The sequence below is a fragment of the Dermacentor variabilis genome, chromosome 7 (assembly GCF_050947875.1).
Source record: "Dermacentor variabilis isolate Ectoservices chromosome 7, ASM5094787v1, whole genome shotgun sequence".
NCBI lineage: Eukaryota > Metazoa > Arthropoda > Arachnida > Ixodida > Ixodidae > Dermacentor > Dermacentor variabilis.
The window spans coordinates 108164577-108236665 of NC_134574.1; the positions used below are offsets into that span (position 1 = coordinate 108164577).

General features: G+C 47.3%; 3 protein-coding genes and 1 non-coding gene across 4 annotated transcripts in view; 3 read left to right on the forward strand and 1 right to left on the reverse strand.

Moving 5' to 3' along the window:
- The first annotated feature begins 10565 nt into the window (after nucleotides 1-10565).
- LOC142588772 (ipis-1-like) lies at nucleotides 10566-52420 on the forward strand. The gene is made up of 4 exons (XM_075700589.1): nucleotides 10566-10618; nucleotides 10704-10889; nucleotides 51265-51490; nucleotides 51521-52420. The coding sequence occupies exons 1-4, from the start codon at nucleotides 10566-10568 to the stop codon at nucleotides 52418-52420; spliced, it is 1365 nt and encodes a 454-aa protein (XP_075556704.1).
- Nucleotides 40293-40476, forward strand: LOC142589095 (U2 spliceosomal RNA). The gene has a single exon (XR_012829821.1). It is a non-coding gene; the product is annotated as a U2 spliceosomal RNA (small nuclear RNA).
- A 7331-nt stretch (nucleotides 52421-59751) lies between the features above and the next one.
- LOC142587750 (iris-like) lies at nucleotides 59752-64580 on the reverse strand. Its single transcript, XM_075698974.1, has 2 exons — nucleotides 64215-64580; nucleotides 59752-61041 (listed from the first exon to the last, which is right to left on the reverse strand). Exon 2 carries the CDS (start codon nucleotides 61028-61030, stop codon nucleotides 59894-59896), a length of 1137 nt encoding a protein of 378 aa, XP_075555089.1. The 5' UTR covers nucleotides 61031-61041; nucleotides 64215-64580; the 3' UTR covers nucleotides 59752-59893.
- A 5932-nt stretch (nucleotides 64581-70512) lies between these two features.
- Nucleotides 70513-72089, forward strand: part of LOC142588773 (ipis-1-like) — a 6788-nt gene continuing 5211 nt past the window's right edge. Inside the window, exon 1 of the mRNA XM_075700591.1 lies at nucleotides 70513-70572. Coding sequence (XP_075556706.1) covers nucleotides 70513-70572 — 60 coding nt within the window. The remainder of the gene's footprint in view (nucleotides 70573-72089) is intronic.

Below are 72089 nucleotides of genomic sequence, written 5' to 3' on the forward strand. Positions count from 1 at the left end.
GTGGATGATTAGACGCAATAATCAATGGGCAAAATATCAGCAACTAATTGTTTCCAGAAGACATCAATCAATTTTTCACATCTCATGCAATGAATGTTAGAGGACTTGAACTAGTGATTAATAAGAGTATGTTTGAGAATAAAAATTTAAGAAGAAGTGAGGTAATGGACGATAGCCAGTCTAGAGAACAAGAGCTCGTGATTGTTTGTCAGCCCCTCATGAGATCCAAGCGTCAGTTTGAAAAATGCTTACAGCCTTTCAGGCTGATTTTCCCCCGAAGAACAGTCGTGATCTGTTTTGCTTGCACTTTATTTATTTTTTGAAAACTCTGCGCTCCCCAAACTCTAGAAAAAGTTTACACCCTTTGGGGTGTATATCTGCCACACAACTACAAACATCATCTGCCTTGATTGCGTTTACTTTCTTGAAAACCCCGGGCCCGCTACTTTTCTGTCGGCAATGCTATGTCACGCTGATAACGGGCATGCCGTTGGTGATCTGGAAATACGAGTCGCGCAGGGTTAAACAAGCAGAATGCACGCAATACAGATGACGATTATTGCTTGGGGACAAGATAATTGCCGAATGGTGCAGGCATTTTGTAGAGTGTACACTCAAAAAAAAGTTTAAACCCCTCGGGGTGTATATCTGCCATACAACAATAATTGTCATCGGCCTTGCTTGCGTTTCCTTTCTTGAAATACCGCGAGAGCTACTTTCCTGTCGGCAATGCTATGTCATCCTGATAACGCGCATGCCGTTCGTTACTGGGAAGTACCGGGCTCGCAACTTTAAAAAAAGGAAATGCGGACAAGACAGATGACGTTTATTGTTGTGTGGCAAAACACGACTCAAAGGGTGTAAACTTTTCTTAGATAAGTACAGTCGCAGCTAATCATGGAATCGAGCGAATTCTGCAGGCATTCACAAGTCATTGAATGACTGCTTACAAATTACCGATGAAAAGTGCGAATTCTGCCACTGACGCCGAAACGTGGGTCATAAGAAAGAAACTTCTTAATATTGCAACAGCCAAACTTTAAGACACCAGGAAGAATGTATAAGCAAACTGGCGCATTGCATTTGCGATTAAGCGACCGCTTTATGACTGTGCTTGATTAAGACAACGAAATTGGCTTGGAAGGGCCGTGTAATGCTTATGCGGCAGATCAACGATCATCTGATAGGGTAACAGGAAGGGAGTCAGGAAGATGGCAGAGAATTGAGTGGGCTGATGAAATTAAGCAGGTTGCATGTAATGGATAGAATCGACTGGGGCAAGATGGCGGCCACTAGTTATCGCTAAGAGAGACCGTCGTGCAGCCGACGTCAAATGAACTGGATACGTTTTTTTTTCTCATTCGGTAGGCTGCTGAACCTGAACAGAACCGAAACGTCCGAACAAGAAATCGATAATTGTTTTCCAGCTCAACACAATGAATGAAATCATGCCTGGGGTTTATCAAACGTATCGATCCCGACCAAAAGAGTCGCGAATTGCAAGCAGCATGATAGTGGTGCTATGTTTCCTGCCGCTACAAAAATCACTCGCCCGCTCAGAAATTCCAAAGATGGAATAACTCAGAAAACGCTCGAAAAGGGACAGAGACAACGCGACATCAACTTCTGCTTGTCTTCTTATTAAAAAAACCTAATACTAACGGCAAGCGATCTTCCTTCGCTCACACATCTAGCAAGACTGACGAGAGTAAAAAAATGTGAAAGAAAAACAAGGTAGGGGATGGAATGTACTTACCCTCTGACTGCATACCTGAAAAGGAAAGATACCTGATATTCACGCGTACAGAAACGCGTCGCGTGAGACACAATCCATGACGTGAAGCTGCACCATTGCGCGTGCGTCCCTCGGAACTTATATGATTATTGCCATTAACCCTACAAGTATCCTCATGGGGAGGCGAAATGAAAGCAGGACAAACTGGTTGAAACACGACAAGCTTTCAGAGGAAGTTGAAGACTGGCAGTATAATCTTGGCAGTATAAAAGGGCGCCTTTGGCCATGCTTAAAACATCGCAAGGCAAGCAAAACTGTAATACGTACAGACACAGTGCTGGGATTACTTCGCGCATCTGAAACAAGCTGGCCTCACTAGTCAGCTTCACATCGATGCCTAGGTGGGACATTACACTCTAAGAAAAGTTTACGCCCTTTGGAGTGCCCCTTCTGCCACATAACAATAACCGTCATCTGCCTTGATGCGTTTCCTTACTTTAACGCTGCGAGCATGGTACTTTCCAGTAACAAACGGTATGCGCGTTATCATCATGATAGCATTCCCGACAGGAAAGTAGCGGGCGCGGCGTTTTCAAGAAAGGAAGCGCATCAAGGCAGATGACGATTATCGTTGGGTGGCAGAAGGGGCACTCCAAAGGGAGTAAACTTTTCTTAGAGTGTAGGCAGTATAATAGCAAGACCTTGGTGGCGCAACCCACCGCCCCGTTTCAAAGGTTACTCTCATAACATCCATCCATCCATCCATGCACGCGCGCCCATTGGTTGCCTTGCGGAAGGCCGATATGCGAGACGAGCGGCGGTACTTACGCATGTTTTCGTATTCACAAAAACGTCTCATGCTAGAATTGTTCGTAACAGAAAGCTTCCGACAATCCTGATGCTGAAGATATTACCGATTGCTTGCTGTCCAGTGGCATAGAGCACTTGCGAACGAAAGGCTTTGGGAATTCGGCCCTAGCTAAGGCACAGTATGGTATGTTTAGTAAAACAAGGAGAAATAAAAGAGAATGTGCATTATTCCTAGTTCTCCACAACTAGGTAATAGTATTATTCTATATTTTACCACATACTTGAAGGACATGTGAGAAGGGGGAGGGGTCGCGGTCGCGGTGATTGTGTGAGACTTACATAGGCCTGGGCTCCGTCAAGAGAGTCGCTATTTAGCACAAGCTGGTAGCACAAATGAGAAGGTAATGCTGCATTGCCTTCTGGTTAACAGCAACAGATAGTACTTTGCTCGTATCCGATGCAAAACATCGCGCCGTAAGGTATGTCTACGTGCTACTACAGAAATGGGAGATTACCCTGCGGACCGTTAGAGCATCGCCTTTCCCATGACAGCAAATAAAAAAGGCTGGATTCTGGTTCAAATGAAAACTGTTTACTATCTGCAGAGCGTAAGCGTGAAGCGTGTTGCTGCCTTCCTCGGCCGCGTCTGTCGTGCGTCTCTCTGTGCCGTCTCCCTGGCTCGGCTGGCCTCCGGCTCTTCTCTCTCGCCTCGCTCGAACCCCCGTGTCTACTCGTGGGTCTCTTTTTACAGTCCCCGGAAACATGGCAGGGCTTCGGTGCGAAGAGTCTTTCCTCGTGTTTACTCAAGGGTCTCTTGCGGGCAGCAAAGTATCATGCGGGGCGTCTCGTGATCTACGGGATTGCGGCGGCGGAGCACGCTGCCTGACAGGTCGGCGTAAAATGCGTGACGGCTAAGTTATGAGATTGCGCGCCGCTCACACGGCCTACCCAAAATTTGCGACTGTCCTCAGGCGCACGTGTCCGTCGATGTCAATTCCTCGGTGTCCAAGGCGCGTTCTTCGTACTTCCTCAGCTGTTCGACGTTTACAGTTTTTTCGTTTCATCTTACGGGGATAGGGTTAGCCCTGCTTATAACAGCCATGTTGGGACCTGTCAGTGCCGTTATTTTGAATGGCCCTTCGTATTTGACATCTAATGTACGGAGGTGAGTTTATTTGGTGGATTCCAAGCCTGTTGTGAACTTGCGCTGTTCGTTTGTTCACAAAGCCCTTCGCTTGATCCGTGAGGATGATGTTCCGTGAGGATGATCATCCTCACGTGATCCGTGAGGACGATCCGTGAGGGATCAACCGGTTCGTAAGAAATTCCAGGTAGTACTTGGAAGATGTGCTTGGCAGTGCTACCGCGTCCATGTACCTTGTAGCGTGGTCGATGCATACGAGGATATAGCCTTCACCTCCATCCAGGGGACCCATGTGATCGAGAGAGATGACAACATTGGGCTCGTTTGGAACTTCTCTGGGGCTGAGGCACCCTTCGGCTCGTGTCGTTCGTGAGTTAATCATCTGGCACGTGTGGCATGACTCGATGTAGCGGCGGATGTCCTTTACTATGGATGGCCACCAATACTTTCGCTGGACCAAGGCTTTTGTCTTCTCGCTTCCGAGGTTTCCGTTGTTGTCATGAAAGACTGCCATTACGCTGCTTTGGAGCGCCGCAGGAACCACCACCCTTTTGCAAGCTCGTCCGCCCTCGATCGATCTTCTCACCACGATGTCGTCTTCCACTTCGTAGATGGAGTTAACAGTTCCTGCTTCCGCCCGGAAGTTTTGGCATTCGGGATCGCTCTCTTGAAACTGGCGGTCCACGGGACAGGATCTGTATGTCTTTGAGGCGACGGGAATATCGTCCCTGAGATCGATGCTGTGCTCAGCGTGAACGCAGAGCCCCAGCGCGTCCTTCCTCGTGGTGAACGCCTTATGGTGACGATGAAGAATTGAGCGCAGCTCCTCTCGTTCGTCGGCGTTTGCGTCGCGGGACATGTGGGACACTGCCTCTTCAATGTGATTGGTGTAATCTTCTTCAGGACCGGGGTCCTTCGTCTTTAGCTGTACGAAGTCAGTTTCGCTCGCCGCTAGTTCGTCTAGGACCCTGCGATTACTAAAGGCTGTTATTAGGGTCTCTTCAACGCGATGCGCACCATGTGCACCTGGTGCGTGACCCGATGGCTCACTCACCGATGGCTGAATGGGGACGAGGGTGACGTCGTTAGTGGGGTGGAACGTGACGTCAACATTCGCAGCGCGGCGCCAGTCCGAACCTAGAATCAGGTCCATGGTGCCTGGCAAGGGCGCGATCACCGCCTCCTCGAGCCGCACGGTCGATGTTCCGATGGTCACGCTCAGAGTCGCCACTCTCGCCGGTCTGATGCACCGGTCGAGCACTTCTATCGTTTCGGGAGACGTCCAAGGTCGGGGATGAACCTCAGGGCCCACGGAGCTCTCGCCGAGGACGCAGACGTTGGAGCCGTTGTCTGTGCAGACTCTGACCGGTCAGCTCTCAACGAAGCGCTTCACGATGGGTAGGGTGCCGCCCTTCGATTACAGGAAGCAGTTGGCTTGCCTGGACACTGTGACGGCGTTGCTTGCGTCATATCTGGCTTCTCGGCGTCGTTCCGCGTGGATTGTGGCCTCCGTCTTGGGTCTGGTGCACTCCCTCGACAAATGTCCCATACTGCCGCAGCTAAAGCAGGCTCGTGCTCGCCCAGCTCGAACTGGTTCTCGGTGTTCGCGCCGCATTGACTGAGCGCTCGGCTCGGGGCGTCCGTCGTCAGCCGCCGCTCTGTTCTCGTAACTGCTCCTCATTTGGTTTCGTTGGCTCTGTTGTCCAGGTTGAGATTGTCGGAACTGCGCTGTTTGCGTCGTTATTGCTTTACGCCGCCTGATGTCGAGCAGCGCTGCGCTGTCTATCAAATCAATGACGCTGCTGCAGGGCTGTGCAGCCAGAGGATTCGCCCAGGTGTCGTCTTCGGTCCCGCTGAGTATTAGCGAAATACTCTCTTCATTCGCAAGCGGATACGGAGACTTGTCGAGTAGAGCATTTTTAGAGTACATGTACTCCACTAGGGTCTCCGAATTGCGCAGTTTTCGTGAAGCTTGCAGCTCCAAGAACTCCTGCATTGTTAGCTTCCGGTCGAAACGAGAGGCAAGTGCTTCCTTCCAACGGTCCCACGTTTCACAAGCCATACCGTAAGAACTGTGCCAGTCCCTTGCGGCACCTTGCAGCCGGGTTGCTGCCCTCGCGAGCGTCAGTGATGGGGACCAGTGGGCCAGTGCAGCAATGCGTTCCACCTGCGTGATCTACGTTTGGGCGTTTCGTTGAACACCACCATCGTGCTCGGGGATGGCGGACGCAGTATCGTTCGTAGAGTGGATCAGCACGGGCGGAGCTGGCGCGGACATTCTCGACAACGCTTCCGTCATCTGCAGCTGCGCGCGTCCGAACATGGCCACGATTTCAGCCATGCTTCGCGCACCTTCTGGAACTGTGGCGGTGGTGTTCTCCGGCGAGGGCTGTGGAGGTGCACCACGGTTGACTTCTGCAGGCCGTTGGTTCACTGCCATAGCGGGGGCTTGGATCCCGTCGAAACGTTGGGAGCCCGTTTCGTCCCCAGCTTGCGCCTGCGTTGGCTTCGGTGGCCCCGTTGTGTCACTCGTAGCGTGTGACCTGCGTTGCTGGGTTACAAGCCGTCGCAGTTGGTCAACCTTTGCACGCAGACTCTAGACAGTTATATCATCCGCATACAAACACACATTGTATGCGGATGATATAATTGTCTGGTGCAACTCGGGGAGTGACGCCGAGATCGAGGAGCGTCTTCAAGCAGCAGCGGACACGGTGGACCAGTACGCCAGGGAAAGAGGCCTCCAGTGTGCGCCGGAAAAGTCCGAGTTGCTCATCTTGAAGAACCCGAGGACACCCCTGGCACAGAACATCACGGTGTATATAGACAACCACTCAGTACCAAAACCCACGGAGATCAAGATCCTAGGGCTGTATATCCCGCAGGGGCGACAGAATACCAGCACTATGAAGAAGCTTACAACATCCACCGAGCAAATCCTCCGGATGATCCATCGTATCAGAAATAAGCACCATGGCATGAAGGAAAGGGACGCCATCCGCTTGGTGCAGGCTTTCGTGATTTCTCGGATAATGTACGTGACGGCATTCCTTAACCTCTCCAAGTCGAAAATTGAAAAGTTGGAGGCACTGATCCGGAAGGCCTACAAGACGGCACTGGGGCTACCAAACTCCACGCCAACGGCAAAGCTCATGGCTCTAGGAGTACATAATACCCTCAAAGAGATGTGGGAAGCACAATACCTCTCATAACTCAATAGGCTCGCACTCACAAAACCAGGTAGAGATCTCCTCGAAAACATCCATATTAATCTGCCCTATACGATAGACCAAAGGGAAGAGGTACCACGTGATGTGAGGAGACGCATCAACGTGTACCCCATTCCGCGGAACATGCATCACGCATATAACATCGAAAGGAGAAAAGCAAGAGGGGAAGCCCTGCAGAAGAAATGGGACGAGCGACCTAACACCTTCTATGTGGACGCCGCAGGGCCAAAGAATGGAGTGATGACTATTGTGGTCTCAACGCCTTCAGGATTGATGGTGAATTGCGCCTCGATGAAAACATCCAACCCCACTCACGCAGAGGAAGCAGCTATTGCATTAGCTATAGCATCTAACCCCAACGCCGATGTGCTCACTGACTCCCAGAATGCCTGTCGCAAGTTCAATAATAGATTAATTCACAGGTCAGGGTTGTCATTGCTGACTAAGCATCCACCCAGCCAAGCCTCAGTCACCTGGTTTACCGGTCACCTGGAACTACCAGGAGGAAACGAAGCCGCTCACAGGCATGCCCGAGCTCTTCTATACCGGGCGTCTCCCCCTGATGACCGTGAAGAGTGCTGGGACCTAACTGCTTTAGCAGTGTATGCTGACAATCTCGCACCATACAGAACAGTCAGGAAGGAGTACCCAACACCACATAAATCCCTCGATAAGTTGGAAGAGAACACTCTTAGGAGACTCCAAACTAATACATACCCAACGCCAGCTAAGTTACACCAGTGGTACCCTACACTATACTCCCCGCAATGCCCACACTGTGGAGAGGTAGCTAACCTCTACCACATGGTGGGCTTGCCAATTTAATCCCATAGTTGACCCCATTCCAAATCCCTCAAAAGAGCAGTGGGAGGCTATTCTGCTCAGCGATGATCCTGACCATCAGCACTGGCTGGTGGTGAGGGCCAGCGCAGCAGTAGTAACCAGTGGGCTACAGTAGTACAGTGGGCTGATTCCTTACACTTCCTTTGAAGTGTAAGGAATCACACCTTATACTGTCAAAGGAAGTGTAAGGAATCACACCTTATACAGAAGTTTAATTGACAACAACCGACAGGAATTAATTTGGCGCACGGCAACTTAGAATTATTAAAAGCGGTAACTTAAATCTGAAATTCTCATATTATCAACCAAGACACAAAACACATTATGCTACCAGCTAACCTTAATTCTTGACCTCACCTACTCTTCCATGTCGAAAAAAATTTTTCCTGCCTACTACTCAATCTAACATACTCTTTCAGGTTTTTACGTCTACATCAACTGTACGACCCCCTTCTTCCATGTACATTTGCCCCCGCCCGCTTCTGCGCACGTCATCCTCCTGTTTGTTATTCCTGTTTCGGTCCCCCTCCCCTTCTCTTTTCCCTTCCATTTATTTATGTATATTTTTTGAAACCCCCTCATCAACACATTCCGAAATCAATATGACTTTTTTGGCGCCTCAACCCAGAGTATCGCCATTTCTGGATGCCGCCGTAAGAACACCTACGTTGAGCGATTGGGGCAATGCCCCTTGAAAGACCATGCCGCTGCCTTTCAGTCACCCCATACATTGCACCGCAGACTCCTCGTCGCCATCTTAACTATTTCAATATTACTCGACGTATTGCTGCTCTGCTACTCAAGTCACTCTTTCAAGTGATGTTTTTTATTTTATTTTTTGTCTTTTGGGTTACTTGCGCACTGAACACCTGACCGCCCCTTCTAATGCCACAAAAACATGCCGCCAACGATACCCCTGAATGCTTCCTAACCTCTCGCATCCCCCACACGCTCCCAAGCCCCCGTCTTTCTTAAAATTTAGTTTTTTGTTGTGTTGTTGTTCTTCCCCCCTTTTTTTCCGACTTGGTGTCGCCCTGGCTGGCACCCCTTTTTTTCTTTCTTCGTTTTTTCCCTTTTTTTCTCTGCTTTCTTTCTTTTTTTTCTCCCCGCGTTCCCACTCTCCCGCTTTTGTCCCCTCGTCTTGCGAACGAAGCTCATAGACGTCGGACGACAGCGCTCATGTCGTCTGAAGTCTGTCTCTTTAAAACCAGCCGCCAGCGACAACACCCGCACGAGACGTCACTGCCCTAACCCTTTAAACCTAACACGCCGAAGATGACGAAGCCGCCTTTGGTGAAGATAGGTCCTCCTATCGAAACGTTGGCCAGTGTTTCTGAGGCACCTTATCCCTGTTTACAAACTTTATACCACAGTGTGCTATTCCATCTGTCAGCCCCTTTCTTGTTTTTCCCTTCAGTACACTGCATTTTGTGATGGAAATTTGCTGTTTCCTTTGGGCCCAGGATACTTTTAACAATAACACGGCAGTCGGGAGCCTTTTACATGCAACACAGACTACACACAGAAGACATTGACAGGTTACAAGTACAGACCTCTTAGGTATACTTTGTGGCGCAATATTCATTTCTTGAAAAGTAACACAAGAAAGGAAGACAGTGAAGCGCCGAACTGCCAACTGTTTAATGAAAGCCTGAAAAAACCTGTAGAAGAAAAGACAACTTCCGCTCATGCATGCGCAGGGAGCCAAGGACAGAACAACATGGTCATGATAACATGCTTTGGAAAAAGCACATTTCTGCGGAATATGACACGGTAGATGTATCGCTGACACAATCAGACCATTTGTTTTTACGATGAAACGCTTCCAACAACTCCCTTGCAACTTGGTCCTTGCTTTTGCCAAGTATCAATACTTGTTCAAAGCATGGCGTACAACGACAGGCTTTACAGTGCGCAGGATGAGGCGCCTTGCCACACTTATCGATACTCTTAGCGTGCTCCCTCAGTCTGTCATTAATACAACGTCCCGTTTGTCCGACGTATCACTTGCCGTAATCTAGGGGTATCTCGTAGACCACCCCTGCAACACAGTCCCTGAAATGTTTGGCGCGTTGCTTCTGGCAGCCCCGCGGACCCTCGCGTGCGATCCGGGGGCACAATTGAGCTAACTTGTTGGGAGCTGAAAAGACAACCGGAATTCCTTATCTGGTAGCTTCTTGAGGTTAGGGCTTACGCGGGTCACATAAGTTACTACTTCTGGTTTCACTCACTCCCTCCACTTCTAGTGCATTTTCCCACACGCAGCGGTAGTTTTTAGCTTCTGCAGCAGGGACTCGCCCACAGAATTTAAGACAGACTGAGGGTAACCTGCTTCTAAATCTCCCATGTTGACGGCAAAAACTTCGCAACAGTAAGGACCAAACTGCAAGGCAGTTGTTGGAAACGTTCTATATTAAAAAGAAAGGGTCTGATTGTGTCAGCGATACATCTATCGTATTATATTCCGCAGAAATGTGCTTTTTCCAAAGCATGGTATCATGACCATGTTGTTCTGTCACACCTTGGCTCCCTGCCCATGAGCGGAAGTTGTCTTTTCTTGTATACGTTTTTTCAGGCTGTCATTAAACAGTTGGTAGTTTGGCGCTTCACTGTCTTCCTTTCTTCTGTCCCTTTCCAAGAAATCTATATTGCGCCACAAAGTATACCTAGGAAATCTACGCACCAACTTGCCCACAAAGTCCTTTCAGTGTACAGAATGCTTTACGTTCACGCAGACTAGAGTAAGAGTCCTGAAGACGTCTGTCCGCCTTAATGATGTGCGTGGTTGCTGCGGGCACGCATGATGGTTGTCGTTGCCGCCGTGTCGCTGCATAGTCCGAGTCTTCAGCGCAGCTGGTAAGTGGCTTGAGACGGCCCCGTCCTATACGCCGTCACCACCACGTTGCACCTGGTCGTGACGGGGAAACAATGGGGACAGCAGGCCGGCAGAGCACCAGGCCATTGCTGTAAAGGCCAGATACGCGCCAGCCACTCCTGGAACATCTCGGTTTCCAGCACGAAGCACTGCACCAGGCCGCTGCGACAGCAGCCGGTGTGAGCGAGATCTCAGCCCAGGTCTGTACGGTAGCCGGACACCCGGTCGCCAGTACCCGAGCCTCGACCCCCGGTCAGCGAGCTGTCGTATACGGGCCTCCCGCTCGCTCTCACCCACTCCCGGTCTACGCACGCCGCTTCCTTGTTCGTCGCACGCGGTCTCCTTCCGTAATTGTCATCATTAATTCTCCTCTTGTTGTTGTCACACTGTCATCATCACTACAAACTGGCTGGTCAAACACTTTGCCTTGTGACGGCCACAGGGCATAATCCGCGTCATCACACATTGTGTTGAGGAAGGGAGTAATAAAGACATGTTGCTTGATTATACACCCATGCTGCATAAGTATTCGAGTTGATCAGAGCTGAGATATCGCAACGTAGGCGAGGCCAGTATATTGCATCGAGGTCGCAGTCAGTACTCTGCGCATAATCTCGCACAGGTTTGAAGGTCGGCTCAACAGCCTCACAGTAGTTGCTGAGCACTTCATTTCATTTATTTACTCTCAGGGCCGTACAGGCATTACAGAGAGGAGTGGCAATAGAAAAAGAAAAATACATAGCTAATGCGGCAGCACATGGTCACAGATAGCCGACTTGAACACATCATGGTCTGTGATAGTGGCGATGGATGCGGGAAGGCGATTCCAGTCTTGACTTGTTTTCGGGATGAAGGCTTCGAGGTATACATTGCTTTTACACTGAGGAACCCCAACCTTCATTTTATGATCAATACGGAATCACATATGGCTCGGTGACGAAAAAAGTGTCATTTTTAGCTCATTATTAGTGTAGTATATTTTGTGAAACAGATACAAGCGGGAAATTCGACGTCTAGTAGAAAGGAGAGGTAGTTCGAGCGTTTGCTTCATGCGAGAAATGCTGGCTAAGCGATAGTAGTTAGAGAGGATAAACCTCATTGAGCGGTTCTGAACCGATTCTATGGACTGTGTTAACGAGCTAGTGTACGGGTCCCACATCGATGAAGCGTACTCGAGTTTAGAACGCACGAGTGTTTTATATAGTAGTAGTTTCAGCGGAACGCGAGCGAGGCGGAAATTCCGCCTAAGAAAACAAAGGGAACTGTTAGCTTTGTTAATAACATGGTGGATATGCTTCTGCCATGACAGATTATTAGTGATTTGGACGCCTAGATACTTGTAGCTGTCGACGAACTGAAGAGGGCAACCGTTAAGATCATAGCCCTGAGAAATGGACTGGTTAATCTTTCGAGACACCCTCATTGCTTTACATTTGTTAATGTTTAGTTTCATAAGTCATGCATCACACCAAGAAGAAATTTTATTTAAGATAGATTGAAGAACGGAGAAGTCAGAATCATTAGAAATTACGCGGTACAGAACGCAGTCGTCTGCAAAGAGCCTTATGTTAGAAGTAACAGAATCAGGCAGGTCATTAATACAAATTAGAAAAAGAAGAGGCCCTAGGACCGACCCCTGAGGAACACCGGATGTTACATTGCATGATTTAGAGTCATGATCATCAACAGAAACGTACTGTGTTCTATTCTGCAAGAAACATTCAATCCACTTAAGCAGGTTGCAATCAAGATGGAGTGTGCTAAGTTTCAGTAATAGTAGTCGATGTGAGACGGTATCGAAAGATTTCGCGAAGTCAAGGAAGATGCAGTCAATAACTGAAGCTCGATCTAATGCGGAAGACAAGTCATTAGTAAAGGTTAATAATTGAGTCTCACAAGAATAATTTATGCGAAAATCATGTTGCTGTGATGCAAAAAAATTATTAGACTCGAGAAAGCTAATCAGGTTGCAGTAGATTATGTGCTCTAATAATTGGCATGGAATAGAAGTTAAGGAGATCGGCCGGTAGTTTAAGGGGTTATGAGTACCACTGGATTTGTGAACTGGAATCACCTTCGCCGTCGACCAGTCGTCCAGAAGTGTTGAACTCTCCAAAGACTGCGTAAAAATATATGACAAGAAAGCAGATGAATACGCTACAGTACTCTTAAGGAATTTGTAATTTATGGTATCAACACCTGCCGATGAAGAAAGTTTAGCTTTCATAATCAAATTGTATATGCCATCTAAATCGACCGAAATCGGCTCCATCTCAGGGCACGTAAAGGCACGTGTGGACGGTGAAGTATCTATTAGAGTGTTAGAAAAAGATAGCGAGAATGTGTTGTTAAAAACCGTTGAGCAAAGCTCACGGGGGACAGGAAATCTATCGTCAGTTTTCAGAACGATTTCTCTGGGTTTGCGTACGTTAATAATGTTCCAAAACTTCTTAGGATCAGTTGTGAGCAGATGAGGTAGTGTTTCAGAAAAAAAGTAATTCTTGGCTGAGCGAATGGCCATTTTATATTCAGTATAAGGGACATTAAATTGCACAGTAGGTGTGTTTTTTTCACGTGAGAAAAAGGAAGTCACACCGAGCGATATACAGTTTCCTGAAAATCGTCCCTATGTTTTCATTTCTAGCCTCGTTCCGTCACGCATTAGTTGTCAACCAAATACTTCCTATTGACAGCTTTATATCGTCACTGTGCCCAGATTCGTTGATATATAATGCATGCAAGAAAGCGTTGCCTAATGGTTCTGTGGGCTCACAAGCCCTCCGATTCCTCGCCGGAGCACTTTCTTAATATTCCTTCAGTTGTATACAATACTCATCAAACCAATTTGGGCCGAGTAAAATTTTGTTACAGTTGGCGCTTAAAGCTTTAGACTTGCCAACCCTTGGTCGAATGTCGCCTGCTGCTGCGCACTGAAGTTGGCAGCGCCACGTCAAAAGAGAGAGAGCGAAAAGAAAGCGAACTGAAGAGAGGGGACTTGTAGCTACAGACCAATCGAGACGGCACAGCGCGCTAGATTTAGGGCCGACTTATGCTCAATCGGCGCGGCCCTCCGAACACCTATCGCACGTGTGAGGACGTGCAGAAAACTGCACATGTCCCACACAAGCACCGAAATTTAGGTTTAGCCTGGGTTCGCCTGAGCAGTGTAAACCTAAATTTATACATCTGTTTATGACACGTGCAATTTTCTGCAAGTCCCGCACGCGTGCGGAAGTTGTGCGGAAGGCTGCGTGTATTGTGCATAAGCCGTCCCTTAAGACGCCTGCTTGTGTGCGTGGCGCTTGGCAAGATGTAAGTTCTCGATTAAGTTATCGGCAGGAGCTCACGTTCCAATAGAGAGAGAGATACATAATTTGTCATTCAGTCTGAAAGCTGCGATACTTACCGCTTTGTTTCACCGTGGGCATCATGGGAGACTCGAATTCTGCGAGGAAAGACGAGCATGGATTATTTGTGCCTCCTTTGCGTTTACCGCACATGTGCACATTACGTACCCATAACCTAGCCTGCATTTCCTTACTCTGTTCTTATAAGCAGAAACGTTAAAGGGACATTAAAGTGAAACAATAGATCAGTTTAGACTAATGAAGCAATGAAGTTATTTCAAAAAGATAGTTTGATTATTAGATGAGAAAATGAAGGTCCAAGTATCAGTATTTGAATTTCGCGCCGATACCCCAGCGCCGGTACGTCAGCGTGACGTCATGGATTCCAAAGCATGTTTTCGCATTTGGGCCGCGTTGGCTGAGCGAAAGTTCGCGAAACGTGCCATGTTTAATATTTCGTTCCTTTAGAACAGAATGTAGTCAATCTGTGCCGCTATATATAGTTAGTAGGCGCTAGAAGACGCCAGCAAAATCCAAGACGTCAATGCCACCAGGTGCGGGAACTCAAGTAGGCGTCGCCACCCGTATTTCATTCTTGCGCTTTTTCTGGCTTACCAAACGTCTTATCGTTGTAAGAGTCGTGTTTTTGCTGTTGTAGAATGGTAATTTACTGATGCAGAAGAAATCATTTTTCCCTTTAGTGTCCCTTTAAGGTCCCCAATAAACATTTTCTAAGCTTCATAACCGCAATTTCTGTCCCCACCTTGGCTTCATGCCATTTGTATAACGTTAGTAAAAAGCGGAGCAACAATTATTCTTTTTCCTCGAACGCGGTCGAGAGCACAGTCGGTTAACACTGCATATATCATATGAGCCACATACGAGCAGTCGTTTTCTGCGGCTGTACTTTAAAGATGTACCGTCTTGGTCAAAAAACTTGATCCCACTTTGAAAGGCCGGGGAGCAGCTGCGCTCCTCTATCACGGCGTTGCCACTGTCGGCGCGCTCCGCTGCTCGCTTGCGGCGAGGATAAAGAGGGCGAGGGAAGCATGTGTCTAAAGCATCCTTAAGGCGGAACCGCATGGCAGCGATTTCAGGCGCGATTGACGCGCGGATGGTGGGACGCGCGCGTCATTTTGACGCGTGCCCAGCATGATCCGCCACGAAATCGCGCCGCCGCGTGCTGCTGCTCGGAGTAGAAAAAATCGCGTCGCGCGGCGCGTCCACCAATCAGAGTTCAAGTAAGTCACGTGGCATTTGGTCACGGCGCATTTTGGTTCTTTTTTTGCCACCAGATGGCCCTGCTCTCTGCGCATCTCTAAGCATCTCGACGGAACCTCCTTGGCGGAATTTTTTTTTTTTTTTCGCGGCAGAACTGGCGCGCGCGTCAAGGAAAACGTGTGCTACCGTGATTTCGTTCGCGCATCGTGTTGGTTCGCGCATCGTGTTCACCTAAAATGAACAAAGCAACCTTCAACGAGGCCCTAATTACTAAAGTGGAGAAGCGTCGCGTCTCATCGCTAATACTGGCAAGACAATTTGCTAATAATATTACCAGTGTATGGTGCTCGCTCTCTTCTCAACCAGGCAGGCCGCACCCACATGTACCTCCTGACCCGCATTTTTTCTTGCTTCAGTATCAGCATCCCCGTTAATAGTAGCAATCGCCTCTTCTGCTCGGTAGTAAGCGGCCGACCCTCCTTTTTATATGTGAAGTTGTAAACAAGCAGCGGCTTCTCAGCATGCGGAAGGTACATAGTCGCAGTTTCGCACACGATATTGCTGCTTGAAATTAAGCTTGATAAATACACTTCGGAAAGAAATGTCGCTGTCTAATTACACTCAGATTGTTTTTATTGTAGTGTTCTGTAAGTTTAAGGGCATATTATATATGCGGTAACAGAGACAATACATGTCGTTGAGAGTTATGTTGTCTGGCAACCCGGAAAACGCGGCGCAAAAGCGCCGCTCCTTTTTTTCGTACGGGTGCTCGCGCGTCGGCGGCAACGCGGGCGTTTGCCGCCCGTCGCGTTTTTCGCTCGCGAAAAACGCGCCATGCGGTTCCAGCTTAAGCCACCCGACCGGCCAGCGTGCGGTTTGCAGCGTATGCAGGACGAGCGGGCGGGAGTCTCTGGCGACCGCTGTCAAACGCGATGCGCTCGAATTTTGCAATTCCGAGTATCGTCATCGCCAGTTAATGTTTTCCGGGACCAAATTAAAGGAAAAACGTTATGAATAGTCCTGCGCAAGCTCGAACACGCGAACTTTGCGAGAATGGCAGCTAAGGTCTGACTTCAGCAGCTGAATTATATATTAAATAACGTGCCATAACGGCATCTCGTATTTGTAATCATGAATGTCACAGGTAGCTAGCCTTTCAATATGCGAGAGCCCTATAATCTCGTGGCCCATGGTCTACATTACGCGATTCAAAAGCGCGATGCCAAATGCAAACGGATGAACTTACACTGGCCTCATATGTGCATGAAAGTGGGCCCTAACGACGATGAGGAAGTGTGCACGAAGACATAAAAAAAAGGTGAGGTAGTGGACACTTTCCAAAATACCGAGGGAATTGGACTAACTCAATCGGCTACACAAATCAAATCAAATCAGTTTACTCAAACATCCTGAGATGCTTAGGGGCAAAGACAAAAAGCCCCGAAAAGGCTTGACGCGGGTCTTCACTGTGGGTTTAATTAAAGAACATCAACGCCAAACGCACTCGTGTGGTCGTTCCTTAGTGGAGAAGTGCAGTCAACGTATTTGAAATATTGTAACACTGGTTACAGGCCCTTTCCGAAAGGAGCCTTTGTAGTCGTAATTACTGGTTGTGGTCTTTTCTAAGCGAACGATGATTCAATTGCCCGCGTATTACAATAAAACCTGGAACAACGCTAGACAGCGCCTGAGAAATGTCAGTTTACATTTTGCTTTCATCGCACTCAGAAACACATGCAAAATGTTTATCTAAAAGCATAAGGCGAACGCTCTCGCCTTTCAATGCGTAGGATAAAATTTTAACAGGTAATTTCGATGATTCGGACAATTTTTATTGTATGATGCGCTGCATGGAAGCCGGGCAGTTTTGCCCAGGCTGGCGCATTCACTCGCACGAAGTGCCGCCCCACGGCGGCCGAAAGACGACCTCGCAGCTGGCAGAACGAACCGCGTCGCATTCGCATTTCACGAGCGCTGTGATAGTGATCTAAAGAAAGGAAATACGCTTTATTCTGTGACCCGAGAGGGAGCACGGCGAAGCGTCGTATTTCACGAGCGCTGTTATCGAAGGATGCTTGAGAGACATCCTTCCCTCGCCCTCTTTATCCTCGGCACAAGCGAGCAGCGGCGCGCTCCGGCGGCACAGAAGCCGCGATAGCGGTGCACAGCTGCTCCCCGGCTGCGTATTTCCGATTGGTAGTAGGTACAGCGGGGCGTGGCACTTGCGCAGACGACGGACGTTTGCGCGCATGCGCGAGTAAGAGCGGGTGCGACAGAGGAAATGTGGGGACTTTTGCACTGCCTAAGCACTCTGCCTAGGCACTACAGGGGAGTTTCTTAGCGCGTGTTATATTGCGCTTGTCCCTAGGCGTGCCGGCAAAAGTCGGGGGCCGCGGTAGTGCTGAACTTAGCATCGCAAGTTGTCGGCTCGATGCAATTATATTTATTCAATCGTGTTTTTTACTAATTAAAACGTCTCATTATTTCGCATTATTGGCGGCGCCTCTAGGGCACCAAAGCGGCAACGGGGGCATCAAAGCTAGAACCCGGACTGGTCCGTGGGCTGGGGCTTGCAAAGGCCCCAATCCACGGGCTGCCCTGCTTCCAGCTTTGATCCCCCCGCTACCACTTGGGTGCCCAGGAGATCCTGTACCACCTGCTTTAATATAACCTCAGGTGCTCTCCTGAGGCCTCCGTTTGACGGTTACATGTGACCTCCTGGAGCAGTGCCTGTAAAAATGCAACCTATCGTCGCACCTAAAAAAAGCGACCCGCAACTTTTACAACACCAGTCAGAACCTTGCCCCTTCAGACACAGCGATCACCAAATGGGGCGTCCGCGCCCACTGCCTCACCGCGCGGCCCGCCAGCGGCGGAGCGTAAATAAACTGGACCGCACTCCGCAATGCCGGCATGCTTGGGCGACAAAAGCACACAACACGCCTTAAACTCCGTTGTGCCTAAGCAGACTCACATATTCAAGGACAAAGGCCCCCTGATTTTCTCCCTTGTACCCGCTATTACTTGCGCCTGCGCAGAAACGTCGAGTGCCGTGAAACGCGCCCCGCCCCGCTGTACCTACAAGCAATTGTAGAAACGCCCCCTCCCCCCCAGCCATTCACAGCGGCTTCAAGTTTTTCGGCCAAGGCTGTAGCAACTATAGAGCAAGAAGGTTTCCTGCACAAGTTGTGGCTATGTTAAATTAGTTTTCACTTTGGTCGCTACTAAAACCACGATGTTCTTCTACAGACAGGAGTCGTTCAGGCTTTACTCGTGTTCTTGCAGTGGAAATGAAACGTGCTTAAGGGAATACTCTAGCTCGAGACCAATCCCAACGTCACGTATTCAAGTACATTCAAAACGCAGCAGTGATGTTGTAAGACGTTATCTTGACCGATTTCAATCAAATGAGAGTGAATCAAATGAATCAAACATTTGAGAGGGAAAGCTTTTTGTTGACATTAGGAAGAGGAAGTTTTATTTAGAACCTTGATTTAACAAGAAATAAAGAATTATTGGTAAGTTAAAGTAATGGAAGCCTGAAATTTACAAGTGCCTACCTCAGCATCGACAGCAGACATCGCATTTCCGTTAAATTGATCCGCTAGATCACGTAAAGCGGACAAATTCTGTATATAACATTACTGCTTACGTCAATTTGTTGCAAAGTTCAGAAGGGTTTGGAGAAGTCTGAATAACAAATTTGTTTCATATTTGAAAGCAATGTGTGATACATCAATTTTCTCGGCTTCAGATGTAGTATTAGGTGCAGTTTACACATTTGTGACATCATTTTTCATTGCCGATTTACAGTGTTCCATACTTGATAGTCTTGTTTCTCGAAATTTTACAGTTGTTAACAATATATAATCACACTTCGACGGCCAAGGTAAAAAACTCGCAGTTTCCCCGAAACGCCAAACATGCATTGCGTTAGCAAATTAGTAGACAACTATACTGAGTAAGAACAGTAACTTTATCGGCCGTATAAACCTGTAAACATTAGCTTACTAAATTAACAAGTATCATATAACCCACGCACAGGCAAACATGAACACACCACACTCGATGACCGCGACCACACGCTGTCAAAAGGGTTCCGAGAGGAAGCGCGGCAGAAGCAGCGAGCGAAGTGCTGCCTATCGCTTCAAGATAATGGGAGCGTCACGAATACAGCACGCACGCAGCGATGACTGACTGCGCCTTTGGCGAACCTAGACTCTGTTCGCACAGAGGAGATTGCTGTCAAGATACAGCGCGCGGGCTCGTGCCATATGGAGCAACCGCCGGAGTAGAATGACCCCCTCTTCCCGTCACTCCCCTTTTCCCGGAGCCTTCGGGCGACGGAAGACGGCGCGCTTCCTCCCCGCTATCCTCCGTTGCACGCGTGAGATTAAGCCGCGATCGTCAGCTCACCGTCGCACGATTTCCCTCGCCCATACAGCATACGGCCCGCGGCGACGATGTAATCGTCCTTGGACACTATACGGAACATAACGACGACGGCGACGGCGAACATTCGCTTGGAGTGGCCGTATAATTTCATTTGTTTATTCATTCATTTAGTTTGCTTATACAAGAAACCAAAGGGTCCTAGACAAAAGGCGTTTCCTTGCACCTGACTTGGCGAACTGTACACGGAGGAAACAGCGCTATACAGCGCAAAAATTGCTGTGGCTTGGAAATTACGCTTCATAATATTACCTTTTTTCCTTTCAGTGTAGCAAAACTCACTGTATTCGGTGCAGCGGTAGCCGAGAAAAACGAATGATCTGTTCCCATGTATTTAGGGGAGAGCGCCCGAACTATGCTTCAAATATCACTTACAGCGCATTCATAGACAAGGGACCGAAAGAACGACGAAGACAAGTCGTTCTTTAGGTCCCTTATCTATGTATGCGCTGTAAGTGATGTTTGAAACAATGGAATACCAACTAGCCTGTACCCAAACCTTGCTTCAGTAAACTTTGCCGTAGAGGTTATGAGACTGTGCCAATTTGTCCAAGGATTCGTCGGGCACATTTTGCCCAGCAGCTATACCATTTTTGGCGCACCGACGGAACCTGCTAAACAAGCATGTAAATTCTGGGCATCGGGCGAAAATCAGCCTTGCAAGTCACTAGCGTATCCTTTGGCACAGGAGCCAGTTTATGGCTAGTTCTACCGTAAGCTTCCGCCATCGGAATGAAACGGAAACTACGTCACGGCCCGACATAGCTATGTCCAGCCTGCCTGCTTCAAGCCAAATGGGTGGCCATCTTTGAGCCATTTGTCCCCTTTACACGAAGTGTTCCGGGCCGCTACAGCTTGTCATTTGGCATCCAAAATCACCTACTAGGAGGCCACGGGCTAATGTTGAGGAGAGAGACACCCCTTTCCAAACTTTCAGGTCCCTTAATGACCGAGTACCTGGCACGGGGCGCTCATGCACCTATTTCAACCCACAGCAACGGTGGACAACCATTAACAAGGCCGTCAGTGGTTAGACAAGGGCTCCCAGAGAGGCCACATCTAATGATCTTAATAGATCCCCTGTTCGAGATGATAAACCCAACAAGTACCCACGCACCTGCACAAGGACCATCTCTGCCCATAAAAAAACCGGTGGGTTTCCAATGGCACCGGGATTCGAACCCAGTACCTCGTGAATGCGAGGCAGAAGCGCACAGGTCTACGTCAGACTTAAGAGGAAGCTTTAGCTCGGGTGCTCCTATCTAAATACATGTAAAAGCAGAATTCGTTTTTCTCGGCAACCACTGCACCAAATTTGACGAGGTTTGTTGCATTTAAAAGAAAAACTTAAGATCTAGTGACTGTTGGTTTCGGATTTTTGATTTAGGTCGTCAATTTCTTATTAAAAATTGGCAAAAATTGAAAATTTTCAAAAAACGAAACTTTCAAGTTTACAGCTCTGTAACTCAGCAACTAAAATTGATAATACAATTCCGTGAACTGCATCTAATAGTACATCTAAAGCGGACAAAATTGATAGGTTACACATGAATGTCAAAAAATATTGTAAAATGGAAATATAGGTTTTGCAGAACCCTTGTAAACAACGTAACAAATTCACGTAAGATATAAAATGACGTATCGAATTTGTCCGCTTTCAATGATCTGATGGATCTCGTTCACAGAACCGCGATATCTGCTCTTGATGCACTGTTATAAATTCGTAAACTTCATGCTTCTATTTTTTCAAACTTTCGAATTTTTGAAAACCTTTTTAACTAAATTCAGGAACTAAATAGAAGTTCCGCGACCAACAGTCACTAGAATTTCACTGTCCCTCTCAAATGCAACAAATTTCATTAAAATCGTTCCAGGGGTTATCTCAGAAAAACGTTTTTGCGTTTTTACATGTATTTGAATAGGCCGCGTCGGAGTTGAGCCCGAGCTAAAGCTTCCTCTTAATAGTACGAATCGAGGAAAGCTGCAACGTAGTTCCAACAGTTTTTTTTAACTGCCTGTGAGGGATAGTGCAATTCGGTCTGTTAAAGTGGATTTAAGAGACGGACGCTGGTTGCGTTGAGAATCGCGACCCCGAAGTAGCTAAATTAAAGGCCTTTGACAATTAACGTTGTAATAATTCGCTTTAAGTCCCATTGCGAAATTAAGTCGGTCAGTACTGAAGTCACGCTCGCTTAGCAGAAATCATAAAAACAAAACTACCTTTGAGATACCGGACTTTAACGCATGCTGCGAAGTGCATTGGTCTCTTGGTTACTTCTTTACGATAAGGGTGCACAAAACAGTTCAGGATGGTCTCAACTGTAACTCCAATCCATACTTTATCACAGTTTGGAGACGGGATATCTCAGAAGTGCCGTTAGCTTTAGTATTTCTGCGCTAAGCAGACATCGCGGCACTATGCTCTTCAGCTTCAATTTCGCAAGGCAGTGAATAAGTTAGAAATCAATAAATGAATATCTCTAATTAGCTACCTGAAAATTGTGACCCCTCGTGCAACTTCCACATTGTCGGCAAATTTACCTAGACAGGGGTAATAGGGCAATATATACTACAATACATTTTTATTGATAGAAATTAAAAAAGAACAGTATTACATGCCAACCAGAAACGTGTGTGTGTGTGTGTGTGTGTGTGTGTGTGTGTGTGTGTGTGTGTGTGTGTGTGTGTGTGTGTGTGTGTGTGTGTGTGTGTGTGTGTGTGTGTGTGTGTGTGTGTGTGTGTGCGTGTGTGCGTGTGCGTGTGCGTGTGCGTGTGTGTGCGCGTGCGTGCGTGCGTGCGTGCGTGCGTGTAACGCTGAAAACCAACTTACCCATGTTGAATGTGCGCTCGAGGTTTCCCTATGCTAGATGTCCGGCTGGTTGATAAACCTGCAACATAAAATGTGAAGTGTTGCTTCAGAAGACAAACACCGGAAGTAAAGGAACGTCTGCTCCTGCAGCAGAGTTTATTCGGATCAAATGGAACACACGGTTGGCGAGTAACGATAGGCGCCTAAGAGTTAAAAAGCGTCGCCACTGCGAGAATAACCTTGAACTTCATTTCCATCCGTCCTACATACAGGTGACAGGGACAGAGATTCCCTTAATTCAGATTGGCTAGATCGGCGTTCCTTATGAGTATGATTGGCAACACGAGTCAAAACTGCATAAATGGTCTAGTAGTTATTTGTTAAATATTGGTTAAAAAGCAGTAGGAGCACATAAAGGTTCGTTCATAATTGCACTTACAGAGGTTCATACCACCGAGGCAGCGGGGTCTTCAATTGCTTCTCTTATTGCAGTCGTCACGCGTGGTGCATTTGCCCGAGAACGGCAGAGGTTCGGTCTTGTCGATAAGACAATGCAATACTTAGTGCGAATATTACACGTAGCCAGGAACCTAACTTCAACAGACACACACAGGCAGTAAGGCTATATGCGAAACTCTAACGGACCATTCATTCAAAAACGATAACTCTTTCTTTAGACGAAAGTAAAGAAAGTATACTCGCGCACAGAGCACATAGCCACATAATTTTCACGGCTTCAGCTGTATTCCTAGCAAGAGTGCCTTCGTTCTTTGACAAAATAGTACATTTATGAATAGTATCTGTTGAAGTCAGCGCATGTTTCCATCTCTTTAATTAGAGCATGTTTTGTACGCGGTATTCTTTGTAGCATTTTTTCCTCTGCCACAGGGACAACATGACGCCATGGACAAGACGCGATTACTCACACAGCACCAGTACCCTGCCCTAGATTAAAGAAGTCGCCTCACCTGAAATCTCCGGGTTGCGTGACCGACCTGACTGCGTCCAACGGTTCGATGGAGAGCACGCACTAGGTAGGCTTCGTTTTCATCGGCCAGCTTGTGAACGCTTCCGTCGGCCCTTCTGAATGATAATGATGATAATGACCTTAAAATTATTGGCACGTATCCACTCAGGGGTCTTGGCCAAGAGTCAGATAGATTTGATGTGTGTGCTAAAGGAATAAATTTAAGGAAGACGCAGTTCAACCACTTCCTTCTACCTTTTCACCGCTTTAGTGCTGCAAGAAAAAAAATGCTTGAAAGAACTCTTCGAAGATTTAAGGTTTGAAGGAGTGCTCGTTAGTATGCATCCATGGTAGAAACAGTGCTAAAGACACGGACTATAAGGAACAAGACTGCGCTGACAGCCAACAATCGCTGCTATTGGGCATGCACAAATCCTATATAGCTTGAAAAGGAAAGGGAATTTGGCAATAAAACTGAGGGGACAGGTCTTCGAAGGCATAGCCTGGCCTTAAGAGAACCTGTCGTTCTTTAGTTTGGGGCCTTTACCCTGGTATTTAGCCGCATGGCTGTTTTCTCCGCTGTCCAGTAACGTACGAGGTACACCGAATATATGCCTGGCTAAATTTTGTATGTTTCCCTTTTTTTGAACTTTTCACTTGGTGATTGTTGATTTCAATTGAACACGCAGGCTCGCCTTTCAACTTCCCTTACCTTAGAGCAGTTATAAAAATTGATTTTTGTATACAACTTCGAATAATCCACCCATTTCACGGCCCCTCTCTCCTAGTGGGTACGAGTCACACAATCGAGGGGCGGCAACCAGTGGCAGCAACAGCAGATGGTGCATACCGTGACTGCTGTTACCGCGCAACAGTTCCGCTCCCTTGGTGTTGCTTATTAAACGATTAGATCATTGGAAATATTGAGTCTAAATGTTTGAGCTTGAATTATGCACTGCTTGTGAAACCATATATGTCGTTCTCCATGCCTGACGAAATGAGAACGCATTCCTTGCATTCGAGTATTTGTACTTGAATCTTGTTTTCCTGCTGCAATCGAACCGTTAGCCTGGAAACTCTGAAGGGGGACACAATTAAGTGCGTTTCGAGGATTCACTAACTGTGAGCAGCATGCGAATGACCTCAAGAGCGGAAGACGAGTTCTTCATTGAGTGGCCTATATTTTTGCCGCTGTGCATATGACCGCTGACAAGCTACTCTGCATAGGGAGGGGGAACGGCATCGAAACATTGCCGAGGGAAGCGAAGAATGAATTTGGATAAAACAGAAAGAAGATGTGCGAGTAAACGTCAAAATGATATTTACAGGTAAGACGGTGGCAAGAAATTCTGGTTTTATGTCATGCAGTGTCACGAAGCCTAAAGCTTTCCAAGAACGCCCATGTCTGAGACAGAGAGAGAGAGAGAGACAAAGAGAAAATGTTCAGATGCACAGAGGTTAACCAGATTCACTGCGCAGTCGGTTACTCTGCACACGAGCACTGAAAAAGCGTAGAGAATATAAGGAAAACCGAAGATATGAAATTATTCTGTCCGCACAAACCCGAGTAAAGCAACTGATGAGTGCGCTTTGCTTTCTAATTCTGTTCCGATGCTTAAGAAAAAAAACCAAATAAAAGGAACACGCACACGCACGCGCACAGACATAATAGCGGTTTTAGAGCAACGTGGTTGACGTCAATTGTGAATAGTGTCCAAAAATTCACTGTTCTGTTAGGGGACGGCTCTCAAGCTTATCTAGCGAGGTGCAAAGATCTTTTCTTTGTCCAACAAAATGAAGTTAATATCACAGCAGGTTTGCAATTGTCTCTTTTGACAGACCGACATCTTTTATTGAGTAACACAGATTAAACAGATACACGATAATTGGACCAATAACCTAAACGGCTGATGGCTTGTCGAAAAAAAAAGTTTAAACATCATTTGACTACCCATACACAGGACGCATTCACGTTTCAATTAAGAACGGGAAAATAAACCATTCACATACAAGTAAGCCATAGATATATGCACAATTTGCGTGTATACATAGTTAAACCTGATAAAAAATGGCACATTCACTAGGCGCATTATTACAGTGATAACAATTAAAGATTGTTTAGCAACATAGTGCAATTTACATGACCGTTTAAGACTTGGGAGCGACTTTCGTTGCACAGATATCCTGCCGAATCCTACTCGTGTCCTACAGTTCTCATTCGGGACCTCTGGCCATTCCGATGAGGGAGAAGTAGGCGTTAGAGTGAATGCTACTCCATGTCATGCATAGACGAAAAAATGAGAATTACGTCACGCAGGAGGCAAGCCGTGCGAAAGGTGGAGCCTTAGAAAGGGTATTTAGTGAACAAAGGCTCTGGTTTGTCAAACCCACCGAATTGCATTGGGCCAATGTAGGTTGCCATGCAAGCACGCGGAGCAATCTCATGGTATCCGCTCTTGGCCTCGGTATATATAAACGCAACCCGACATAAAAAAAACGCAACCCATTTTCATAGGCAGATCAAACGGCTGCGTATGTTTCTATATATATACTGGGTACTCAAAATTAAGCTTTGTGGATTTTTTTTAATTATGCACTGGGAGGCACACGAAAATCACCTGTGCAAATAAGTTATGTGGCCAGGGGGAGAAAAAGTGAGGTGATAATTGTCGCTGTCAGCAGCCCGATCAACTAAATTTGAATAATTAACTTTTTATTGACTGCAGTAAGTGTGTATGTTAATTTGTATTCAAAAGTTAGAGGCCGTCGTGTTTCTACCCAGCTTCACTTGGAAGAATTATTCTAGCAAGTCTGTGCCCCGAGATACCCGACTCCTGATATTAATTGTCATTCGCATTATTACGCACGGAAGAGAGTGAGGATCGGCGCAAAGCTCCTCCCTGATGTGACGCGCCTGTTGCGTGCGGCGTTTATTCTGACAACGGGACGGAGGGATTGGCAAAGGTGATAACTGTTCCCCGGCTGGCGAAATCAAGATATGACAGCGCCGTGTACCGTGCCGTTGTTCGCTCTTGACTTCAGTAAAACAAACAGTGCTTGGAAAGCAGCAGTCACTTTATCTGCGTAGCCCAGGCAAGGACCATGCCCGCTCGTCTAATCGCCATTATGCACGCACACTACCCTCGGACTTCGCCACTCGCGCCATTATTTCGGCATGGCACCATTATTACAGGCTGCGCGGTCGCGTGACACGACAGCGGTTCCGGGTTCTTCGATCTGTCATTTCTCCAGCCGAGAGGGGAAGGGGGACAGTTATCAACTTTGCCAATGTCGCCGCCCCGTTGTCAGACTAAAGGTCGCGCGCAACAGCCGCGTCACATCAGGGAGGAGCTTAGCGCAGATCTTAACGCTCATGCAAGTGTAATCATGCGAACAAGTATTAAAATTTGGAGTAGGATATGTCGGAGCACAGACACGCTATAAGTCTTCAAGCAGATACTGTGTAGAAACACGACGCCCTCTAACTTTACAATATAAATTAACATACACACTTGCTGCAGTCAATAAACAATTGATTATTCAAGTTTAGGTAATTGGGCTGCTGACAGCGATAATTGTCATCTACTTTGTGTCCCCCTGGCCACATAACTTATTTCCACATGTGGTTTTCGCGTGCCTATATATATATATATATATATATATATATATATATATATATATATATATATATATATATATATATATATATATATATATATATATATATATATATATATATGTATATATATATATATATATATATATATATATATATATATATAGGAGCGCATGTCAGTGTACTGGTCACCTGGCCTATGAGCTCCCCCCCCCTCAACTGAAGGGAGACTTGATGCCCTGGTTCTGACAGCAAATGTCTGTGACATCGGATAGCCCCGTCACAGTTTTCATAATGCATGTTTTACGCCATCACTGTTCTCTGTGTAACATATTACCAAAATTTAAAAAAATACATGCCGGCGCTGAATTCTGTACTCTGTGGCCTTGTAGCGCCATATTTTGCACACAGTAGTCTGTGCAACAATCTGTTTTAGGCACTTCGCTTTACTGCTACAACAAAATGAGCTCATTTAATGTGTTCTCAGCAGCCCACAAACAGCGCAGCGAAGCAGCGTCTAGCCCTCGCGAAGATCCTCCGATGATACGTGGCCGGCAGGGCGCAGACATTTATATCACAAATCCATAGCCGGCTTGTAACAGAGCGGTGATCATGAATCAGATCAAGGCAGCAAAGAAATTGACGCACTATGTAGATGTCTTGGCACTTCGCGATGCTATTTAAGTTTGTCTGGGAAGCAGAGCTGGTAGAAAATAAAACAATTCCGACGTTCCTTAAAAGCAGATACGTGTCAATAAGGTAAAAACAACAATAATAATACACGATTCTTATCGTCATCATTTTAAGGGAGGAAAATTATTCACAGACTCCTGGCGTTATCACCTGTGATGATGCAATGCGATAACATTCAGGTGGGTATCAGTCGATGATCTACAGCCACATATTCGCATTATTGAATGAACCTCTTCAAATCTGCCCGTTCTTACGTTAATGGCGCTCCCTATGACCGACAGCCTCCTTAGTAGGACCAAAGAGCTTCGAGTTTTTCGCCACCGCCTTCGGGCACCTCGGGCACCTCGGATGCCCAAGCGAGTTTCAAATTACAGAGCCCCATTGCTCGGGCCTTTCGGTCGCCCAGCGTATACGCGCCGATGCGGCCTGGCATCAGCGCAACGCATTAGTTGCAGCGTCCTTTCGCATATGACCTACCTTCTTGAGAGGCTGATTCAAAGCAAGTTTAAAAATGAGAACACTTCTGGGAGTGTAGATGATGTCCCGTTGGCGATATCAGCCCACCGCCGTCTTACTTGGGGCCCAAAGGACATAAGACCATGATGAAAAAGAGGAGGTGCCCTCTTCTGACTTCCTGCATATTTAAAGAAAAAATAAGCAGCAAAGCTTTCCGAGGTGTACTAGTAAAGCACATTCCTAAAATATCAAAAGCGTTGCTCCTACCAGTAGAAGGGATTTAGTAAGCCAGCAATGACGCGTAAGCAGAAGGCCGCGGCCACGCCATGTTGAATTTATCGCACAAACTATCCGTGGCATCTTTGACAGTGACTAAGCAGGAATAGTTATTTTTTATACGCGACAACCCAAAATGCCAACAATCCTTGAATAATTCTTAGAGCCCTGTTTCATTATTATCCAACGAAGCTATTAGGGAAGCCATTTCGCCCCGCCCCCTTCCTCGATGGGCAGCAACAGGAACATCAGGATTTTTCAGACTTTTCTAGAGGTTTCCTGGGACCAACAGTGGCGACATGTTTAGCGGTGGGAGCGCTGTAACGCTTAGAGACTATTGCGAGCTACGTAGCTTGCCTAAAAGAACAACTGAGTGTACCTGGTTGGCTCAAGCTGACGTCATTGTATCAATGATTACGTAATCATAGTGATAATGTATAAAAGTAGTCGACTGCTTAGTTAAGTCATTATTCACCAAAAGGTATGCCGAGGCAACTGCGGAAACGCCCATTGGATCAGGGACTTAAGGGAAGTCCAAGCAAGATAAATTGATGCCTGTCTGGCGGTGTAATATTGTACGGTTACTGCATCTTCTTGGACCAATTAAACGCAATTTTTTTAATGATTCATTCTTTACCCCTTCATTCAGATACGGTCAAGAGATCGCGTCAACACTGCTTGGAATGTGCCCCCTAAAATGCTCCCTGAACGCCTACGCGTTTCTGCATTGCATAAGAAAGAATGACAATATTGTTTTCTCACCCTTAATTGTAGGAATGGCAATCTCTAGGACCGGTAAAGTCGCTGAAGGCAGCACAAAGGACGAACTATCTTTCACAATTTATTTGAACGAATGTAGCCACAAAATGCAGTACTTTGACTGATTAGTAGCTGAGTTTTGAACTCCAGACTTAACGATCGACGTGGTCAACCGGGCCTACAGCGCACCCACGCTCAAGGTTCATCGCAACTACCTGCCACTTCGTCAACGTTCCTTCCGGGCCACCGTGAAATCTGTGAACTTCATGAACAACTCCGAGGCAGGTCGCGAAGAAGCGAATGCATGGGTCTGGCAGCAAACAAAGTTCAATATTAAGGACTTGCTTTCTCCCAATACGGTGACTCCTGAAACACTGCTCACTTTGTTGAGCGCCGTGTACTTCAAGGCAAAATGGAACTCTCCTTTCGACAGGCGCGGCAAATGGCGTGTGATGTTCTACGTCAGTGGTGTAAACGTCGTGAAAGTGAACGTGATTAATCAAATGGGACAGTCTGAGGAACTGGATGCTCCGATCCTAGAGATGCCGTACAATTGGGAACACATATTTTCATGATTATTCTTCTTCCAAAGAACAGGGAAGGAATCTGTTCTGGCCGCCAGTGTATCTGAGCGTCATTGCAAGAAAAAAGGTTTTGACCCTGCATGAAACATTTTTTTAAAACTCGACGTAAGACATCTCTCTCTGGTTGTTACAAAGTGCGTGCCCGCATGTCCCTCTCGATATGGCCGCCATTGACGCATCAGCCACGGCGCCGATCACGCGAGGGTGGGGAGGGAAGCTCACCCATTGTTTCTCAACTCACCTCACGTGTTCGTAACGTGAGTAGCCGGCGCGCGACGAAGTACAGGATAGCCGCAGCGATCATACAGACAGAGAAAGACCGTCACGATCTTCAGCAGCGAGGTACCAGAAGCCTGACGCTTCTTCAGACCGGGATTTCGACGGGTACGCCAAAGAGAAGCCTCGAGTTCCGAACTGCTCTCCGTGAGACTCTTACCTTTCTGCCAATCGTGTTTAGTCTTTTGTTTATCACACCAACGCGTTTTATTTTTTGCATATTCTGTTAGTGTAGCGCCTGCCGTGTTTACTGCCGTGTATATTTTTGATTTGTCATGCGAACTTTTTTATTTCTTCTCTACACAAGTTTTCGCGGGGTGAGCTTTCTCTTGCGCGTCGCGTTAGAGTTTCTACGCAGTTAATCTCTTGGCTTCGGCGAAGCTACGAACAATTGCGGGCACTTTGTGTGCGATGGTTTTCGTGTTCGGCCGCCTAGTTTTCTTTTCTTAAATTCTGATTGCTTGTTTTCGTGTCGCCTCCCGTCTCATGTCTCTGGTTCGCAATTGGTAAGCAGTCGAACCAGCCTTAAACGCGTGCGGAGTGGGTCTGTTGTCGACTGATGCTCTCCTTTCCGTAGAGCGCAAAAATTTAACGACCCTATTTTGGCGCTGGTCCATATCCATACATAGCCTTGTACAAAGACTTAAGTAAATTTATATCAACCCAGTCTTTCTTACGCAAATAGCATTATTGGCCTACTTCAGCCGTTTTTATCCCATCCATCCATCCATCCAACTTCTCACACCAACTCAGCCTCCCAAGTTTTCTCTCTGCCTGGGCCACTAAGTATGTTTTCCTGGTCGTGATGTCATCGCGGTCATCCCATTGTCGTCATTCCAACTTCGTGACGTTTTTCTCCTGTCATGCCATCTTCTTCACGCCTTCTGCACCGACAAAGTCACCGAAGTTGTACAATAGCTTGGACCGCTGGGAATGGGCTCCTGGTTGTGTGGTCCTCGTGTTGATTGCATCGCCGTCATTTTAGCTTTCTAGACACTCGTCATGCCATCGTCGTAAGAACATAGTTTTCATACAGTCGTCATGCACTCGCTGTCACACTGCCATAGTGATGCCGTCATAGAAGTACAATCATTGTCATTCCAGCATCGTTATCGGACTCCCGTTATACTGTCGTCGTCACCCCTTCTGCTCCGTCCCAGTGACCAAGCTGTCTCGTAGCTTGGGCCCGTAGATGTTTGTTCAGGGTCATGATTCCATCATGTTCACTGCATTGCCGTCATTCCAACTTTTTATTGGACTGTCTTTACGCCGTCGACTCCACACAATCGTCGTCACACAGCCGTGGCAATACCGTCATCGACATGCTGTCGTTTTCATCGCTGTCGTTACTTCAGTAACGTCATCATATTGTCGTCTTGCCGTCTTCATCATAACACCATCGTCGTTTCATCGACGTCAATCTTTCTTTGTCATTGTACTGTAATCACGCTGTCGTCATTCAACCATGATTATGTCACCCTTCTCGCGCCGTCATCGCGGGACAGTCGATATTATGCCTCCAAAGTCGGACCGTCGTCGTAACGCCTTCGTAGTCACGCTATAATCGGCAATACAGCTTCATCATCCAACTCTCGTCATGCTGTCATTGTCACGCCTTCGTCGTCAAACAGGCTTCCTAATAAATTCTTCGTCACGCCATTGTCAACATACACGCGTCGTCATCCCACTGTCCTCACGCTGCTGTCATGCGTCCGACGTTACTGCGCATCATTGTCATAAAGTTGTCGTCATGCATTCGATGTCATAGCGTCGTCGAGATTCCATTGCGGTCGTTCCATGGCGATCATTGTAACTTAAGACACCCAACTCTCTTCATGCCGCCGTCGTCGTGCAGTTGTCGTCAGGCCATTCTAGTCACGCTCACGTTTCACCGTCACCATCACGTCAGTATCGTCTTCCCATTGTTGCCATGCCATTGTTGTCATGCTTTCTTCGTCGATGCATCGATGTCACTCCTTGTTCAATATTTTATTGTAATCATGCTTTCACCATTCAATTGTGATTACGCCGTTTTTCATGCCGTCGTCCTCCCACAGACGCTATCATTCATCCTTTGTATTACCGAGGCCACCATGCCATCTTGGTCACACCATCGTCGTCTTTCCCTCTATGTCCGGTTGTCTTGATATCGTCTTAGTCACACCATTGTTGTTTTATAAGAAGAAAGGGCTGTTGATCGGAGAGCAGACGGGAACATACAATATTCTAGTTGACACTTACAGAAAAAAGTGGAACCGGGCAGGCCATGTAACGCGTAGGACACATCCCCCGGTGGACGAGTTGAGTTCCGGAATAGGCGTCCAGGAAAGGGAAGGGCGATCGAGGATGGCAGAAAATTAGGTTCGAAACTTCGAATGAGCTAACGCAAGGTAGATCGCTGTGGTAGGTCTTCGTCTTGCACTAGACATGAAAATAGGCTGCTGCTGCTGATGATGATACTGATGATAATGGCCGCCGAGCGTTGGCGGTTTTAGTTTCTGTAGGGCAAGTACACACCCGGTCAAGCTCAGACGTTGGTGCTGATTGCGTGAGAAGACCCGCCTCGCCCATTTTGCTAGTGGTTTATTGCAGCTCGATGCCTCACTACTTCTAATAAAGAGGCTTTATTTTCAACATCGCACATTCCGCAACTGAAGGCAGCTGTTTTTTTTTTAGAGCGCAGCTCTTTGGCGCCCGTTCCCGCGTTTCCGGTGGCTGTCGGCCTCGCCGTAACCAAGGTCCTCATCCGCACGCTCCTTTAGCTGCGCGCGCTCCTGCTGCCATCTTTCACGATCGGGGCAGGTCTTGCTTTCCCCTTGCCCTCCAAACCCGGATCACGTGTTCTCGCCTACCCTTTCGCCCCCTTCCCCCGCGCAGCGCCGTCGCGGTGACTCTCGCCGCTACCTCCACTCCGCCCTCGCCGTCCCTTCTCCCGCAGTCACGGCACTGCCGCGCTGCCGGCAGCGGCCGCTCCTTGCCGCCTCGCGCGTTATCCACGGCTCTCCGCTCCTCCGTCTCTTCGTCGCGTGGCTGTACGGCTCTCCTCCGTGCCTCTCGCTTCCCCGTTTGCGGGGCGCGTTCCTCCGTGGCATTTGTCGCCTCTGGCAGTACTTGCGTCTGGCTGTCCTTCTCCCGCCTCCACTCTTGCTCTATACCTCCCCTTACCTGGCGCAGTACCATGGCGGTGACTCGAAAGACAGTTATTGTGTTTCGTCCCCTTACTTCTACTTCCAACCCCAACCTTCTGCAGCCACATTAAGTCCTGTCTGTGAGTGAATGAGTGTGTCATCTCTACTCAATACCCCTGTTCTCGACCCGTTTCCTCATTCACCATCAGAAGAAATAATAAATAATAATCTCGGTGGCGGTGACCCCCTATAATATGGCGCGATGGAGCGTCGCCGGAATGCCGGCTCGATAGCGCCGGATAGCGGTGTGTGCTACCCAATCCGAAACGCAGAACCGCCTCCGTTCAGCACCGCGTGTTCTCTATGCGGTTGCCTGTTGTTGAATTAAGGCAGCAGCTGCGTTCAAAGGTCGCATTACCAAGAAGCGTAATCATCGGCTAATTTTTTTCCATCTGCTGATCGTTGCTAGTACACCTTAAATTAAACGCAAAAAAAAAACCGTGACAAAGTTAACCTGGAACCCCCACCGCGTCTGACCTGCCCAGAAATGCGGGCAGGCAGGAGGAGGGGCGCCAGTCCCCTGGCATCCTTTCTCAGTGACTGCATGCACGGCGCTGCGTAACTGAATGGGCACCGCAGTAAACATTGAATATTTTGACTACACTGCATCATCAATTAGGCTTTGATTTATATTTGAAAAAGACACATTTGGGAACACCTTCGGAAAGTTTGAGCACTATGATTTTTAGTTTGACCACTCTGTGAAGGTGGATGGCCAGCGAAGCTGTTTAGCATACGACGGACAGGTGACACAGAATATCGAACAGAGGTACGAACTAGTTTACCGTGATTTTTATATACTGTTCTGCTACAGCCCCCAACAAAAGTTCGCTTTGCCGGCATGCAGCTGAAGCCGGGCGCCGGGCGAATTGGCCGGGCCCGATGGCGAGTCATGTTCGGGTTACATCCGGTGGCGCCGCCGGACCGGCGCCGATGAACCACTTCACCAGGATCGCCTGATACAAGTGCCTCTCGTCCATTCGTCGGAATTCGCACAGCAACCCGCGGTGTGTCCTGATTGGAGGAGTTCGAACCGATGGCAACTGCAACGACTCCTGGTGTTATAAAAGCCCGAACCACGGGATGCTGGAGAGAGACGACGACAGCGAGCAGAGGCGTGCTCCCGTTTCTCACCGCACGCTTTTGTGCGAGTCAATTGTGCCCCGGCCTCTGAGCCGTTCATGTAACACCCTTGTACATATTGCATATAAATGTTTTGTTTAATCACCATCGCCTTGGATCCTCCTTCGCAGCAGTGGCGGCAGCGTTGAGACGTCTCCGTCACAACAGTTGGTGGCAGCGGTGGGATCGACCGGCGTCAGCTACCCCGGCGCGGTGAGAGCCTGAAGTTTTCCCCTCAGTTCACCAGACTTCTCTAGCACAGGTTATCGTAGTTTAGAGTAGGGCTGTGTGAAGGCCTGTGGAGAGCTTTGAGTGTTTCAGACCTAGTAAGAGTTTTGAAAGCAAAGCTAGTGTCGAATGAGTAAATAAGACAGTGTAAAGAATTGCTTGCGCGGGTCACGCTAGTAGCTCGATAGTAGGGAACGGGAAGGGAATTCTAACAAGGCAAACGGCAAGAGGCCACTATGAACAATGGAGAACTTTCGGGTGAAGGAACTCGACGAAATTTTTGAGGAGCTAGGCGTTACCGTAGGCCATGCGAAACGAAAGCAAGCGGTTCTTGATATCATGAAGAACGAGAACGCAATGGCTGAGGAGGCCAATGAGGCCTGTGCTGCAATCAAAGAGCGCTGTGAGCGCGAGGTCGAGGAGGCCGAGAGGCAGGAGCGTATACGTAAAGAAGAGGCTGAGAGGCAGGAGCGTATACGTAAAGAGGAAGCCGATAGAAAAGAGCGGCTAGCGACAAAGAGGTTGGAGTTGGAGCTTGGGCAGTCCTCGCGAGCGGTAGCTTCTACGACGGTTCAGGCGAGCGGTCGAAGAATTCGGGACCAACTGCTGCCGTTCGTTACTGGTGAAGACATGGCAAAGTATCTCGTTAATTTCGAGCACGTTTGCGAACGAAACGACATCGAGAGATCTCTTTGGGCACAGAACCTGTTAGCTATGCTTTCTCGGGATGCATCTGACGTGATAACGTGCCTGTCAAAGGAGGCGTTTGAGAGTTACGATGATATCAAAGAGGCTCCATTGAGAAAGTATAAGTTGTCACCCGAGGCTTTCCGGCAGAGGTTCCGGTTCGCAAAAAAAGGCAGTGAGTCGCACATCGATTTCGCATTCCGCCTTAAGGCTGACTTGATTGAATGGCTTAAGGGTGAAGAGCATTATGACGATCGAGATAAAGTGGTAGAGTGCGTAGCATTGGGAGGGGGAGCAATTCTACCGCTGCATCGAAGATGACGTCAGGCTCTGGCTGCAGGATAAGCTTCAAGAAGTACAACTGAACAAGGCAGCAGAGTTAGCTGAGGAGTACTACTTCCATCGAGGTTTGCATAATATAGCCGTGCGAGTTGAAAAAGCGGAGAGGAAGGACGCTTTTACAGAGCCCGATAAAAGGAAACCGTTCACGTATCGCAGTTTTCGGAAAGGCTCATCTCCTCTTTAAGAAACTGTGCGGAAAGGCTTAAATGAATCGCAAAAATCAAACCATAAGGCCAAGCAGTGCGCGGATGCCGCACGCGCATTTGAGTCGCGGAAGCCGCTAATCTGCTACAACTGCAAAAAGGAAGGGCACATCGTGGCAAACTGCAAACAGAAGGTTGCTTTTCCAACGATTCGAGAAACAGAAAAGAACATGCGGTTGCTGGAACCCTATATGCAGAAGATAAGCGTTAACGGAAAAAAATACAAAGCACTCCAGGAATAAGCAGCCACTATGGACGTGGTCCACTCTTCACTAGTTTCTCCAGACGACTTCACGATAGAATGCGCGTGGATAAGTGAAGTTTCTGAGGAGCAGTGTGCTCGCTTACCGATCGCTACGGTGATCATTGAAAGCACTTTTGGTAAGCTTAATACCGAAGCGGCCGTGTCTGCAGCCCTCCCAGAGCATTTTCTTATCTGTTCTCTAACAGCTCGGAGCAGCTCCTTAAAGAACAAGGAAAATCGTTCTTTCCCAGCTTGGCGTGCATGGCCCTCACGCGATCGCAAGCGCGGAAGCTCCCACAGAAACTTGATACTGCACCAGAGAGTGAGACAAAAACAGCGGCCGAAAAGCGTAACCCGAGCAGTCAGTCGACCGGGCTGGAGAACTCCCGCAGTAGTGTAGTCGAGCCGTCTGCCGCGGAAGAGGGTTGCGTCATCCCCACCGGTGGAGAAACCGAACCGGCGCCGTTGGGCGAGGTGAGCTCCCCGTTGACCCCAGTCTCTGACCGCTGGCATGAGCCACTGAACGTTGACTAAGCGACGTTCGTTCGAGAACAGCAGGGGGATATCTCGATAAAGGACTTGCTTGATAGTGCGAAACTGGGAGCAGCGAGAAAGCATGTTTCATTCCATGAGAAATGTGGCTGGTGGTACCGCAGTTATACGGATGTACAGCGTCGTAAGTACGAGCAGCTTTTAATCCCTTTAAAGTATTGCCGTCAACTACTGGACCTCGCGCACGAGAACGCGTAGGCAGGACATCTCGGCTGGAAGAAGATGAAAGCTCGACTTGCACAAGAGTACTACTGGCCTCGTTGCTGTAAGGACATTGAAGAGCTTGTGCGCTCTTGCGATACATGTCAAAGGGTTGGCAAGAGTACTGACAAATGGAAGGCGTCAATGAAGTTAGTACCAGTCATAAGTGAGCCTTTCGGTCGGCTGGTAATTGACACAGTAGGGCCAATTCCCGAGTCCGAGAGCGAATGTCGATACATATTAACTGCCCTGTGTGTCGCAACGAAGTTTCCGGAAGCGGTGCCACTCAAGGAGCTCAATTCTCCTCAGTTCTTTGATGCGCTCCTTTCTATACTCGCTCGAGTCGGATTTCCTTCGGAAATTCAATGTGATAATGATATCGTGTTCACTAGCTGCCTAACCTCTACTTTCCTGAAAAGGTGCGGAATCAAAGTGTTCCACAGTTCGATCAATCACCCGCAATCCAATCCAGTAGAGCGAATGCATTCAGTGTTGAAAAGAATATTGAGAGCTCTTTGCTTTGAGCGGAAACGTGATTGGGGAGCATGCGTTCCAGCCGCAATGTTCGCTTTGAGATCTGCTCCCCACGAGAGTACGGGCTTCAGCCCAGCTGAGCTTGCATACGGTCGGTGTTTAAGAACACCGCTGCGCATGCTACGAGAGCCTTGGAAAGGTTACGATAAGGACCCAAACATAGTTGCGTATGTTCTTAACTTGCTTGAGAGGCTCGGAAGAACTAAAGACCTTGTCGAGAGCCACCTTAAGGCTCCACAAGCATTCTCAAAGGTGTACTACGACCGGTCATCAAGGAAGCGCACTTTCAAAGCGAGGTCTTTTATGATCGGCCCGGAAATATGACCCTAATTGAGCACGACAATGAACTACCGTGCGAAGAGCCGATACGTAGTAAGCCGTATCGTTGTTCTCCCGTACAGAAACGGATTATAGCGGATGAGATTCAGCGCTTGTGTGACCTAGAAGTGATTGTGCCGAGTGAGAGCGACTACACCTCACCTCTAATACCAGTCCAAGTACCGGGAAAGGATCCCAGGCCGTGCATCGATCATCGAGGCCGCAGTGCGTTAACCCGAGATCAGATACCGAACCTCGAGGAAAGGGTGGAGGCGGTATCGAAGTCGAATTACATATCTACGCTAGACCTAGTGCGAGGCTATTGGCAAGTCTCCCTCACAGAGCGGGCCAGTCGCTATGTATACGCTGCGTTCGTTTCCCCGAGCGGAACCTTCCGCCCAGTCATGTTGAGTTTTGGGCTCAAAAACACGCCGTATTGTTTCTCCTGTCTAATGCATCAAGTGCTTCGTGGCCTGCCTGATACGCACTCCCTTAGCTCGACGATGTCGCCATCTTTTCAAACACTTGGGTCGAGCATATGGAGCACTTACGACTCGTGCTGAGCAGGCTGAAAGAAGCAGGTCTTACGGTAAACCGGCGAAGTGTCACGTTGGTTGCGCCAAAGTGACTTACCAGGGACATGTGGTGGGGCGCGGCCGACGAAGACCGTCTGAAATCAAAGTAGCCGCGGTCGTGAACTACCCCCAACCAACCACCATGTCCGAGATAAGGGCCTTCTTAGGCTTGGCTGGATATTACCAGCATTACGTGAAAGGTTATTCTGCGCTTGCTAGTCCCCTGATGCACTTAGAAAGTCTGCGCCAGTGAAGGTACAATGGGACACAACAAAGGAGAACGCGTTTCAAATGCTGAAACAAGCCTTGAGCGAAAAACCAGTTCTAATGGCGCCAGACTTTTCAAAAGGTTTTCTGATCCAGTGCGATGCGAGCGACCATGGTATATGGGAGCGGTGCTATGGCAAGAGGACGATAACGGCCATGAATGGCCAGTGTTGTACTTGAGCCGCAAGCTAACTTGCAGAGAAGAGGCTTACAGTGCCTCTGTAAAGGAATGCGCCTGCGTCGTGTGGGCTATGGAGAAATTGGCCTGCTACGTTGCCGGTTCCAAGTTTGTGGTGGAGACCGACCACTGCCCACTGAATTGGTTGAATAACATGTCGTCTAAAAGCCACCGGTTGTTAAGGTGGAGTATGACGCTCCAGCAGCACAATCTTGTCGTTCGCTATTAGAAAGGAAAGTTGAACGCGAACGCAGACGCATTGAGCCATGCGTTCTAAACACTGCTGCCACCGAACTCCTCGTGACTTGTATTTCGTTACTTCATGAAACGCTAATTATGTTGTTATTACCTGAGGGAAAAATTTAGACAACTCATCTGTAGCCTCAGCTTAGTGTTTTCTGACCATGTGATTTCAAGGAAACCAAATATTTATTTTGTATCGTAAACATTGCGTGTCCTGACGTGACACGTTGTTTGGGCCGCGCTTGAGAGTTCTGTATACCACATGTATCTCTTGTCGAAGAGGGAACTAAATTGGGATAGAGACAAAGTTAGAAAAATTTTGATACGTTTGAGTCTGATATTCTGACGGGTGAGAAAACGGCACTTGCTTGTGTTGGGTGTTGCCGGTTGTCGGTCGGTTCTCGGATGCCCCAGAAATAACCCTGACCGGTGCCGAGAAGAAAGCCTGTCGGAGCTGCCAAATAAAGCTGGCCGAGACACCTGGGCGACAAGCCGGTGGACGAGTGACCCTGGCCTGGCGAGTGGGGCCTGTTCACTGGAGGGAGCGTGGAGCCGCCTGTTCCCCGGAACAAGGAGGGGAACCTGGATGGGCTTAGTGAACAAGCGCGCCCGGCATCCGAGCCACGAGGGAGCAGCTCGTCTTCCTGGCGCATGGTCTTGCGGCGGGGGTGCTGCTGTGCTAGAGCTCCTAACAAAAGGTCGCTTTGCCGGCATGCGGCTGAAGCCGGGCGCCGGGCGTATTGGCCGGGCCCAACGGCGAGTCATGTTCGGGTGCCATCCGGTGGCACCGCCGGAGCGGCGCCGATGAACCACTTCACCAGGATCGCCTGATGCAGGTGCCTCTCGTCCATTCGTCGAAATTCGCACAGCAACCCGCGGTGTGTCCTGATTGGAAGAGTTAGAACCGATGGCAACTGCAACGACTCGTGCGGTTGTAAAAGCTCGAACCACGGGATGCCGGAGAGAGACGATGACGACAGCAAGCAGAGGCGTGCTCCCGTTTCTCACCGCACGCTTTTGTGCGAATCAATTGTGCCCCGGCTTCTGAGCCGTTCATGTAACGCCCTTGCACATACTGCATATAAATCTTTTGTTTAATCACCGTCGCCCTGGATCCTCCTTTGCAACAGTGGCGGCAGCGTTGAGACGTCTCCGTCACAACAATACATTCGCGTGGACGGCGCGACCGCCGCCCCGAGGAGCCGCAGGAAAATAGACACGCTCGACGTTTCGATGGACGCGCCACTACTGGAGAGCGGAAGGAAAGGAGATACGCGAGTGCTTGGATCGCCGACAAGGAGAGGGCGGAGCGAACGTAGACGTGGCCGACGCGGGTCAAAATGTAGTATCGGTTGTAATCAGATTAATATCTGATACGGGTTGCATTTGGACCGAATATATAAAACTTATTTTTGCAAATTGGCGGAGTGATTCAAGCCTGCTTCGCCTCCGCTGCGTGTCGGCCGGGCATATCGCTATCTTCAGGATCGGCTCACGTTTTTAAGCCTGCGGGCATCGGTCCGCTGGAAACTAGCCATATACAGCTTCGCTGTAACAACTAGCGACAAAACGTTTAGGTACCGAAAATCGCCTATTTTGGCGCCTATAAAAGACACTGAACCTGCTATTTAATGATTATACTGGCGGCAAGTACCGTCTCTAGGCAGGTACAGACTCAATTATGAGAACTACGACACTGCAAATAAGGATAAGTTATGAATTTCCAAGAAAGACGATGCACTTAACCGCTGTTTTCTGAAATTCATTTCATTTTTTTTAATAAACCGCAATGGAAGAATTTTGCGTATACGTTACCAGGCTTATGACAAATCTACTACCTGACACCACAGTACGGTTATTAAAGCCGTGACGAACAAGTACCGTCCCAAGTTATTAGGATATTATGCTGTTCCCTTTCTCACTGACTCTCAGTTTGTAAGGAGAAAAGGAACGCTCAACATCCGCTCAAGTTAGCTCCACGGTTTGCACTTCGAGGCGCTTGATGATTCTAATGTCGCATTAGTGTACTTATGTGCATGGAATTTGTCTTGCTATGATTTTATTATTTTATTATGATTTATTCTTCTTTTAAATCTTCATGTGAAAAGGACTAGCCGGCGCCAATTGAAGGCGCCAATATCTCTTAAATAGGATATAATAAAAGAAAGATGTCATCTGGAATTGCAGAATGTTCGCGGGGTCAGCACCTTCGGCAGGTTTCTTTTTCCCTTCTTAAAACCTGGGATTTTCTTCTCTGAGACAGATTGAAGTTTCGGACTAATGCTGTACGCAACAGATCCATTTAGGAAGTTGGTGAACTTTTCCTAAACGTCGAAGTTGAGCCGAACGCAAGAATTCTTACTTGCGCTTGAGAACTGAGCTTGTGCAGCGCAAAGATGCAAGCAGCCCAAACGACGTATGCGCTGCGCCTTATTTCGTCATTCGTGTTAATTAGCGTACTGGATGTTTAAGATGCACAAACTCAATTTTCAAGAACAATGGACCGACTAACACGTGAACGAATAATACTGGGTTGGAGTTGCGCCCCAGTATTCAAGTTTCTGTGCGATGTTGGCTACACTCGTGAAATGAGTGCACAGGTACGCCAAGTAACCTTCAAGCGTGTCGTCACGTAGAGCGGTTCGATTCCTGCTCGCACCAATGCTCGAGTCTGCTGCAAAGCTGTTAATAACAGCCTGCACACCGGCAAAGTGATTGTGGTAACAATCAACCGGCTGCCTTCAGGATAGTTCCCCAGTGGGTGATAGCATTATAAACAAAATGCGTCTTGGGCAAAGCACGAAAAATAAGAGGCATTTTAGGCCCTAGAATTTTAATATATGCACGAACATCAACATAGGCATTTCTGGACACCGTTAAAGGTGCCACTATAACGTTTATATACCCAAAATCTTGCGCCTAATTGATGACTAGGCGCGCTGAGAACGTGAGGAAATAGGGCATGTTGCCTAAAGTACCGGTCTCCTCTGGTAATGACGCTCCAGGTTCCAGAGCGGTAGCGTTATTTTAGTGGCGCCTGGTTCCTCCGTCTTCATTTCAGGCGGAAATCATTCCAACATTACTTACTATAAATTACTAAGCTGCTTTGAGTGCGCAAACTGTCACCTGCGTTCAAATCCTGCCACATGCGATCAAAGCGCGCTTTGCATCTCGACGCGGTTGCTTGCCCGCGAGGATTTCATAACTCGAAGGACGGCTTAGCGGTTTTCACTTGGCCATTAATGCTTTCGCATTCACAACACATAAGAAGTGCTTCACTGTACTCGGATTTTATATTAAGGCGGTGCTATGCATGAAATGTTTTAGGCAGTACGGTCAGATATTTAATTAGCCTGCTTCAAATACTGCTTGCTGCCGAGATAAAAAAAATTACCTTTCATCAGAGCATATTGTGGCCCTAAGGACATCCACTATCGTTTCATGACAAATTAAATATGACATCAGTAGAAATTACTTATAGTTCCCTTGTTTCAAAATTGATTTATTGATGTTTCCTTATTACTGAGGAATGTTGCCTGCGCATAGTCACTCTCCTACTTTCAACTATTAGAGCAAATATCTCATAAATGTGTGTAACACCTGCTTCCAGTTTAATGCACTTAGACCTATATCTTGCATTACGACCAATGTTTTCACATCATGTGCTCCAAAATGTGCGAGTGTATTGCATTTGATATACATAATAACCGGTTCGTGTACTGTGTTGTACAGTCACACTCAATAGTTTCAATGCAGTTGATGTTGAGATGAGAAAAATAATAAATATATAAAAGCATCCCAGGCGCATAGTCTGCAATCAGCTGTTAGAATCAACGATGAAGTGACAGAAATTTCCATTATACACCTGCGCTGTCAGATATTTTTTATTTTTTTAGCTGGTGCCACAGATTCCTGACTTGTGCTCCGGGGGTACTTATTGTAAAATGTGCACTGTATAATGCGTTAATTTGTGGGATTTTGTGCATTTCAAGACAGCCGGTCTGTTATGCTTATCTATACGTGACTTAGGCTGAATTAAGGAAAAGACTTTTTATAACGATTTATGACTTTAATTTCTTGCCCCCTTTCTCTGAAAAGAAAACGCAAATAAATAAATAAATAAATTGAACTAGGTTGTAGAGCCTCATTCTATGCAGGAAGTCTTGTAGTGTTTGACACATGCATTTTGTACGTTGCGTCTTGAGGATGTCAAATACAATGGCTCGCTCGATACTCCAGTCCGTTGGAAGTGCGTCTCATCCAAGGTGATCAAGATCCCACAGGGCCCTTCTCAAATACATCGTCCAGCTTTTAAACGTCAAGAAAAGTCGTGTCAAAGAAAGTCGCAAACATCGACTGATTTAATAGGTGTCTGGCTTATCCTTCAGGTAGATAAATTATTCACTCTTCGAATCAATATTTTGAAAGATTCTCCTCTGTGCATCTCGCTTTGTTTTGTCTTCTTTTTATTCCTCGACGGCTCGTGTTAAAAGCTCGTGTTTTCTTCACACTTATCGTAAATGACCCCCTCGACGTCTCTTAGACGTGTTTTTTTAGAATTTGGCCTTATAAACGCAGCTGCCTTGCAGAGATTGTTCACTCACCATTCCCATTGTGTTATGCTGCAGAATGGCCTCTGCCACACAGCTCCTACACAGGTCATAAAACATAGGCGCTTAGCAGAGAGCAGAACGCTGGTGGTGCCAGCGAAGGGGGAAACTGCTATTGGTCCTACGACTAGTGGAGAATACCTTGGAGCATATATCGGACTCAAGGGCTTAATCGGACTTCATTTTCTTAAGACTGGTATGATAGTTATTTCTAGGCAGGATGTGGCAATCCACAATGAGAGAACAACCAAGAACATGGCGATACGAGAGTTGAAGAATATAAAAATAGGTTTTAATGAAATGTAATGGGTCCGGAAAATTTCAAATGAGATTTAGACGGATCCAGGTATTAAAGTGAATAGTGACTAAATGTTACGATAGCGAAAAATTGAAAATACTAACAAGAAGAAAAAAATCCAGCCTTTATTTCTTTTCTTCATCAAGAAGCTGAAGACGTCACAGCAAACGTGCCTGTGATAAGTACAGAGAAATACCATTTGTGCAAATCCAGAAATACCAGTGCAAATCTTATTTCAAGTGGTACGGAGTTAGAGATTCTAGCGCCATTGTATTCAATTTACCAAGGGGAAATGACAGGACAGTGCTGACTATTAGCTGGAGAAACAGAAAAAACAATCACAGGAAACGGTAGTTCCGGTAGTTTCGATGGCGAGAGGGTAGACCGCTTAGCAGCATCGTGGCCAACGAGATTGCACAGATGTGCCGTTGTAATGTCGGGATTCATGCCGAGGATCCGCGCACTTCGTCATGCATCACTTCTTACGAGTGGTAATGGTGGCTCTTCTATATATATATATATATATATATATATATATATATATATATATATATACAGGGTATTTCAGCGAACACTTTGAAAATGTAGTAAATGTTGCCTGTGGCAGGTAGCTCAAATCTAGTTTATGAGGTGGCCTACTCGAACCAGTTGCAAAGAAAATTGAAATGCAAAATCGACTAATTAAGTTTCTTAACTGATTACCTTACGACCCATATAGCAACTTACTAATTCTAGCCGTGGAGTTCACAGGACGGGTCCTCTTGTAGCTAATCCTTAGTACGACACCAGTTTCGAGATATTGATTCCCGAACTTTGCGGAGAAATGCATTGGCGTTCCAGTTGCTTGTGTGCTTCAATGCATAAGACGACGTCTTGTTAACACATGTCTTGGAGCGAAAGACTTGTTCTTGTTTACGAGAAAGCCAGACCTTCAGTCTCCGACGTATACACAAGGCGTTCCTCGGAGTCGACGAGGAAAGCACGGAGGCCGCTGCTGCTAAGGCGGTTCACGTAGGGTCGGCTGGCTCCGTTTATCGTGGGCCTCCTTCGACAACCCCTTTCCTCGTTGATCACCCGCTCATGTTCCTCGTCAAAAGTGAGGAAAAAAAGGTTATCTTATTTGTGGGATCGGTACGGAAATTGGAAGGCCTATAAACGATCCCAACAATTACTGAGTCTGTTGTCTTGCTTTCCCCTCACTTTCTACGATGTGTCACTGTGAACTCAGTATTTGTTATATTGACGAAGTGCGTATGCGCCTATTTCCCAAGATAGTAGATACCAGAACCCCCACAGACGCAGAGCGTGGGCTCAACAGCTAGTTACTATGCTGGCGGCGCCGGCGGAACAATAGCGTCGCTCTTCCGCCCCACGTCACTAAGCCCAAGGGCTCTGTCACGCTCTGTTCTGTGCTCTTTACTCGCTCGTCCTGTGTTGCGCAGTTCCTGTTTTTGTTCCCAAGGGCTCGTACACCTAGCGCAGGCTTTCGACCACATAGCAGTGGTGGTCGGAATGTGGAGCCCTGGTCATACTAATCCGGAACACATGCCTTAAGCCTCTTTTCGATTTTTTATCGGCTGTAGAATTTTTTATGTTTGTGTTCTTTGAATGAGCGTGCTTAGCGCGGCTCTTTTCCAAAGCATTCAGTGCCCTTGCTTTTTCTTCCCTTTCGTCTCCTTTAAGTGTGTGTATATGTTCACACAATATGATGCCAATGAAAAGTTTTCTTCTTTCGACCGGCCTTTGCTAGGATTAAGTTGCTGGAAATGTGTCGTGATTTGTCGGGTTCGCTCTGACGGCAGCCCTACAGCTTCATCCGGACGACATAAACAACGGGCACCGGCTGCAGAGACGATGCCATAGGAACGACTAGTTCAGTTACGCAAGCTGGCGGTCGAGACGAAAAAGAAATATTCAGTTCGGCTCGGATTCAACGTGTCCTCATTTCGTACTGATTTGGAGAACTAAACGAAATCGTATAGTACCCGCGTCCTGTGGGAATCGATGTTGGGAGAATCATCTCGCAGGTTGTTGGCATTATGAGGGGGACCAACGTACTTGTGCAAATAGAGTAGTTGTTTGTGTGTGACGTGACCGTGGCGTGCATCTGACGACAGCACAATGACGACGACCACTAATGATAATGATCGTCGTATGGCAACGGTATAATTTAAAATTAACTTCTGGCGTTTAACCTGCCAGAACTACGATATGGTTAAGAGGCATGCCGTAGGAGGAACTGTGGATTAACTTGGACCATCTGCAGTTTTTTAACGTACACCCATCTCACTTTACATGGGCGTATATGGCTTTCGGCCCCATCGAAATGCTGCCGTCGTGACTAGAATGTTATCCCGCGTCCTCAAGTTTAGCAGTGCAACGCCAAAGTCACTATGCAACCATCTCGGGTGATGGCACGCGCATGTTTTCTACTGTGTACGTTCGACGAGAACATATGCGACATGCCGATTAGTGGATTCTGTATAGGCATTTAATGAACGTAAGTGAGATATACGCGGGTCGCGATTAGGGGTGTGCGAATATTGAAATTTTCGAATACGAATAAAATACGAATAAAGCAAAAAACTGTCTTTTAATATCGAATCGAATATCGAATATATGTGTATTGTTAAAAAATTGCAAAACGAGGAAACAAGCTTTATTGCCCTTGTAAAAATAATATTGCATTTTACAAGGCTCCTTCAGGTATAAGAGGCCCTCATTATAGCTCATGCACTCAGGTAATGTCAGGTGATGCTCTCAGTAAGGTAAGACGTTTATTACTTGTTATCGCGAACGAAAATTAACTGCTCAACATGTTCAGAAAGTAAGCGCTCTCTATGCACTGTGACCACATTTGCACCGGTGGAAAAGACTCTTTCACTAGGAAATGAAGTGGCAAGGATGGCCAAGTACTTCTGGGCGAGTGCACTTAAAAGCGGGTACTTGAAGCGGCCAATGGAAGACTGCCACCACTCACAAGGATTCTTGACCCTTCCCACAAGAGACTATCCCGCATAGTCTGTAACTTCTCTCTTAGGGGCAGATGCCAAATGTGTCATCTATTTGCTCATGACTAGATCGTGAAAAGCATTCCATATTCTGGATGCCACCAGTGGAGATGAAGTTGACGCTGGCACGGCAGTGCCCCCACGGGGCTCCACGTCAGGTGTCTGGGGCTACCTTGTCACAAGGTCTTTGAGCCAGATCATCTGACCAGATGCCTGATGAACTATGGCCTTAAAGCGCGGATCAAGAAACATGGCCAGGCTGGCCCTTCGTCAAATTCGCACTCCGCAAAACGGGTCTTGATACATTTTGCAAGATTGTTAGCAAACCCTGAGTTGCCTTTGCAACCTTCGAGGCAATGCAGCATTCCAAAAATAATTGGAATTTGACATGACAACGAGGGGTACTTTTCAGCACTTAAGATCACAGTTGCGTCAAATAAAGGTATCTATGCTCGTGTCCGAAATGGTGATCTCAAGTGTGATGGTCTCTTTTGGGTTCAAGGAACCTCGAGAGCATGAGGTACTGACTGTTCAATCGTGTGTCAACATTCTGCACAACATAGAGCACGTCTTTTTTCAGCTGCCTCTGCAGATCGTTCCGTCTTTTCTGCGCACTAGGGCTATGTTTGTAGTGTCCTACAATCGCTTTCACCTTCTTGCACAGTCTGTTGGTAGCTGGAGTACACGACATCGCATCGCTGATCGCCAGCTGGGGAGTGTGCGCCAATCAGGCTCGCTGGAGCCAGGACAGTGTCCTGGCAGCCGCTCGGATATTGCGGCTGTTGTCTGTGACGGTGTACTTCATGCAGTCGATTTGTATCTCCCAGTCGGTGCTCCACTGCTCTAATGAGGCAGCTATCTTCACAGCCGTGTGGCTCTCCGGCATATGTCGCGTGTTCAGAGTGAACTTTTTCATCTCGAACTTAACCGTTAGAAACTGACACGTGACGCTTATAAAGCCCTCGTTGGCCCGTGAAGTCCAGATATCGCTCGTAAAAGTGAGAGTGCTTGTTCCTTTTTCAAGTGCTTTTCGCAGCTCGAGTGGTGCCATTGCTCTTGTTTCGTCGTACAGGCGCGGGACGAGCACAGGCGACAGTTTCGTTCGAGTTGGCAGACTGTAGCACGGTACAGCTGCTTTCATCAGTGCTTTGAACCCCCGGTTTTCTGCAAAGCGGTAAGGGAGAAGATCTAAGGCGACCATTTCTGCTACTTTCTGGTTAAGTTCGTTTTCTTTCTTCTGAGACAATGGCTGCTGTCTCTGCTGTAGTGTCGGTTGATTCTCCGATGGCGCGTTTGCAGCGGCGTCTTTTTGTACTCTTCCATCAACAAAGGGGGCTGTTTCATGTGATTTTGAAGAGTAGTAGTCGTTCCCGTTGGCGTTTGAAGAACCCGTTCGCAAGACTTTCACCAATCTGTCGACGGCGAGAGTCTTGTGTAGTACCGCCAAAGAAGACTTCTTCCGGCTTTCTTTTCTTGTTCGCTCGGTGGCTCGTCTTCCGCAGTTGATGCCATCCTTGGAGAACACGCTTGAGAGAGGGCTGTATCAGCACTGAGGTAGTTACAAATAGTACAGCGGCGAATTTAGCGTGGTTTGCATTTGCCTCACAAAGCAGCAGCGCAGCACGTAGCAAAGAGCCGGCGACCACCTTAGAAAAGCGGGAACGCAAGGCGGCGGTTGTCGATGGCGATCCAATGTTCTTTGTGGGCATATATTTTCTTCTTTTTCATTTCCACACATCCGAAAATTGTCCCGGTAACATGTTCTAGATGCATATTATATTGCGTATAGTTACAGAGCCCGAAAGTACATCATATCTTGTTATGAAAAAGCCCTGGAATAAAGCTTCGTAAAAAAAGGAACCGAAACTGATCATGTCTCATGAGCCTGATGCAGATAGACTGAAACAGAGACTGCATATAATGAGCGGATCATGGGAAGTTCTCAGTGAATAAACATGTTCATAGGAGAACGCGGAGCAAGCATATAATTCGTTAATTGCTCAATTATTCGCAGTCTGTCCGAATATTCGCCGTTTCCAGCGTTGTTCGGCCGTCCTCCAATACTCGAGAATTTCCGAATATGCATTGCTCGAATCGAATACGCTTCGAGTAAGGAAAATAATTGATTCGTATTTGAAATTTCGAATTTTCGCACACCCCTAGTTATTTTTAGTCTCAGGAGCCCCAGAGCAGGCTTCTCTGCACATACATTCGTGTATGCGGGAAAGTCAGCTTTCAAGGCGTCCTCGCGAGAGCGGTTTTTCTATGATCATTTCTTTCTTTAAGATTATTATTTCATTCGCTCCTTATCGCTTATGAAGCTGCCAATCATCTACATTTACAATATCATAACGACTAAACTTCTTAACTTTGCTAATTACGCATTTTTGCGCCGATACAGTGCATTACACTTTTCGCTTGACAGACATGGGGCGCTATAACGTAAAACTATTCCCAACTTTTCTATTCTAGGTCTGCTACAGCACTCCGCGATTGGTCAAAAACTTTTTGGCCCACCTCCACTTCATCTGTCTGTCACGCGACGTCAATAAAACCGCGATACTTCCCTATCTGATGTGTACACACTGATTATGCATGATTTGTCCAAAAAAATAAAAACAGTTATTTCTGATTCGATGCCTTTTCGCCATTAGCCCCCGGCTATTGGTCAGAAGCTTTTGGGCTGCACCCACTTCACCGGCCTGTCACGTGACGTCACAAAACCGCGAAAGCTCACCGCGTCAAAGTGACATGTACGCATTAAAGATGCACTAATATAATTAACAAAACTGAAGTTTCTTCTAAATAGCCGCAGGCTGCCCCGTTCCAAAAGGAATAAAAGATGGCTGCCGCCGATCACTCAAGCGCTGGCTGAGAGCATGGGTTTATTTCGTATAATAAAGCTTCTTGAGCGGCCGTGTAAGGTTTTCCAGCAGTTTTGGCACGTTTACGACCTCATTCTGCCAACTCTTCTTTGCTGATGATCCGTTTTAGCGTCATTCTTAAGCTTCCGTTGCATGCCGCCGCGATTTTCGGCCAGCCATTGCAAGCTAAGTAAGGGAAAGCGGACCAATCGCAGACGGCGGCACCGCCCTCTTCATCCGGTGATCGATTTTCAGTGCACTAGCTCTGCCCCTTCGAATCCCTCTCCACTTGAGCGTTCTCCTCGCCTCTTGTCAGCCAATTAGATACGACAAGCCGCTCAGTGTAGGCAATTTTATTCGTTCTTCAAGCAAACAACAGTGATGTCCTATGAACTAGGAGAGCGTTTCATTGGTCTGTTCAGATAACCCTGCGGGTGACCACCCGGTGCTTGCGTCGGTGGTTGCGAAAATTTGACGTCAGAAGATTTGAATAAAAACATATTGGAATAGTTTTACGTTATAAGGCCCATGTTTTGCTCGGGTACTCGCCAAAGAACGCTTACGCATTAATGTCCTCCCTCTAACATACACTCTATTCAACAAGTTTACTGTACTTCGTTTGTAGCATTTTGGCGGCACGTATGCCTTTTCTGTTTCCGACGAACCGGACCCTGGAGACGGTGTAATATTGAACGGGACCGATCGATGGGATAATCGAAAAATGGGCCGGTGTCAGAGACACTTAAATCTGCGCACGTGTTCGTCGTGTCGGTTGCATGCTCTTGCCACGTGGTCTTGCCGGTCTTGTCGTCATGCTGGGCAGCCACATGTTCTATGTGGTGGCACACTTCCGTGCCGAACAGGAACACATGCGCGAAGCCAAACGAAGCGAAAAGTTTGTGACGATAAAACAATGATAACAGTTCCTTGAGCGTGCTTGAAACATTTCGGAAAAGCTTCGCGTAAAGTGATTCCTACATACACCTTGTATCTGCCCTGATATATTTATTCTGATGGAATAATACAGCGAGTTAAGCACCAGTTGTAGCAAGCTGTATATGCCCAGTGCTGTTTACAATTTCATAAGAATTAAATTTGCTAATATGAAACAGACAGAACAAAACAGAGCAGATGCACAAAACTATTGACAGTATTTGCTGACCTGTTTCTTTCCTTAAATATTGCCATGCTGTAGGTAGTGCAGCCGCAGAAGCTCGAATAAAATGGCACTTATTAGATTTGACATAGGCAGTCGGTTGAACGTGAGTATTCAAAGGATTTTCTTAAGCGTTGAAGCAGGTCCTTGCAATCTGTGCTGTACAACTGCTTACTAGTACGTGCTACTAAGCTCATATCTTAGGTCGGAAAACTTAACGCTAGCTTCTGATTATTTCGCGTTGTTAAGGCAATAGAAAAATTACCAGTATCTGGAGATTCCTTATTTTTTCAAATTTTTGTCCCTACGTCAGCTACTCTAACATTAACCCATTTTTTTTCATTTTCTAGATCGCGCCGAGCAATGACGACAACTGCGCTCGGGGTCTGCCTGCTGAAGCTCGCCATCAACCTGTACACCCAACTACACTCTCTTAATAAGGAAGGCAACATCGCCTACTCCACGTACAGCGTAGGAAGTGCACTTTCAATGGCACTAGCCGGCGCGCACGGTGACACCGCAAAGCAACTGGCGGCCGTCCTTCACGTCACCGAAAGCGACAAAATACACGAGCAATTTCGGGAGCTGTTGAGGGAGCTACCATAGAGTTGGTACTCTAACGCCAGTTTTCAATTGGCCAATCTGATGTACAGCGAGCGTGAGCTTAAAGTCCGCACGGAATTCGACGCGCTTCTGGAAGCGTACTTCAGGGGTCGCATCAAGTCAGTTGACTTCAAGGAAAACCCTGAGTCAGTCCGAAAAGAGGTCAACGAATGGGTATTGGAGATAACGTACTCCAAGATCAAAGAGCTGCTTCCTCCCGGTAGTGTGACAAAAGATACGGTATTCATTATAGCCAACGCTATCTACTTCAAGAGCATGTGGGAAAACCAGTTCCACAAGAGAGACACAAAAAAACAAACTTTTCATCTCGACTCCAGAAGCAATACGACAGTGGAAATGATGTTCAAGAGTGAGGCACCATTCAAAGTCGGCCGGTCCAAGGAGTTGAAGGCGACGTTGGTGGAAATACCGTACATTGGTGGAATATTTTCGATGGTCATACTCGTCCCCGATGAAGTAGAAGGGCTGTCCTTCTTGGAAGGGCAGCTCTCGGAGTCGCATCTTCGCTCGGCTCTGGAAAGCCTCGCCATGAAAGGGAACGTGGGGCTTACTCTTCCCAAGTTCAAGCTCGAGTACTCTGCATCCTTGAAGGAAGCACTGTCTGCGCTCGGAGCCAAACTGTTGTTCAGCGACAGCGCGGACTTTTCTGGTATCTTTGAGAACGGCATGGCTTCTGTCTCGCAGGTCTTCCACAAGACGTTCATTCAAGTCGCCGAAGAAGGCACGGAGCCCGCTGCAGCTACGGAGGAGGCTGGCACGGGATCCGGTGGCCCCAGTTATAATCTGGTCACACGCGTTGTCGTGGATCGTCCGTTTATGTTTCTTATCAGGAAAAACGAAGGGAACGTAATCTTGTTTATGGGATCGGTTCGTAAACTTTGAGACCGTTACCGTCTTGTAAGACGGCAGTTACCGTCTGTATAAACGTGATATATTAAAGCTATTGCGTAAATAAATGCTTGTTCCTAGATGGAGTACATAGAATGTGCAGTACTCAAGGCCTTTTAGGGGCATTGAGTACCGTTTCTGCCGGTTAATTTAGCAAAACTGCGCAGCAAATAGATCAGCAGCAACGGAGAACAAAGCTATAGTAGTAATTGGTTAGAGAAGTGGAACTTGTAATTAAAAGCTGTCTCAACCTGAAACCTAAAAGCTTCCCGCGACACTAACAGAGAGTTTGTTTCTTTGATAGCATTACGAACTGGCGATTTTGCGCATTTCGTAACTTGCGCGCAGGACGTTCCTATGCCGCCTATAGTGAATAATATAAAGGTGAACTGGGCGAGTTGGTGTCCATTTACTGGCTAGAAAAAGCGCAATGAGGAAAGCCCAACACAAGAACACATGACTAGAGCTAGGCCTGCGCTCTTCTATCGCCTTTGCCCCTTCGCGCTTTTCCTAAGAATATGTGTAATTTCCGTTCGCTTAGTACTGCGGGTACAACGAAAATTATTTGACATTACTTTTTACACCAGTTTTATCGACGGTTTATTTAATCATCTAAATGATGATATCAGCACGCCTATAACTCAAGATGCGCCAACGTCCGTCTCGCGAAAGCTGTTGGATTCACTGCGTCTTCAAGAAGCTGTGCAGAAAGATCTCAAAATGAGATCATTTAGAAAATCGGACCCTCTGTTAGAAATAATGCAAGGTGCTCTGTTATCACACCTCTTTATTCTACGTTCACCTGAATGAATTACAAAGAAAATTCTAACCAAAGTTTATCTTAAGAAAGCAGATGTTTCGCAGCCCAATTCAAGGGTTAGACAATGTGTGGCGTAGGAGTGCGTATGTGCATTTTTTGATGGTCCGACAGTTGGCGAAGATCTTGTGCACTGCCTAGATGGACACGGCGCACTGCGCAAGCGTCACCGCGGGCCTGTCGCCGTCGGACCACCGAAAACGCATACAATCACGGCCACGACTCCCGGTATTTCACCCCTGAAAAATAAGCCGTTCGGGCTCTGGAACGCCGGGTGATTGTTTGCGAGCAGGCAGACCTCTGCTGAATGTATACCTTTGAATCCACACGTACACCCATAAGCATAAGTATGCAGACCACAGGGTCACCGAAAAAAGTGAACTTCTTCGCAATTACCACGCAAAAACAGAAGCTGACGATTACACTGGAAAATTCATAATGCCGAGTTTGGATTGCAGTCTTTCATTTCAAGTTGCATTCACAGACAGAGGCGAAAATTGGTTTTATTGCGCAATTCTTGGTCCCTATACTTGTGCTCAGGGGTGTACATGTGGGAACATGCTGTTTTCCTCATTTCATTAGTGTCATCGAATGAAAATCCAGAATGAAATGTAAAAAAAAACAGAGAGAAGGTGTGTCGTAGGAATGATCGCAGCATAGGCACAAGATAGAAACATGAAAGTCAAGCTGCAGTCTCTCAGTGCTTCGCACAGCTTAAGTATTCCCAGAAAGGTCACCGCCTTCTGTGCAGAGTCCCTTTGGTGGAGTCTATTTTACGTACACGAAACGCTTTTAGCCTGTGAAGTAATCTGCCACTCAAGGGAGAACAGAAATGCAAAATGTAAGTAGCGTTTTGTCCTTTGGGAACATCTTGTGCAAGAGCACGGGATGTGTTAGCGACCCTGCTTGCATGCGTCGCACGATCGTTTGCTGCTTTCGGCTGAGATGCGGATGCAGACGGGGAAGCCTGCATTTGCCGCTTCTGTACATTTGGATGATGTCTGTAATTTCTGGCGGGGTGCGGTTGCTCTGGCTCATCCTGCCCGGACAAGATGTTCCCAACAGAGCATGACACTTCATGCCCGTTTTGCAGACAATCAGAAGGCACTCTAGCACACATCCTTGCAGAGTGCACTAAGCTTAAGCACCCCCCACCATCCCTACCCCCCACCCTCCCCAGCCCCAACCCGCCGAGCGATGGGAGACCTTGTTATCTAGCCGCGATCTACCGAGCCAGCTCTCGCTGGCGGCTAAGGGCCAGGAACTTCTGGGCGCATATGGGACCTGAGAAGAAGGTTCCACCCCGTCTGCTGCCAGCAGGCACCAACCTTTACAAAGGGCTCAATAAAAGTTGATTCTCTCTCTCTATCGTCCTTTGGCTCACTGTAATACCCATGAGTTACCAAGAGTTTGTCCGACCTAACTTGATGAGCCATTGCTCGAAGTAATTAAATTCTGTATTTCACTTCAATGTGCAATCTACTGAAGGAAAGCGCGACAATATTGCACTTATTAAATGAATTCGCTTTTATGTTCAACATTGTTATGATAACAGAGACATGGTATAATGATAAATGTGATGCACTGCATCTACAGAGGGAAGCTTTCTTATGAGTTGCACAAGTCTGTGTGGAGATGGTGTAGTTCATTACTCTGAAACGTCAACAATCTATAATGTTCCCGGAAAATCTTCTAGAATTATTTACTGCTAACCTTTTAGTGTGAAAATCGCTTCGAGACAGCTATTGCTGTTTATTGCTCTCCTAAAGGCTATCTATTTTCTTTCATAAACATTTTGAAGCATTTCTGAAATACGCTTGCACAGATAACAATGCGTTAAATTGTGGAGGTGATTTCAACACAAATCACCTTGACGACACACCCATTCTTGGTTACTATGAGGCTAGATTCATCAGGTGTTGTAAATATAATCCCAACACTTACTCTTTCGACGCCGTCGACATGATCGGCTCCATAGTGGGATACAAATTAAGAAAAAAGTGGCATTTGCTCCTCAAAGGCGGATGCACACGAGCCTCCACCAATGGGCACGAACGCTAGAATCACGCCACGAGCCGGACGGCCGGTGAACCCACCGACGGAGAAGATGGCCGCTCACGTTTCCAACTGGGCTGCGTCGCGTCAGCTGTGTGCGCCTGCTCCTCGTCGGAGTGATTTCCCAAACTGCTTGTGGTGGTCTATCGCGCCGGAAATATTGCTGCGAGCTCACGATCCACCATTTGTGCCGCGGTCGTTTGTTCTGAGCTGTGACCTGGCGAACGAAGACTGCAGCGGGCATCGGTGACGTTGCGCTGCGCTTCGTCTGCAGGATGTCGCGGCGACACACCGCTGTAGACAAACATCCCGCGTGTCCGGCACGCGATGTATGCGGACGACATCACGGTCTGGACCACCTGCGGAACCTTGGAAGAAAAGCGAGCGGCGCGGCAAGATGCGGCCAAGTGCGTCGAAGACTACGTGAAGGAGAGGGGCCTCAGGTGCTCCACCGAAAAGTCCGAACTGCTAAGAGTCGGCAGACATCCCACCAAGGCGAAACTGGAGGTCAGCCTCGAAGGACAACTCATCCCCGAACGCAACATGATACGCGTCCTCGGCATGTGGCTGCAAGGCAGCAGAAAGTGCAACCACACCATCGGCCTCCTCAAGAAGTCGACCGAGAACGTGAGCAGAATGATAAGCAGGGTCTCCCAGAAGAGGCACGGCATGAGAGAAGAAGACACTCTCAAGCTCGTCAACAGCCTGATCGTCAGCAGAGTCATGTACTCGCTACCCTACCAAGTGAGGACTAAAACGACCAACGAAGAGATTGAAGTCGTCCTGAGGAAAGCCTACAAGACGGGGCTGCACCTGCCGAGACACACCTCCAACGAAAAGCTGATGCAACTAGGGGTGAGCAACACCTTCGTCGAAATGGCGGAAGCACAGCGGAAAGCGCAAATGAGAAGACTAACGGGGACCTACACGGGGCGAAACCTGATCGGTAGGCTGGGCTTCGAAATAGGAGACGTCGACCGGTACGAGGACGTACCGGCGGGAATTAGGAAAACCTTTAATGTAAAGCCTATACCGAAGAACATGGATCCCAGACTCCACGAAGGCAGAAGGAAAGCTAGGGCCGAATACATAGAAAAGACAGTGGCTAGAGAAGAGAACACTCTCTTCACGGACGCGAACAAAAGTTTAATAGGAAGCGAGGCAAAGGCCATCGCGGTAGTAATGAACAAGGAGGAAAAGCTTGTTTCGTGCGTGTCGGCCGAGATACGGAGCGTAGCTGAAGCCGAGGAAATCGCCGTGGCGCTGGCGGCGATGCAAGGATATAGGGAGAATACATCGCTAAATATTCTCACAGACTCGAAAGAGACTTGTCGCAACTACATGAGGGGCAGAATATGCAAAACTGCCCTTAGGATCCTCAGAGGGGGTAACCCCTCGGAGGAGGCGAAAATCAAACACAATCTGATCTGGATACCTGGACACGAGGGCATAAGGGGTAACGAGGCGGCGGACGGTCTAGCTCGAGCTAATAGATTCCGGGCTGGGCAGCAGCAGGAGTACCGCGCTAGTTACGCCGGGATCCTCAGTGACAGTTATTCGGAATTACTGCAACACTACAGGGGGACTAGATTCAAGTACCCACCGCCCCATAAAGCGCTGACGAAGGAGGAAGCAACGGGCTGGCGTAGGCTCCAGACAAACACCTTCCCCAACCTTTTCATATTCAACAAGATGTTCCCAACGCAGTATAGGGACACCTGCCCCTGGTGCGGGGCTACACCCACACTCTATCACATAACTTGGGAGTGCGAACGAAACGACGCATTCCGCGATCATAAACCCCCGAGTGCGGAGCATTGGGAGAGCCGGCTCGTCAGCTGCGAACTCGCCGTCCAAATAAGGACGGTGGAGCACGCTAGGGACGCGGCCAAACTCAGTGGAGCCCTGGACTGAGGGACCACCCGTGCTGAAGAGGCTTCCCTTCGACGAGAAGACAGCGTGAAGAAGAAAAGACCTCGATCCGCGAGAATTCCATTTTATAATTCAATAAATGTTTTTCTCTCTCTCTCTCTTCCCAAAGTCTGGTACCTACTCTGAGTGTATACAACAACTTAAAAAGAACAATTAACAACTTAATCGTTTTAGGCTCGGGAAATGAGTAGTAAATGTTCTGTGTACGTGTAAACGAGCGCAAAAGCCATGCAGAGCTGCTCTTTCTACTTTTGTCCCCTGCAACTAAGCTAAAAAGCAGACGACGCGCCGCGTTGTAGGAGGCACGAGGTTATATTTCTTGCGCGATCCGACATGGTGTTGTAGCATTCCAATCCCGAAAGCTCTACCAAACCAGTCATCAAGCTATAAACGTCTCATTTATACCTAGAATTACGCGTTTTGGAAGTGCGATTTCTTGAGCGGGACTATTTCTTTAGTCGCGGAGCCATTCGGCGACCGTGATTCGGTCGGTCATCTCGCGTCTTCAAAAGTTGTACCCGGCTATAGATTTGCTAATTGCAAGTTGGGAAATTGTGATATGTAACGTTGATACATTAGTATGAGACATTAGCGACCATTGTCCAGTTTTCATGTGTTATGATGATGCGAGGAAAACCAGAGGCTGTCAATGTGGCTCAATCTCTGTTGATTGTATTGTCGACCAAGCGTTACAAGCTTTCAAATCTCATATTTCCTCTCGCGTAGTTACGGCAAGCTGCCTGGGAGTCAGTAATAATTGTGACGGACTCACGAACGTTGAAATAGTATGAACTCCTGGACACGAGTCTCTCCGTGGAAATCAGCGTGCGCACGCTGTAGCCCGAGCTCATGCCTCCTGGGCGCCACAAGAGAGGGATACGGCCGCATCTATGGAGCCCGTGCCTTTACAACACAACGCCGTACTACAACGCCACAGATTGAACAGACGAGAATACCCACCTCCTCACAAGACCCTCTCACGTGAAGACGCCGTAACATGGCGACAATTACAAACCAATAGATACCCCGATTTAAGCAGACTACATGCTATACACCCTGCACTATATTCATACAAATGTCCCCTTTGTAACGACTACGCCTCCCTATATCACACCCCATGGGCGTGCCCCAACGTGAAGGCAGCCCCGCAAATACCCAACCCCCCACCCGAGCAGTGAGAGGCCGTGCTGACTAGTTCGGACCCTCGTAACCAGCAGCAACTGGTGCGGTGGGCCCGGGAGACAGCAATAGGCGCAGGAGCCCTTGACTAAGGACGCCTCCCACACAACTAGAAAGACACCCGCTTGTCCTTTCTTTTTTTTTTCAAATAAATGTTCTTCCTCCTCCTCCCCCTCCTCATATTTCCCCGCAAGATTGACCTTGTGTTATATCATAAGAAATATGCATATACGAAAAATATAAAACATGTATGACTGTCATGTTCTATTGCATTTTCATTATTCAAACCAAGTCTTTAGGCTGCTTTTAGGAGGAACGGCTGCCCTACGCGAACACGTGCCTGTTATAAGTGCGCGCAGCGTGGACATGAGGTGTCTTATCACCGTCTTCCTACAGACAACAAACTGCGATTGCTACAGCCACCTATCTTCCTGCAATTATAAATAAATACAAGCAAACACACTACACATCGAAACCTCCGTTACGGGCAATTCTTTAAAATTATTGGAATAGTTGTTTGATGTATCACGCTTATATTTATATCTGCTTCTTGTGCTTCGGTCGCATGCAGTTCTCCCTTCATTTCATTCTTTACCGATCCTGACTTCACTAGCAGCACATTTGCATGAAATGCTACCACACATGCTTCAGGTAGCATTTCAGCATTCAGAAGCCTTCAGGTAGCATGTGTGTGTTTATAGACCAGTTGCCTTCACCCAAAAAGCTAAGCATACGTGACAACTGCGGTAGAAAGGATGTTCCACACCCACCCCCTATGGCGTGAGTGGTGGCGCTGGCTAAAACTCTCAAGGTTAGTTCCAGTACATAAACATTATATGTATATATACAGGGTGTTTATGCGAACACTTTCAAAAACCTTTAAAAGTGGCGTGTGGCAGATATCACAATTCTAGTTCATGAGCTCGTCTACTCGAAGCGGTGGACAATACCTGTACAGAAAAATTGAGACGCAAAATCGACTAATTAATAAAAGTTCACTAATTAAGTGGTTAACTAATTACATTGTGGCCCATATTGAATGTACATATTATAGTCGTGGACTTCGCAAGGCGGATCCACTTGTAACGAATTTTCAAGATGACACCAGTTTCGAGATATAAATTCCCCAATTTTGCGCAGAAATGCAGTGGCGTTCCAGTTAATCTGTTAACAAACCGTCGTTTCATGCACCGAAGTACACAAGTAACAGGAACGCCAATGTGTTTCTCTAGAAAGTTGCTGAATTTATCTCTCGAAACTGGTGTCGTCCTGAGACGTTCAACCAAGACATTCTTCAAATAAGTCGTGAGGGCGGTATACTAAGACACACAATGCTTAAGACTCATCTTTACTTGTTATTTATTTAATGTCCATAGTTGCAGCAAATAAAACCTATACTAAACCACATAATATGGGCGCCTATGTTGTGCAGCAAATATCAATAGTACTAGCTACTCCACGCATTTCTGCGCATCACTTTTTGTTCACAAACGGCGAACAGAGCCAATGAAAAGGACAACTTCGGGGTCATGGCTTCGGATAAGAAACATGAATGGTCGGTCCACGACAAATTTACGCTCCACTTCCGACATCCTCGCGCTACGGCACATCATAATTACAGCGGTAGCGGCTGCAGCCTCAGTGCCTTCTTCATTGACTTCCACAAAGGCCTTGTGGATCACTTCGGTAGCGACTAGCTTCCCCGCGTCGCTTATGGCAGAAAGATCGGCTGCCAGTCCGAAGAAGTCGTTGATCCCCATCCCTTGTAACACAGCCTTCAGGTTGACAGCTTGTTCCAGCTTGAATTTCGGCAAGTAGAGCTTGACGTTAGAACACCTGCGCATATTCTCCAACATCTTGGAAAGTGCTGAACCGGTCATGCGCTCCTCTAGTTTGGACAAACCCTCGATGTCTTTGGGAAGAAGCAGCACCATGGATGTTTTGCTGCCGCAGTACGGTATTTCCAGCGCTTCGACCTCCATGTCATCGGAGTGGCCCATCGAGAAGCTGGACTCCTGAAACATCATCTCAACTTGCGTCTTGTTTCTCGAGTCCAGATGGAAGTCGGAAGTGCGCGTATACTTTGAGTCGAACTGTGAGCTCCATAAACCCTTAAAGTAGATGGCATTCACGAGTATTAGAGTAGTCATCGCGTCCACGGTACCGCTCGGGAGTAGTTCCCTGATTCTTGATTCGGTCGTCTTCTCGACCCACGAGTTGACTTCCAGTCGAACGCTCTCGTACTTGTTCCTGAAGTCGACAGACTCTATCGTCGTGTTGTACTTGTCGCGAAGGAGCGCAACGTAGCTGGACAGCACCGGAAATGTCTGTTCAGCGTACATCCGGTTGGCGATGTTAAGTTTCACGCCAACCGCGTAATCAGGAAGTTTTGAAAAGAAGCTCGCAAAGTGACTGTGGACCTCGTCAGCGTCGACATGGAGGACAGCGGACAGTTCCTCAGCCGTGTCGCTTCTGGCACCTCCCAGTGCCATCGAGAGGGCAGCAGAGATGCTGAACGGCGAAAAAAATATGTTCCCATCCCGTTGGTCCTTTGCCATTAGCTGCTTGTAGAGGTCCACAGAGAAATTGAGGACTGAGTTACCGAGCGAGCTGGCGGCCATGGTCACGTCCTCTGTAAGAAGGAATAACACTTTCAGTCTTGGACAGCGCAGCATCGCGTTTCTGAAACACTTTGTTGCGAGATTCTTTGTGAATTAAGAAGAGTTCCGTTTTAGAAGCTCGAATGCAATTAGTACGACAATAATGCGCGGCCGGTCCCAGTCCCGTTAAACTGGTAACTACAGGGAATACTACAAACAATTCACCGCTTTAAGCTTTGTCTTTCCTTTCCTTGATTTCACAATTTTGAGCTGCGACAATGCCGTCGCGAAAGCTTTTCAGCACAAGCATGCTTATGATGGCGTCTTTATCACTGAAACATATATGTATGACGTTAAATCCATTAGCACAGAAAGAAATGAATCTCGGGGATTGAGGAGGTTGTCCGTGAGTTGACGCTGTCTGTGCTCTTACCATTATCAACACTTATAGGATATTTTGCGCATCCTAAATCGGCTACATACTACATGGGCACTGCAGCGGTAGCTCAATGGCTATACACAGTTCTGCGACTAAGCACAAGGTTTGCAAGTACGATTCCCGATCACGGTGGATGCATTCTATTTTTCCGATGAGGGCAGAATGCAGAACCACACGGAAGAAATCCCAGATGGCCACAATTATTCTTGCCGTGGCCTTCTACAATAGCGTCTCTCATAGCCTGTGTATTGGTAGGGATGTCGAACTCCATTACTTGCTTACTCATTACCTTCTAATAAGCTGCAAAGCGACCAAAAGAAACAAAATAAGCTCGCGTGGTCTTGGCGCGCGTGCAATCTCAAGTGTGTAGGGGCACTGCGTCATTGGGCATAAAACGGTTGCAAATATTCGATAGTTAATACTGACTTAAAAGCACTTCTTGCTGGGCTAGTTGGTAGCTGTTCATTATAAAATATGAAGACGCCAAATAAACCGACACACACAAGAGCAGAGAACGGGACAGGGCGCCTGTCCCGTTCATAGTTAATATTGCCACGGGTGTGGTAAACTGTCATGAACTCAAATACTAAATGTGCAAGGTATTACACTGCAACAAGCCTTTTTCTTTCCATTTCGCCACTGTGTGTAATGCTGGCATGATTCATGATGAGTTGCCGGGTCTCCGGGCGCCATCATATTTAGAACATGTTGACGTATAAGGGCCACATTGCGTTTCTAATTAATTAAAGAAAAGAAACGTTATCTCTAAATTGTTCGCGTTCACGTTTTATCTTGTGCTACAGAACAGATCAACCTTATTTCTTATAGTAGCAGTTAGTGACATACCATCGACCGTTTACATACACTTTTATACATTTATACATACACTTTTATACATAGTGTAAATATACATTTACACTCAGTGCGTCCACTGAGTGTAAATGGATGTTTTACAGCGAAGCTGGGTAGCTCTACCGTCCAAGGAAATTTTCGTGTCGTTGGCCTGGTAAGCAAAAAACTCCCCATACATGGGCTGATCCCGGAGACAGTGCAATGCCGGGCCGACCTACGGCAGATGCGAATCAAGTGTTAAGCACACCTCATACGTGGGCCGGTCCCGAAGATAGCGCAACGCCGGGCCGACCCACGGCGTAGGTGAAGCAGGCATTAAGCACTCCCCATACGTGGGCCGATCCCGAAGATAGTGCGATGCTGGGCCGACCAGCGGCGAAGGTGCAGTTCGTCATCAAGGGGCCCACATACACAGCTTCGCTGGTCATGCCTTTTCACAGAGTGGAGGGGCACTGATTTTTTTTTTTAATAGACGACGTAGTTTCGGTTTAAATTTGGGTTCGGCTGACACGTATGTTTGCCAAAATCCCAGACATAATGTCCATTCAACGCACACAGTTAAGCTGAAACGAAGTTCAGTGGTACTTCTGAGCAAAGGGAACAAAGTGTGTTTGTGAGTATCATATCTAACAAAGAAAGGCTCATCTGCATGCAAACCGTTCCTTGCTCTGCGTTCCTCAGGAACAACTGTTCGCAAAGTACTTTTTGTCCACCCAATGAAAGCTAAACAATCATGGTGATCTTTAGGGAAATGAACTGCCGGATGCTCTAAACATAAGCTCCAGTCAGGCCTTTTAAGTTCGGCGGAGGGCATTCTCGAGCGTGTTGTTATGCCATGTCAGCATGAAAGCAGCGTAAAAATACGAGGGCGTTTGGTCGAGGTTAGAATCGTGCTCGACCAAGCCGTTCTCATACTGGTTATTTTTCAAAATTTTAATAACAGTTTTAGTTTCTTTTTCTGCCTGTGTAGGAGCACGTACTTCCCTCGCTGCCAAAGCAGCCGAGTTTAAGTGCCAAATGCAAGCATAAACGAAGCAGCCGTTTTGTGGGATCGCTAAACATTCGCCTCACGTTATTTCTAATATAAAGTAATGACACGCGCTCTACAACTTTTACTCAAGTGGTGAAGTTTGCTGGGAATCATCTCACGGCTCATTTTGTGACATATGATGCATGTGGGATGTTTCACAATAAATTAATAATGACTGCGCGCAACGAAAAAAAATTTTCAGCCCAATAAGTTTCAGATTTGGTAATATCGCTAAATCTTAATCTATCTTTTTCTCTGCAGATTTCCTCCTCCGCGTTCTCCTGACTGATGGAAGTCACTCTTTGCTCAGCTCGGCGAGTAAGACCTCAAAATCGGAGGCGAGTATTACCACCGCCTCACACTAAACTGAACCGAGCTGAGTCCGTTACTTGGAGGCGACTACAAACAGAAACTTATACGAGTCCCATGCAACTAAAAACTTTCTACCCCGATATGTACGAGAGCGATATGTGCAAGCTATGCAAGTCTGTTAGAGCCACCCTACAACACATGTTGTGGGGATGTGAAATATACCAAAATAATATGACATTCTCCCCAGAAAATCTACGGGCGCTGTTGTCGGCCGTATTGCTCAGCTCAGAACTCCAAGATCAACTTTGGGCCGTCCAGCGAGCCAAGGAAGCCGCACGGGAGCAGCAGCTCCCAGTGGCCATCTAGGCGGACCAAGGCCCAGGCCTCCCAATCGCCGGGTCAGAAATAAAGTTATCACATCACATAAGTTTCAAATGAAGCTACTTAGATAACCCAGCAATACATGGGAATATATAGACCCATAACACTAGCGTCCTCGTTCGCACTCTCTGTGAAAGTCTCAATAATAACGCACACGAGCAATAGTATAGGCATCGGTACCGCCAACCCACCTGTGAGCAGTAATCGAAGTGTCAACGACAAACGTCCGTCTATCCACGATCAGCACGGGCACGAACTACGCGAGCTGAGGGATTCCGATGCCTCCTGCTCCGGCGCAACGCCTGCAAACGCCGCTGTGAATATGCTATGGGGTAGTCGTTATCACCGGACTTCGTCGATTTGGGGCATTATTGCTCAGCTCGGAAGCGCGTAGTGACATGCCAACTGTTGGCCAACCTCTGATAGGAATGCGTTGCACACTGCTAGATAGGATGCGCGCGTCAGTGCGTTCAATGCAACGTTCACGTAGAACCAAGCGCGTTTCGAATGAAGTCACGGAGCTACCGACAGCGGGGAGGTTGCTGCTTCCTGGCGCTTGCTCAATAAAAGCGCCACTGGCACCCGGCTACGCCCCTTGGCGACGCCGGGTACCTAGGCCATTCCCTAGGACTCCCCGACGCCGGCGTTCCCTAGAAGCCAGTCCATATGAGATGCAACGGTAGTCATTTCGGAGGCCACGTCTATTCAGGGAAGGCTTTCAATTACTCGCGGTGGCTGGCGCTACCTGTGTAGCAGAGTGACCCATGCTGTGTTGTGGCTGTCTTGGCTGAGCCATGTTGTGGCTCAGCCAAGAGAGAGAAAGCAAGGAGATGAAAGGCAGGGAGGTCAACCAGACGAGTGTACGGTTTGCCACCCTATACGGAGCCGAAGTAGGGATTGCGGTCACCACTCACATCGTCTCCCTGTAGTGAAGTGTTTTACTTTTGCAAATATTTCATTTTAGTGCGCAATTTTCAGCGCTTGAGTTAGCTGCAGGAGTTTCGAGCGTGCCTGTTGCTAAGTCTGAATTTTTCTCGGTAAGCCACAATAATCGACAAGGTGGCCTTTCTTTTCGTTTTGTTTTGTTTTACTCAACGAGCCCGCGAAGAGGCTAGGTCTTTCTGTCCCGACGGGGGGTGGGGGGTGGGGGGGGGGGGGAGTGCACGTTTCTATGCACCTCAATAAAGTTTTTCCATCCATCAATCTAAGCGGTCATCCTTGCTTGTAATTTTTCATAGTCGTTCAAAAGAAGAAAGTAGAAATTGAATTAAACAAAGTGTTGTCATAAAACTAATCGCCAAAGAAAATATAGACAGCTTCAAGAAGAAAAATAACAGGTTCGTTCGTAATCAGGAGGACGAAGTTTAAGCTCATGTGCTGACTGCCCATCATTCCCATGCTGGCTGAACAGCCGCACTCGGAGCTCCCACTGGTACTAGTGCAAGAGTGCCCTCTAGTATTTTTCACTTATCTCCACTGCATGCCCTGATCTATACCGGTATTGTTTAGTGCGAACTGCTAATAGCGCGAGCACTTCCACATGTTATATGCGGTTTGTAACTTGATTCATTTTTGGGAATGTGGTGGCCAGGTCAATACCCAAGGGAGGCCCCGGGGGGTCCAGGCCCCCCACTCCCTCCCCCCCGGATTTAAGACGCATGTCCTCCCCGCCCCCGCCAACACTTCACACGCACATTCCTAAAGCGCCACCAAATCAGTGTTTAGACTTGACAGCTATTCATTCGGCGGGCAACATTTTGCTGCTCTTTTCCCTCCTTTTGGATGGAGGTAGTTATCAGCGTCCCCTGGGATGTAAAGGACGGTTTCCTCGTCAATTCGATGCCGGTGCAAGTAACTCGAGATGCATTCAGTTGTCACCGTCTATACAACGGTCACGCGTGTAGTTGTTGCTTCGTTAGTTCAACCTTCTTCGTTTAGACTGACCCAGGGACCAGGAAAGGGATTGAGCTCATGGTCAGCTGGTCTGTGTGCACATGAAACGAGTTGCGGCCAGAGAGAATGTCAAGTACGTGTAACTTTTCTTTTTGTTTCATTATTTCCTCGAGTGACGGCTCGCCGCGACGGTGACAGATCCTCGGAACCATATAACTGTGATATGGGTTAGATAAGGTGCAAAATAAAATAATGCGAGACAGCGTCCATCATCAAACCCTGCAATAACCCTTCAAGTCATAGGTAATATGACTGTAACAAGTTAACTAGCCTGATTTTTCTCCATTTGTACAAGTCTTTTCGTGCAAAATTGCCAAATAGAAACTAGAGTCGGAAGGAGTTGAGAAATTAAGCGATCTACTAAGCGAGAGAGCCAATAAAGCAACAACGAAACAGGAAGGAATAGCGAAAATTAACTAATTTAACCGTCTTTATGAAAATATTTATGGATCAACATCTTTTTACTTAAGAAGCAGGAAGGAAAAGCGAAAATTAACTAATTTAACCGTTTTTTATGAAAATATTTATGGATCAACATCTTTTTATTTAAAAAGCAAGTAGAGGAAATGCCACCGGAAGTGGAGGACAATTCCGTGTGTTCAGAATGACGCTTCTACAGTTATCATTAGAGCCGCCTGACGTAGCCACTTCTTTGCTGTGCTTAGTAAGTTTTTTTATAACCTTCCGCGGTGGGTGCAGTACGCCATTTCGCCCTTCATCGAAATGCGGCCGCCGTGGCCGCGATTCGATCCCGCGACCTCGTGCTCAGCAGCCTAACACCATAGCCACTGAGCAACCACGCCGGGTGATGACCAGGAAGTCGAAAGCTTCTATGAAGACGTGGAATTGGCGATGGGTAAAGTCAAAACAAAATACACTATACTGATGGGCGACATCAATGCCAGGGTAGGCAAGAAGCAGGCTGGAGACAAGTCAGTGGGGGAATATGGCATAGGCTCTAGGAATAGCAGGGGAGAGGTATTCGTAGAGTTTGCAGAACAAAATATTATGCGGATAATGAATACCTTCTTCCGCAAACGGGTTAGCCGAAAGTGAACGTGGAGGAGCCCGAATGGCGAGACTAGAAATTAAATAGACTTTATACTCTGCGTAAACCCTGGCATCATACAAGATGTGGACGTGCTCGGCAAGGTGCGCAGCATTGACCATAGGATGGTAAGAACTCGAATTAGCCTAGACTAGAGGAGGGAACGGAAGAAACTGGTACATAAGAAGCCGATCAAGGAGTTAGCGGTAAGAGGGAAAATAGAGGAATTCAAGATCAAGCTACAGAACAGGTATTCGGCCTTAACTCAGGAAGAGGACCTTAGTGTTGAAGGTATGAACGACAATCTTATGGGCATCATTAAGGTATGTGCAATAGAAGTCGGTGGTAACTCCATTAGAAAGGATCCTAGTAAGCTATCGCAAGAGACGAAAGATCTGATCAAGAAACGCCAATGTATAAAAGCCTCTAGCCCTACAGCTAGAATAGAACTGGCAGAACTTTCCAAGTTAATCAACAAGCGTAAGACAGCTGACATAAAGAAGTATAATATGGATAGAATTGAACATGCTCTCAGGAACGGAGGAAGCCTAAATGCAGTGAAGAAGAAACTAGTGATTGGCAAGAATAAGATGTATGCGTTAAGCGACAAAGCCGGCAATATCATTACTAATATGGATGAGATAGTTCAAGTGGCTGAGGAGTTCTATAGAGATTTGTACAGTACCAATGGCACCCACAACAATAATGGAAAAGAGAATAGTCTAGCGGAATTCGAAATCCCACAAGTAACGCCGGAAGAAGTAAAGAAAGAATTGGGAGATATGCAAAGGTGGAAGGCAGCTGGTGAGGATTAGGTAGCAGCAGATTTGTTGAAGGATGGTGGGCAGATTGTTCTAGAAAAACTCGGCCACCCTGTATACGCAATGCCTCATGAGTTCGAGCGTACCGAAATCTTGGAAGAATGCTAACATAATCCAAATCCATAAGAAAGGGGACGCCAAAGACTTGAAAGATTATACACGGTTCAGCTTACTGTCCGTTGCCTAAAAAGTATTTCCTAAGGTAACTGCAAACAGAATCAGGAACACCTTAGACTTCTGTCAAGCAAATGACCAGGCAGGATTCCGTAAAGGCTACTCAACAATAGACCGTATTCACACTATCAATCAGGAGATAGAGAAATATGTGCAATATAACCAAGCCTTATATATAGCTTTCATTGATTACGAGAAAGCGTTTGATTCAGTCGAAACCTCCGCAGTCATGGAGGCATTACAGAATCAGGGTGTAGACGAGCCGTATGTAAAAATACTGAAAGATATCTATAGCGGCTCCACAGCCACCATAGTCCTCCATAAAGAAAGCAACAAAATCTCAATAAAGAAAGGCGTCAGGCAGGGAGATATGATCTCTCCAATGCTATTTACAGCGTGTTTACAGGAGGTATTCATAGACCTGGATTGGGAAAAATTGAGGATAAGTGTTAATGGAAAATACCTTAGTAACTTGCGATTCGCTGATGACATTGCCTTGCTTAGTAACTCAGGGGACCAACTGCAATACATGCTCACTGACCTGGAGAGGCAAAGCAGAAGGGTGGGTCTAAAAATTAATCTGCAGAAAACTAAGGTAATGTTTAACAGTCTCGGAAGAGAACAGCAGTTTACGATAGGTAGCGAGGCACTGGAAGTTGTAAGGGAATACATCTACTTAGGGCAGGTAGTGACCACGGATGCGGATCATGAGACTGAGATAACCACAAGAATAAGAATGGGCTGGGGTGCATTTGGCAGGCATTATCAGATCATGAACAGCAGGTTGCCATTATCCCTCAATAGAAAAGTGTATAACAGCTGTGTCTTACCAGTACTCACCTACGAGGCAGAAACCTGAAGGCTTAGGAAAAAGGTTCTACATTAAATTGAGGACGACGCAACGAGCTATGGAAAGAATAATGATAGGTGTAACGTAAAGGGATAAGAAAAGAGCAGATTGGGTGAGGGAACAAAAGCGAGTTAATGACATCTTAGTTGAAATCAAGAAATATAAATGGGGCATGGGCAGGACATGTAATGTGGAGGGAAGATAACCGATGGTCATTAAGGGATACGGACTGGGGTTCCAAGGGAAGGGAAGCGTAGCAGGGGGTGGCTGAAAGTTAGATGGGCGGATGAGATTAAGAAATTTGCAGGGGCAACATGGCCACAATTAGTACGTGACTGGGTAGTTGGAGAAGTATGGGAGAGGCCTTTGCCCTGCAGTGGGCGTAACCAGGATGATGATGATGATGATGACGATGATGATGATGATGATGATGAAATGCCGCGTAGCTAGAATGAATCAACGTACTGTTGTTTGCCGTCACTTGAAGATACTCGGAGTATTTCTTGCCTTCCGCCTAATTACACAATTAGTCTTAATTAAATAATCAACTTCTAAACTATTCTAATGACAAAATTGAGTGTCAATGAGAAATTTGTAGAGCAACGTGAAAAACTCCCGATACAGGTTTATGGTGCTGAATACGAGCTACATCAAGTGCTTTTCCGGGCACAAATGGCCTCGAGCAGCCAATTCATTCACAGTCGCTTCGAGCGGCCTCGAGCGGCCTTTTCATTCGCAGTCGCTTGGTTGGCCTCGAGCGGCCGACCAAGCGACTGCGAATGACAAGAAAACTAGGGCAGAACTCAACTCACGATGTCTGTAGACGGTAATGCGAATAGCAATAGAGAAATGTGGCCACAGATGATATTTCCCAAGTCCCATTTACTTAACACGTCTCGTGGTAATTCTGATAATTTTGTTGCTTTGGCTACATGCCGCATACTCTGATATCGTCCAATTTTGGTATGGCACTCGCTTGCCAAAATCACCCACGAGCATAAAGACATGACGTAGAGTTTGTTATGCTGATGATGTAACCTTGGTATGACGAGGCACGAATGATATTGATGGCACCGCAAAGGCGTATAGCGACGGTGGCCTCATGACAATGAGGTGTCGATTCTTAAATTACGAAGCAAGTGTAGGAATGACAACGGGACGACGGCGACATGAGGGCACTGTTATGACAACGACTCTATGATGATGATGACATGACAACGTCGGTACGTGTGGCGACAACCGGATGAAGAAGTGGGAATGACGACGATGCCACGACAAAGATGGCATGACGACAGTGTTACGACAACGGATGCGTGACCGCGTCCGTGTGACGAGGGCTTAGTGATGATGATGGCATGACAAAGATAGAAAAATCGCGATTGAAGAACGACAGCTTAACTACGACAGAACGATGAACAATGAATGAAGTCGATGAATTGACGATGGTGATGTGAAGATGAAGACATGGCGGCAGCGGTATGGCCATGCTAAAGTGCTGATAAAGGCGAAACGACAGCTTGATGACGATGGCATGACAACGCTATGACGACGACTGTATGACGACAATGCGGCGACGATGATACCATGACGACGGCATCATGAAAATTTCAGGACGACGAGTGTATGGTTGCAATGGCGTTACGATGACCGCATCACGGAACCTGTATGACGATGATGGCGTGACGACAACAGCACTGACGAGAGTCGGTTTGCGAAGCTGGAGTGACGATGACGGCACAATCACGATGACATTATGACAACGATCTGACAATGAAGATATGGTAGCGACTGTTTGAAGATAACGGCATGACAATGGCGGCATAGTTACGATATAATGACGACTGTATGATTACAATACAATGGCGAAGAAAGGTTGGCGTCAATGGAACGATGTAAGTGGTTTGACGATAACGTCGTTACGGATCACGTTACTGAAGTGATCACAACGATAAAACGACCACGTATTGACGACTGTGTGACGATATCGCGATGACTGCGGCTCGATAAGAGTCGGGTGACAAGGCCAGAATCCCGACAATGCAACGACCCCGTCGCTATCACGACCCCGATTACATACCCAGTGGCCCGAGGTATTAGATAACTTTGACCACTGGGTCGGAGTAGAAGACGTGACGACAACAGCATGACGAGAGTAAGATCACGAGGCTGGAATGACAACGGTTCAATTACCACGACAATATGACTAAGGTGGTGGGGCAATGAATGAAGGACTACTGTATGACGACGACTGCAGGACGAGTGTCGAACGAGAAAGCTTGAATGGCGGCGATGCAACGACCATTATGGCATCACGACCAGGAGCCCTTACCTAGGGTCCCGAGAAGGCAGTCAACTTGGGTAATGTCTCATAGATAGATAGATAGATAGATAGATAGATAGATAGATAGATAGATAGATAGATAGATAGATAGATAGATAGATAGATAGATAGATAGATAGATAGATAGATAGATAGATAGATAGATAGATAGATAGATAGATAGATAGATAGATGCTCTCCACTATTTTCGCCCGTTGTATGTCATTGGGGTGGCTTTAACATTTTTTTATGCCTTCATTCGGCGCACGGCCTAGTACAGGCAGCCGTACTGCTGCCGCAGGGCGACCGATGGCGCACTCCCCACGCTTATTGCCTCTCCGTCGTCACACATGAGCTACCTAACCGTTCACGCAAATGAATTTCGGTTGTTTTGCGCAGCCAAGAGGTGAGATAAGCGGTGACCACAATTTCAATTTCGAGGAGCAATATCAACTCTGTGGAAAAGGGGCCTCGTTCGGATAAGTGCGTGGAGTCAGATGGGCGTATCGTGGGAGATGCGTGACTCCGCGCGTGCGACTATTGCCAAGCTTATCGCTGTGGCACTAACAATGAGAGCAACGGGGAGCAAGATTACAACACTGTCCCTCTTGTGTATCATAGTACAGCTGATGAGAGGGTGACTAATCCTACTGAAGGGAGGTTTAGCGGATATAGGAAGCAACGAGTTTCCTCCAACACTGTCCTGAGCCGACTCTGACGCCACTGTCTAGGCGAGTTTTATAATGGCCGCTAAGAAACCGTGAAGACCTCGGAATATTGAAGATAAGGTTCGGCTTCAACATGGCTTGGCTGAAAACATGTGAAGGATTTGTCATAATTTGTCTTCACAACAAGTCCTTTGCTATACATATGTTAATGTCATGTCCATTCTCCTATATT

Coding starts and splice junctions, on each gene's coding strand:
- LOC142588772 (XM_075700589.1), top strand. CDS start 10,566: ATGGTTGTCGTTGCCGCCGTGTCGCTGCATAGTCCGAGTCTTCAGCGC. Junction 10,619..10,703: donor CCGAGTCTTCAGCGCAGCTG/GTAAGTGGCTTG, acceptor TGGGGACAGCAG/GCCGGCAGAGCACCAGGCCA. Junction 51,491..51,520: donor GCGACAAAATACACGAGCAA/TTTCGGGAGCTG, acceptor GAGCTACCATAG/AGTTGGTACTCTAACGCCAG.
- LOC142587750 (XM_075698974.1), bottom strand. CDS start 61,030: ATGGCCGCCAGCTCGCTCGGTAACTCAGTCCTCAATTTCTCTGTGGAC.